General features: G+C 54.9%; 4 protein-coding genes across 4 annotated transcripts; 2 read left to right on the top strand and 2 right to left on the bottom strand.

Moving 5' to 3' along the window:
* The first annotated feature begins 4,584 nt into the window (after positions 1 to 4,584).
* PRPF6 (pre-mRNA processing factor 6) lies at positions 4,585 to 27,405 on the top strand. The gene is made up of 21 exons (XM_084296416.1): positions 4,585 to 4,731; positions 5,170 to 5,338; positions 6,090 to 6,208; positions 6,379 to 6,457; positions 7,028 to 7,204; positions 7,819 to 7,974; positions 8,672 to 8,766; positions 9,367 to 9,523; positions 9,742 to 9,904; positions 12,599 to 12,717; positions 13,315 to 13,533; positions 15,116 to 15,238; positions 15,773 to 15,894; positions 17,000 to 17,138; positions 18,172 to 18,291; positions 19,403 to 19,579; positions 20,407 to 20,540; positions 20,833 to 20,924; positions 22,971 to 23,085; positions 25,129 to 25,255; positions 26,033 to 27,405. Exons 1-21 carry the CDS (start codon positions 4,661 to 4,663, stop codon positions 26,183 to 26,185), a joined length of 2,826 nt encoding a protein of 941 aa, XP_084152542.1. The 5' UTR covers positions 4,585 to 4,660; the 3' UTR covers positions 26,186 to 27,405.
* A 634-nt stretch (positions 27,406 to 28,039) lies between these two features.
* On the top strand, positions 28,040 to 33,625 carry LOC311215294 (uncharacterized protein C20orf204; the record flags this gene model as incomplete). Its single annotated transcript, XM_084296390.1, has 7 exons — positions 28,040 to 28,094; positions 28,237 to 28,327; positions 30,986 to 31,076; positions 32,322 to 32,456; positions 32,547 to 32,609; positions 32,723 to 32,875; positions 33,494 to 33,625. 7 exons carry the CDS (start codon positions 28,040 to 28,042, stop codon positions 33,623 to 33,625), a joined length of 720 nt encoding a protein of 239 aa, XP_084152516.1.
* Positions 33,626 to 39,465: 5,840 nt separating this feature from the next.
* LOC311215293 (ammonium transporter Rh type A-like) lies at positions 39,466 to 40,833 on the bottom strand (the record flags this gene model as incomplete). Its single annotated transcript, XM_084296389.1, has 1 exon — positions 39,466 to 40,833. One exon carries the CDS (start codon positions 40,831 to 40,833, stop codon positions 39,466 to 39,468), a length of 1,368 nt encoding a protein of 455 aa, XP_084152515.1.
* A 19,135-nt stretch (positions 40,834 to 59,968) lies between these two features.
* Positions 59,969 to 63,720, bottom strand: SOX18 (SRY-box transcription factor 18). The gene is made up of 2 exons (XM_084296804.1): positions 63,039 to 63,720; positions 59,969 to 60,982 (listed from the first exon to the last, which is right to left on the bottom strand). Exons 1-2 carry the CDS (start codon positions 63,445 to 63,447, stop codon positions 60,132 to 60,134), a joined length of 1,260 nt encoding a protein of 419 aa, XP_084152930.1. The 5' UTR covers positions 63,448 to 63,720; the 3' UTR covers positions 59,969 to 60,131.
* Positions 63,721 to 65,243: the final 1,523 nt, after the last annotated feature.

Genomic DNA, 65,243 nt, shown 5'->3' with positions numbered 1-65,243 from the left:
GTATTTGTTTTGGCCCAAATTGTTTTGGCTGAGGACGTTCCTCCAGCTCCAGCTGGGCTCCACGAGGCGTCCGCAGGGGGAAAATGGGTGTTTGGGGCCGTTTGTGGGGCTGGTGCAGGGGGAGGTCACGGCTGTGGGGTGCACGGTGCTGGTGCAGCCAGGGCTGGGAACCTGGCTCTGGGCTTTGGGGTCCTTCATCTCCATCTTCAGCTTCATCTCCACCTTCACCTTTATCTCCAGCCTTGCCTTTGTCTTCCTCCTCACCTTCACCTTCCTCCCCACCTTCACCATCATCTCTGCAGGATCTCAGGTGGCTTCGGGACAGAGGCTGAAGGTCCCCCGCCACCTCCCCGCCACCTGGCTGCCCACATCCTCGGGGCCCCTCCGCAGTCGTGCGTGGGACTAACGACAACGCCAGGAGGTATTTACCTACTGGGAGCTGATTTCACTAAGTAGGACATCCTGTCTTCAGAGGATTTCACGGCACCGGGTGATAATCAAGTGAGAACCAGGCTCCAAAAGTGTTAATTCGGTAGCTGAGCAGGCAGGGATTAAAGCCAGCCCCCGGTCTAGTCTTTTTCTCTCACTTCCCCAGCTGAAATCCAAATAATCATCCCATTTTTGGGTGCGAAGTGGTGACACCTCCGCACGGCCGGCACCGCGCCAGCCCGGCGCAGAGGGCGGCGGGGTCACGGTGCCCAAATTTGCTTCGCTTTACCCGTGTCCCTTGGGGCTGGGACACCCCCAGGCTGGGACAGCGAGGTGGCAGAGGGTCCTGGGACGGGGACAGGAGGCTCCACGCTGTCCCCACACCAGGAGATGCCACAGGGAGCGAGCCCTGCGGGTGTTTTGTCCCCATGTCTGCGTTCTTGCCGCATGACGTGCTGCTTGAACGCACCCAGCGTGGGGACAAACCGGGTGCAGGGCAGCCCTGTGGCCCCGGCATCCCCCCCTTGTCCTCCCCTTGTCCCCGGAGAGGGGACAGAGGCGGCTTTGTGCGGGCACGGGGCTGTTGGCGACCCCTCTGCAGCGGCTTGGGGCCGTATCCTGCCCTGCGGGGAGGCTGGTGGAGCTGGCCCGGCCCCCAGCGGGATCTGCAGTAAATGAGCTTGGCCTCGCTCTCCCATTTAAGTGATTATTTTTCACTTTCAAGCCTTTGTGAGCGATTACCGCGCGTGTCTGCGCCTACGTGCGCTGCATCCCCTGCGGACGCCGGCTTTTATTACCGCGCCGTGCAGAAATTGAACTTGAAAAGCCCTGAACCGGGCTGGGACAACTCTGGGGCTGCTGGGGAGGGAATGACCCCGACGGTACTGGTGTCGTTCCCTTGGGGGGGGTATTGCCCACCCCAAAAACCTCAGTCTGGGGTGTGCAAATACCCATGAGGGTCTCCAAAGAGCAAGACCTGGCTGGTGAGGGTGCTGAGGGACAGATCCTGAACCCGCTGCCCTCCAGCACCACTGGAAAATCAAACCAGAGCTCCCAGTGCCTCCAGTTGGTGGCCGGGTGTGGGGCCAGAGGCTCAGGCTCCATCAGAGCCCGGCTGCTGGCTCCCAACTGCGCTCACCGGTCCGTAACGAGCAGCGGGTTACGCGCGCGGAGATGATTAAAAATCATTTAAGATTGATTTTACCAAACCTATAAAATTACTCTGAGTTTTCTCCTTGGCTGGAGCGCGGATGGGAGCGGGGCACCCTTGGGGGGAGCGGCTGCTTCTGTAGCTCTGTGTCGGTGTGGGGGGAAAAGAGAAAATTCAGAGCAGAAAATCAGCCCCAGGACGGGGTCACGCTGCACTGCCCATCACGTCAGCTGTGGTTTTGGGGTAATAACCCCCAAAAGTGGAATTCCTGAAGCTTCCAGAGCCCTGCTGGGATCTTTTTCCCTCCCTCCTGTTCCCCCACCAGGCACATTCCTGCTCTCCCCACCGCTCCCAGCTCAGCTCCTGGAGCTTTCAGGCCCCAGCTCCCTGCAGCCCCCATCTGAGGCCAGACGTGCTGGGACAGCGCTGTCTTTTATCAGCCCGGCCATAAAAAACCGCCGGAGCTGGTAGGAGCTGATGGGCTGGGGCCAAATCCTGCCCCAAAAGCAGGGAGATGGAAGGAAGGGGGCTGGCGGTGTTCCCACTTGGCAGGTGCTGGGTGAGGGCTGGGGGTGCTGTGCCCGGCCCCGCCACCCCAACCGCTTGGCAAAAGGGATTTTTAATTATTATTTTTTTATTTTTTTATTTTTTTTTTTGTCTCCAGCCAAACCCAAAAATAGACGGATGGGAAGCGGCTGGGGGCTGGGTTTGCCATTAGCATGCAAAATGGGGCCATTTGTCTTCCTGCAGCTGGTTCTGCTCCGGCGCGGGAGCTGCAGCAGTCGGGCTGGGTGCGGGGACGCGACGGCCCCAAAAAACCTCCCCGGCCCCTCTCAACCCCTCTCGCTGCCCCTTTTCCCTGTGGGACAGGGGGATGAGGTGTCCCCGAGCCCTTTGGGGTGGGCAGAGCGGGTTGCTGACCCCGCTGTGCATCGAATCCATCCCGTGGAGGGCAGGAAAAGCCGTGGGGTACCGAAAAAAGGGCAGAGGAGGTGGAAAAGGGAGGCCCCGGGGCCTTATTGAGGCTGGGGGATCCTCATTCCCCGTTCCCCGTTAATTGCCGCCTCGGTAATTGCCAGCTCATCCACGCTGCTTTAGAAGCAGCCAGGAGCACGCAGACATCCTCCTGCTGAGCCCCAGTGGGGATCAGAGCCGTGAAAAGGCCGAATCCTGCCCCAAAAATCCCCAGGACCACTGACACCAGCTCTCCCTGCCCCAAATTTGTTCCCTATCCAGGCCCCGGTGGTGCCTGGTCTCAGGCCCCGTTGGCTCCCAGCGCGGCCTACATGGCCTGCTGTGGTGGTGGCAGGGGCAGAGAGGAGGAATTGAGCCTGTAATTAATTAATTAGCAAAGATCCCAGCTCCTCGCTGCCTTTATGGGCCGTTGGACAGGCACGGTGCTGATGGTGGGGGTTTTGGGATCGGGGAGAAACAGAGAGGGTGTTCAGAAATAGGGGGGCGTTCAGAAATGTGGGGGAAATTAGGAAATTCGGGGGGAATTTGGAAACCTGGGGGAAATTTGGAAACCGGGGGGGTGTTAAGAAACTGGGGGGCATTGAGAAACCTGGGGGGAATTTGGAAATCTGGGGGGCATTCAGAAACTGGGGGACACTGAGGAACCTGGGGGGAATTTGGAAACCGGGGGGGGGGGACGACATTTGGAAACCAGGGGAGTGTTCAGAAACACGGAGGGCATTTGGAAACCTGGGGGGAACTCCTAAATTTGGGGGGAATTTGGAAACCCGGGGGGTTGCTGGTGCAGGGGGTGCTGGCTGTGAGCCTGGCACACTCCATGCACACCCCGCAGTGAGCATTTGGGGTGAGGGGGACACAACAGGGCCGTGACTCCTTGCACACGCACGGGGGGCAGAGCTGTGACGGTGCAGGGTGAATGTGTGGGACGGGCATGCTCTGTGCATTGGGGGGGGAGATGCACAAGTGTGTGCAGTGTGCATGCACGTGCAGGGGTGTGGGAGCACGTGGGTGAGTGTGCGTGCGTGTGCATGTGAGTGGGTGTGCACATGTGTGGTGTGTGTGTGCATGGAGATGTGTTAGCACATGCAGTGTGTGCGTTCAGACGTGTTAACACAGTGTGTGCATGCAGATGTGTTAACACGCACCGTGTGCACACAGACGTGCATTAACACGCGGTGTGTGTGCACGGAGATGTGCTAACACCTGCACTGTGTGCGTGCAGACGTGTGTTAACACGCAGTGTGTGTGCAAGCAGGAGCGTGTTAACACAGTGTGCATGCAGATGTATGTTAACACACAGTGTGTGTGCATGCAGGAGTGTGCTAACAGTGTGTGTATGCACATGTGCATCTGTGCAGTGTGTGTGCATGCACAAGTGTATTAACAGACACACTGTGCACACCAATGTGCATTTACACATGCAGTGTGCGTGCATGCAGGAGTGTGCTAACACAATGTGTGCATACATGTGTGCAGCCGTGCAGTGTGTGCACATACACAAGTGTGCTAACATGCACATTGTGCACATCGATGTGCATTTACACGTGCAGTGTGTGTGCGTGCAGGTGTGCAAACACACACCCTGCGTGCATGGCGATGTGCATTACCACGAGGTGCGCGTGCACGCCGCTGTGCATTTACACACGCAGCGTGTGCATGCAGGCGTGTAAACACACACACCGTGTGCATGCAAACGCGCATTTACACACGTGCAGCGTGCATGCAGGCGTGCAAACACCCCCCGTGTTGCACACCGACGTGCATTTCCACACGCAGTGCGTGCACACAGATGTGCAAACACCCCGTGTGCATGCAAATTTGCATTTACACACGCAGTGTGTGCACACAGGCGTGCAAACACCGCCCCCCCGTTGCACACCAACGTGCATTTACACACGCAGTGCGCGTGCAGGTGCCGCGCGCTGTGCGCATGCGCGCACCCCCCCCCCTTCTCCTCCCGCTCCCCCCTCCCCTCCCGGTCCCGCCGCCGCACCGGGAGGCCCCGCCCCTCCCGGAAGCGGAAGTGCCGCGCTGCCCGCCGGGTAACCACCCCGCTTCCGCCGCCGCCGCCGTTGTTGTTGTCGGTCTCTCCCCGCCGCGGCCGCGATGAACAAGAAGAAGAAGCCGTTCCTGGGCATGCCCGCGCCCCTCGGTTACGTACCGGGGCTGGGACGAGGGTGAGGCGCTGCACCGGGCCCTGCTCCCTCCTCCTCTCGGTACCGGGCCCGGTTCCCCTCACGGCCGGGCCTGCGCGGCCTCAGGGCCCGGTGAGGCCTGGGGCTGCCCCGGGGCACCGGGACCGGCTGCGGGAGGGGCTGGGACCCCCCGGTTACCCCCCCGGTTGCCCCGTCCTGCCCCGGTACCGTGCAGCCTCCGGGGCTCCCCTTTTGCCGAGCCCAGCTCGGTACCGGGTGGGGGTAGAGCCGGGAGCCCCACAAACCCCAAACCCTGCAGGGAACCCCCCCCGGGGGTGTGTGTGTGGGGAGCTGCCGGTGCCCTGCCCGCCCCGGGGGTCCCGGTGGCGGTGCCTGGGGTCGGTACCGGCCGTGGCGCGGTGCCCGTGCGGTGCTGGGGCTGCACCGTGCTCAGTCCCGGCCCCGTTTGTGTCACCGCAGGGCCACCGGTTTTACCACCCGCTCGGATATCGGCCCCGCTCGCGATGCCAACGACCCCGTGGATGACCGCCATGCGCCCCCCGGGAAGAGGACGGTCGGGGACCAGATGAAGAAGAACCAGACGGCCGACGACGACGATGAAGATTTGAACGACACCAATTACGACGAGGTGATGGGATGGTGATCGCCCTGGAGATGCTCTTCCCCAAATAGAAGAGCAGTCCCGTAGCTCCCCGTTCCCTGCTCATAAAACCCTTCATTAGTTGAGGTTTCAGGGCCAGGCTTTCCTCACAACGCTCCTTTTTATCTATTTTTTATTGAGACTGTTATACAGAACGGTATGGTGCTCACAGACCTTGTTCTGGCGTTGGTCCAGATGTCGAGGTTTAATTATCCACACAGAACACTGAGTGTCTTGGGAAGAAGCCCATAAATAAATTATTAGTGGAAGTACTCTGGGATATGTTTTTTTTAGTGTTCTTCTGCACAAATGAAATCAAAACTCCTGTGTTTTGATGTATATTTATCTTTACGTGGCCTTTGTAGTCTCTGGTGTTTAAATCCCACTTTGGTTAGTTAAATGTGGCGTTATTCCTTTTGTTTGCTTTCAGGAATTTAAACAAAAAGGCTGTTAATGGAGGAAAATGCCCATTCTGCACAGGGAACCTGTTTATTGCTTAATAGAAGCAATTTTGAAGCACTTTTTTCTTTTAAAATGCTTTGGGAAAATAAACAGTAGGGGTGGTAGAAGAAAGCTGTTTTTTTTAAGGGCTGTGCTAGATTAAGACTCGCCTGCTCTGGCCTCTTTGTTTCCCTGGATGGCAGTGGCAGTGCTAGGTGTGCAACAAGAGCTTGAAACTGACCGTTCTGCTTTTCTTTTCTCTTTTTTCTCCTTTTTATCTTTCCCTTCACGTTCTTAGTTCAACGGCTATGCTGGGAGCTTGTTCTCCAGCGGTCCCTACGAGAAGGACGACGAGGAAGCAGATGCTATTTATGCAGCTTTGGATAAAAGGATGGACGAACGGAGGAAGGAGAGGAGGTAGGGTTAATCCAGCGCTGCTGTGGGATGCTTCCTAATTCGTTTGTGTTTCAGAGTTTTCCTCTAGAAAAAGTATTTTGTGTGCTTTCTGATCAAACCCCATCTTCTGTAATACTTAAGGCCTTGTGTGGTGTTACTCTGAGCATAACCTCAGTGCTTCTTTCTCCAAGGGAACAACGGGAGAAAGAGGAAATCGAAAAATACCGTATGGAACGACCCAAAATTCAGCAGCAGTTCTCAGACTTGAAAGTAAGGACAAACTCACAAATGTGACTTTACCTCTGCTTTGGGGGAGATGGGTGTGCGATTGCATGTATTAGCTCAAAATCTGCGTGTTTTCACACAAATACTTTCTGTTGGGGAAAAAAAACGAGTATCAAGCTGGTAGCAGGTGTTGCAGAAGCTGTTGTAGGATTGAAATGCTCCCTAGTGTACTTCTCAGTCACAGTTGCACACTCAGATGGTAAAACTGGATCTGCTGACTAAATGTTCTGTTCAAACAAATAGCCAAAATGATGCATTTTATTCATGATTAGTAATAAAACAGTGCTGCAGTCACTGAGGTTAACCTGCATGTTTGTAGCTCTGGGTTTAAGAACAAAATTGGTTTGGAATCTCAGTCTGGACTAAAACCAAATTCTAATTAAATGCACCTAATTCTTTTCTTACATTGGATTAGGGGAAGAAAAAAATCTGATCTTTGACCTCTAAGTCTTTTTTTCTTGAAAGAATTCAAGATGAATTAAATCCTTTAAGGACTGTGAGTAGCTTAAAGGAGCAGATTTCTAAAATAAATAATGACAACTCATGTTTGAGTAGCGGAAGCTAGCGGAGGTCACAGAAGAAGAGTGGCTGAGCATTCCAGAAGTTGGCGATGCCAGGAACAAGCGTCAGAGGAACCCTCGTTATGAGAAGCTGACTCCTGTACCCGATAGCTTCTTCGCCAAACATTTACAGTCGGGGGAGAATCACACCACTGTTGACCCACGCCAGACGGTGAGTGTGGCCTGATGATCTGACCTGTTCTTTATTAAGCAGAGACAAAGGTTAATCAGTGCGTTCATTAGTGGGATTTAGAGGGAAAAGAAAAAAGATTCTTGACAAAAATCTTGCTGTAGTTTGCAAGTCTGTCAAAGGAATTGGGGATGTTAAATTCCTGTCCTTGCTGGAATCTTTCAGCGCATACCCATTGCCTGACAAAGCCTAAGGATGGACAGGGAAGTCTGTTTCTTGTGTTAAAAGTGGAAAAAAGTGTCTTTTGCTGTAGTGTTTTTGGATGTAGAATGGTGATAATGAGTTTTGGTGAACTTAACATCATTTTTTTCTGTTACACTAATGTCTTGCAAAAAGGGAACAGAAAACAAAGGTCGACTTCACCTAGGGGTTTGCTCAGCCCAGGAGCTTGAGTTAAAATTACTGAATTTTCAGTTGATAATAAGTCAAATACATTTTGCTTGTTGCTACTGTGGTAGTAACAGTTACAGAAGAAGCTGCCTGGCCCTGAATTGGCACCAAATGCCCATGCGACTGCTTTGTAGATATACAGCCTGAATTCTTTTAGAAACTTCAAGAGGTTTTTAGGAATATGTTCCTCTCACTCTTGTTTTTAGCAATTTGGTGGATTGAATACTCCCTATCCAGGGGGCTTGAATACTCCATACCCAGGAGGGATGACACCAGGCTTAATGACACCTGGGACAGGAGAATTGGACATGAGGAAGATCGGCCAAGCCAGAAACACCCTGATGGACATGAGGCTAAGCCAGGTAAGCATGTTGGAAGGTGAGATCTGTCATAAGTTTTCTTGGAATTGGTGGTGTGCTGCTATTTAAGACCTGTTTTTAGGGAAGTCTTTTGTTCTCTTGGGTGTTAGATAGAAGAAATAGCTTAGCTGCGACTAGAAATAATTTTTCACTCCTCCTTTCCCCATCTCATGCTCTCTACACTAACAATTTCCCAAGTAGTAACAGTTTGTCATTGGAAGTCTTGGTCGTGATGGGAAAATGAACTGCACTGGTACACCAGAGGTAGGCTTCAGACAGACCATGCTGATAGCTTTGTCAGGGAAGACATGTCTTTGGGATTTATTCAGGACAGAAAGCTGAAAAATACTGCTCTTGTGTAGTTGACTTCCATTCCTTTTCATTGATTTTCCCATCCAAATCTGTTTCAAACTGAAAAAGATGAGCTTCAGCTGCCCGGGCTGCAAGACCTTGTAGTGGCTGGCAGCCAAGCCGCTTGTTTTCTGGCTTTGCAGTGGTTCTAAGTTTTGAACTGCAAAGCCATGTGTTTTAGAAGTGGGGACAAAAGCTAATCAGGAAGAGAAGGGCTTGTCTTTTCCTTCTTCCTCGGTCTTGGTAACAGATAAATGTCTGAAGATTTTTTGTGTAGCAGCAGTGCCTTGTGCAGGCAGGTTTGGGGCTGGGAGCGGTCATTTCAGCAGTGCTGGCTTCACTTTCCCAGGTGTCAGACTCTGTGAGTGGCCAGACTGTAGTGGATCCCAAAGGATATCTGACAGACCTGAATTCCATGATTCCCACACACGGAGGAGATATCAAGTAAGTCTAAGGGTTGGCTGATTTAGCCTCTTAAGGGCTGTGATCGTGCATAAAAATGGAAATCTGCCTGAATGAGTGCCTTGCAGGTAATCTTTAGTTTGTAAAAGATGGTAGGTGAATTTAGGGGATGAATTCTTTTAATGTGAGGTCCAGTACATTCTCTCAGCTGATGTGTTTAGCATCTGACCTGGATGAATTAATTGTGGGGATTGTTTCTGTTCTATCCCTGGACTGTATCCAGAGTGATGGTAGTGTGCAGCTGCCTGCCAGCCAGGAAATTAGCACTACACAGGTACAATTAGGCTTGACTGGTCACCTCCAAAGCCATGTGTCATGAAGGATTGCCATGAGTCAAAACAGTATGAGCAAATCTTGGTCATAAGACCTGACCTAAATCAATGTGGTGAGTTATTAGCTTCCAATTGCAAGTGCCCAGCTGCAATTCCTTTAAAATAAAAATGTATATAAGTATATTTAAATACTAAGCCAATTTTTTACTGGCATCTGAGCGTGGCTGAGAAGAACTGATTGTGCGTACTGATTCAGGAGAATTGTTTGCTAGCATGCTGAAAACTTCTACCTGTCTTTTCCCTTCACTAGCGATATTAAAAAAGCTCGTTTGCTCCTGAAATCTGTACGAGAGACCAACCCTCATCACCCACCAGCTTGGATAGCGTCAGCCCGATTGGAGGAAGTCACTGGCAAACTGCAGGTGGCTCGGAATCTTATCATGAAAGGAACAGAGATGTGCCCCAAGGTCAGAATTGCTTCGCTTCCCTGCTGGCCCTTGCAGGACAGTAGGAAAAGGTGGTGGTGATGAGCAGCATCTGTCTGTCAAGCTAGTATCAGCTACAGCCTGATACTGCTTCTTTATCTGTAATATTAAAAACGCATTTAGCTAAAAGCTCTGGTTTTAGGTTCTCATACTACTTTTTTTGATGTAAAGGAAAGCTTTTTTTTTTTTTTTTCTGACAGAGTGAAGATGTTTGGTTAGAAGCTGCTCGGCTTCAGCCTGGGGATACAGCCAAGGCTGTCGTGGCCCAAGCTGTCCGCCACCTCCCGCAGTCCGTCCGGATCTATATAAGAGCAGCAGAGCTGGAGACAGATATCCGTGCAAAGAAACGTGTTCTTAGAAAAGGTGAAAGCTTCTGCAGCGCCAGGGAACAAAGCCTTAGAGTCCCTCTGCATTGTCTTGTAAATTGCTCGAGATATGTCCATAAGATTTTTTAAAAAATGCTTTTATTTTTTTCCTCCTTGGTGAAAACATGGTTGTTAATAATGTATGCCTTAGTGCTGGAACATGCTGCTGTTGAATCAGAGTGGTAGAGTGCTTCTAGTATTCGTAAAACAGCCCCCAGCAGAAAGCTGCTCCTGCTGAGCAATTGCAAAATGACATCTCACTGAAAACAATTCCATCTTGGTCAAGGTTAGAGAGGTAGATGGAAGCAATTCAAAAAAAACATGCTCTAAGGGGAAAAGGGTGCTTTAACAATCTTCTTGTGATATGTTTTAAAAAAGATGTCAGGCTTTATATATGAGTTTTGGCTTGTCTATAGCCTGTTAGGGACCACAGTGAGATTTGGTGGGGGAGCTTTAAAGGCCTTGGGGTTCTCATATCACTGAGCCTGGTGAGCCTTGGGATTTGCTTTAGTGTAGCAATTTCTGTGTTCTTGACAAACAGCTTTTCTCTGTGGTGCTTACCCAAAACCTTACATCTTCATTGTATTGAACTTGGAAGTTTCCCTTTTGTGGAATCGCCGTCTTTTCCCAAATCTTTCTCTTGTAACAGCAGTTTGTGCTGTCCTGGGCCTGGGTTTTCCTCGCAGGTTCACAGTATTAGTGAATTACTTTGATTGATGTGCCTGTCTCAGTAGGGATTAGATCCTTCCCAGGTATTCAACTGTATCAATTACATCTCACGACTTTAATCTAGACAGGGAAAAGGGTCTGGATTTAATATGTTTAATCTCTGTGATGCAGTCTACAGCATTAAATAACTTGGCTTCAAAGGGAGTAAATTGCTTCCTCCTTACTACTGCATGCAAATTGCATATTGGTGTGAAATGGTCTCTTACCGCGTGTGACAACGCGTGGATGAAAGGCACTTCAAGATTACTGGAGCTGAAGTTGTGGGACTTCAAATATTAATTATTTGGTAGCTTTATTTTTGTTGGCCAAGCAGCGCAGTGTTGTCTGGAGCATTGCTCCCGTAGTACTTTGTTCTTCTGCAAGAACAATAACAGGTGTTTAACAGGGAAAGCACTTTTACGTGAGCAGAGGTAGGTTTCTCAGTCCAGCTCAGGTAGGAAGGCATCATGTGTGAAAGCAATGACTTGTGCATCAAGTCCTGAGGCTGTTCGTTTGCTGTAAGCGTTGTATCTTACTCCGGTTTGTGGAACCACCTCCTTACTCTCTGATACAAAGCTGTAAGTGGAGTGGAATATGATTTACCGTGATGTTTCCACTCTCTGCATGTCAGCAGTCAGCTTCACAGGGCTCCTGTGCTACCCGGGGAACACCAGTAACAGTGCTTGGGTGTGTAGCCTTAACACAAGTGGCAGGTTAACCCAGTATTTGTCCAAAAATATAAAAGGCTGACTGCCAGGTAATGTCACTAAAATGTGAGCTTTCATAATGCATTTCTCTCTCCTGTCTGTTGGCTGTGTGCATTTCTGCCGTCTAGCACAACGTCTGGAGTTTTTTAAAGCTTCTCTCTAGCTACAGAGACAGCAAGCTGAGTGTTTAAAATACATCTTGAGGTGTAAAAATCGAACTCTCTATCTATGAAAACAGGCTCTGTCTTGCTGAGTGCTGCTTTCAGCTCTCCCACACTGATATTACTCACTTTAAGTGAATATGCTTCAGAAAAATCTCCTGCTGCTGTAGGCTCTAGGAGGAATGGTTAATGCCCAGACGCTCGGTGCACACTACTTGTAAATGCTCTGTGTGTTTCTGTAGAGCTTGGATGTGCTCTGAAGTTCATGCTCAGCAGTGTGCCTCAGCCTTTGCAGGAGTGCTTAAAGAAACAGCATTGCCTGGAAGCCTGGCAAGCTCCAAAGTACTTCTAGGTGCATCTTCTCCTGCTCGTGTGGTACTTTCATTATTGATAAAGGATGTGTTCAGTCCTCTCTTCCTACGTCACGTTCATGTATAATCACTAGGGAGGCAATGAAACCAATGCTGCACCGTGTATGGTTATCTAAGCTGTAGTGACAAAAGTATTTTTTTTTAAATCTTCTCACTAGTAGAAATAGAAAAAAATGGTTTCTCATTACTTTTGAAGGTACGCTTGTGGGTAAAAATTTCAGAGAAAATAAGGGCTTAATGGTTTTGTCAGATGAGCCCTGTTTGCAAGGCATTTGTCTTAATGCGATTTAATGAGGCATGGAAATCCTAAAGAGTGTGAAATTCTTTATTAAAGTAATGTAGCCTTAACCCTCGTATATTTGAGATTTTATACCAGCCTGGTATGTATTAAGGCAATATATTTGGAATGTCTATCAGAATCCAGAAACCCTTTGACCATGCTGAGAGTTGAGGCTTTGTTCAGCTAGGTGTTTTACTGAAGAGGAAGCAATTACAGCTTGTAATGAGAAAAGCCCTTGGCTTGCCAAAACCTGTTTCCAATTAAATTTAAGTTTTCTTTTAATTTATTTTCTGATTTTAGGTTCCTATCATTGAAGCAAGAGCTAGCATAAGGACAGTTCCATCCGTTCTTCCAGGAAATTTCAGCTGTAGTAAAACAAGGCCCTTAACGTATCATCTCTGAAAACAATATTTCCTTTGGGGAACTTCTTTATCGTGATTTACATAATTATTTTTGCCTCCCTAGCCCTTGAGCATGTTCCAAATTCAGTGCGTTTGTGGAAAGCAGCTGTGGAGTTAGAAGAACCTGAGGATGCCAGGATCATGCTGAGTCGAGCTGTGGAATGCTGCCCAACTAGCGTTGAAGTAAGTTTTTTTTTAAAAAAAGAGGAAAATAAAGCAACCTCCTACGTTCTGTTCTAGGTTAGCAGTAGAGGTTTGACAACAAAAGGCAGGTAAGTGCGCTAGTTTTCTACTAGGCATTTTATGAAGGATATGATGAGTAGAAAACTATTTTTCCCCCAGACTTAATTGTCTGGTAGTCATTATATGCCTCATTTTCCTGCGTAATTTTTATGTTAGTTATGCCAGTGTGCTGCTGTGCCTGCAGTGGCCAATTAGCCATGTTTACATTCATGTTTAGTGCCTTGACAATTGTGAAAACAAGCGTATGTGTAGCTTGGGGAATCTAAGACAGAGTTGCTTGCTTCTGAAATGTTGAACCAAAGGGCGTGTGCAGCAGCCTGGCAAATGGAGATGGTATCTTGAGATGATTAGGATTTAGCTCTAAGGACAGTTGTAGACTCTGGTTCTACTGTTTCTGCTTTGGTATTCTGCAGCCTGCTTATACTACGTGAGGACAATTGCCAACTAGTAGCAAACAGAATGAAGCTGCTTATCTCTTTGGGCTGCCACTGTCATCTCCTTGTTCTAATCTAAAATACATCTTCTGTTGCTCTGCAGTTGTGGCTGGCTCTGGCGAGACTGGAGACATATGAGAACGCTCGTAAAGTCCTCAACAAAGCCCGTGAGAATATTCCAACAGATCGTCACATCTGGATTACTGCTGCCAAGTTGGAAGAAGCCAATGGAAACACCCAGATGGTGGAGAAAATCATCGACAGAGCCATCACGTCCCTTAGGGCTAACGGGGTGGAAATCAACAGAGAGCAATGGATACAGGTATTGGTTTGGTCTTGGTTAGCGACCCAGGTGAACCCTTCAGGTTCTGTTTTGGAGGCTACTGATGCTAGGTACTGTGGGATCGAGCTATTCTGCACTAGGCTTACCAACGTTAGGGCCCTGTGGAAATACAATAGGTGAGACTAAAACACAGAGGAGGGACAAGGGCAGATTTAAGCAATACTCCAGGGTGTCGTTATGTGTGCTGAGCTGAGGAATATCTGGTTTACTTCTCTCTTGGAAAATAACCAGCTTCAAGTTGAAGCAGCTGCTGCCTCAGGTAGGTTGGAGGCCTTAAACCTCCGGGGAGTTAGTTATATGTATTTTTGCATATGTCGTTTTTGGCTTAAAAGGCACCTGTTTGCCAGTTCAGTCGGGTGTTGTTGTAAGAAGTGAATACAAACATCGTGTGTGCAGCAGATGGGAAATACTCTGCCCGTCCTTTATTGGCTCACACTGCCTCCTGAGGCTGTGCAAAGTACTCACAGCTGACATAGGGAACCCTGTTGCATGGTAATGTTTACGAAACATGACCTCTGCAGGTTCATTACGGTGACACATCATCCTATTTTTGACCTCCTGTACTAGAAAAGCAGCAAGAAGTTTTATGTATGGCTTTTCAGTGTTTTGGTTGCCTTTGAAAGCTGTGGTGCTTGAGCTTCCTGACTTAGTAAGACACTTCAAAGGCTGTTGCCATTTAAATCGCTTGATGTTCAGGTTAAAATAACTTTTTTCCTACTGAATGTGTCCTGTTGCTATATTTAAGCATAAGCCTTTTAAAACTATTTACTACTGAAATAATTCACAGGGGGTCAAGGCAGCAAAATGTTCTTGGCACAGTGCTTAAAAGAGTATCGGTAGCGAACAAAGTATTTAATACTAAACGGATATCCTCGTTAACATCTAAATGAATTATAACTTTCTTTTTACAATTAAAGGTTAATTTCAACTTCTGTTAAAAAAAAAACAAAAAACTCTGCATCTGTCTTCTCGAGTTCCTTTTTGGTACTAGAACTGTTCCATTTCTGTTACCTGATCAGGGAGCTTTTTAACAAGTTTAAGCAAGTCACGCGAAGCCTTCTGAAAGCTTTGTCAGACACTTTCCTATATGTACTCCAGTGACACAGCCTTTGCAGCTGTAACTTAACAGTGGTTGAGGGTATTTGCTTAAGACCAGTTCTTGCTAAGTTCTTTTTCAGACTTAAAAACCAACACTGAAAGCAGGTCAGTAGCTTTGATGCTACAATTTGTTCTTCTTGACTTCTTGCATTTTTTTTTTATTGGACAAATCTCTGCGTGGCCCAACCCAGGGGAAGTCAGTGCAGTGGTAAGACAAGACCTTACAGCCTGGAGAGGTCACGCGTTGTCACACTTTCTCTCCTTCTCTGACTCTGTGCGCAGCTATAGTGCATTCCTTGTGGGTGTAGTCTCACTGGTGTCAAGATCTGTTTGAGTAATAAGATACTCGTAATGCACAGTGACCCGCGGTGTCCCCGTGTTTGTGCCTGAGGAACTGCTGCTGCAAAATCTGACTTACTGTGCTGATTTCTCAAAATGAGCAGGCTGTTACTCTTGTCTCTAGGATGCTGAGGAATGTGATAAAGCCGGAAGCGTGGCCACGTGCCAGGCAATCATGCGAGCTGTGATTGGGATTGGGATCGAGGAAGAAGATCGGAAACATACCTGGATGGAAGATGCAGACAGTGTATGTCCAGCTGTGATTCTTTTTTTTTTTAAACTGGGGGAAATGGAACTGGAACCAGGGAAATTAGGTTGTTTTAATCAGTGAAAGCAGATGTGGTTCACATGTTATCTGCCTGCATTTGGCCATTAAACATGCACTACTAACTAAATTATATCTCAGCATGAGAAGTACCCATTTCAGTGGCCTTGAGCTGGGTTTATAGCAGTAGGTAGACATGCTAATGTGCTTATTTTTTCATGTAAAAAGCGAAGTGTGAATACGAAAGCCTTTACAAAGCCTTGCTAATTTTTCAGGCTGGCCTCTGAGCGTCAGTCCCTCAGGCCAGTGATGCTTGTGCACTGACAGAGGAACTCTTCAAAATTCCTCCCTGCTTCCCTTTTAAAAAGCTGATAACAACTGCTCTGTTATATGGAGTGACCTAATTCATACATTACTCACTGAGTTCTGTATTGAGTTATGAATTGTGTCATTCTTTCTTGCCCTTGATTTCAGCGCAACCCTAAGCTGACTTAATTCCGGTCTGTTTTCCCTTAGTGTGTTGCTCATAATGCTCTGGAGTGTGCCCGAGCAATTTATGCTTATGCCTTGCAAGTCTTCCCAAGCAAGAAGAGTGTGTGGCTGAGAGCAGCGTACTTTGAGAAGAACCATGGAACAAGGTACGTGGACCCCTCTTTGTGTGGCTCCTTAATGCAGCCTGCTAGACCAGGGAGGTAGAAAAGCTACGAGATCAGCAATAAAGTGCACTGTTCCACAAAAGGAGTGAGTTCAGCTGGTGAAAACTCAACGGCATTGTTTGCTGGTCTGACCTTCTTTGTTGAGGTTATGGTCAGAGAACCTTAATTTTTTTTGTAAGATCATAAAAAGTTCTTTGACAAAAGGAATTACTTATTCATAGCTATTTTTACTAGGTAAGGTAGGGATAATGATCTTTCAGAAGGCATTTCTAGAAGAAGTTGAGAATACAGAATGACAAGTCATCATGTGTTTCATTTAATTTTTGTAGGTAAATTGCTCAGACACAGTGCTAAAGTATCTCTGGCATTTTCTGATTATACTGTGAAAGTGTATCAGAATCTGAACTAAGATTGGCATTATACTATCACAGCCTGGGGCTCTTATTTTGATTATTCATAAAGTACTACACATGTGAACCTTTTTGCCCAAAGTTTATAATAAAACAGTCTATGTAATAGACCACGTACAGATGTGGAGTTAGTCCTATTAAGGCTTATTGTGTGGAAGTGACTGCAGATGCTGAGTTCTACATCATTCAACTTTTTTTTTGGATCAAGTATGTCTTTGCTTTTGATCTTGTTCTCCCATGTTTTCCCAGTGGTGGCTTGTTTTTTAAGCCCCTTATTCTACCTGAAGTCCATTTTCTAGAGGAGGAAAAAAAAGTATTCAATAAGATCAAGCCAGCTTCATGTAATAATTCTGAAAAACTTCCTGTCTTGGTTTCTGCTAAGGTTTGTTTAGAAAAGTGGCTCTTTCCAAGACAAATGAGCTGTTTATGCACAGAGTCTTTCCGCAAAAGCTATCAAACAAAGATGTCTGAACAATGAGCCGTTTGTGGAGTGCTGATTTCAGAACCCTTGTGAAAAAAGACCTCACCCTTTCCTTGTTAATGAAACAACTTATCAAGGTTTACAATGTTGGACTTTGCAACAATATTTATAGCATTGAGTGATAGTGGAAATGGTGTGTGAGAGCTCGCCTCTGGCAATATTTCCAGTGATTGTAACTTGCTCTTTCTTGTCTCAGGGAATCCTTGGAGGCTCTTTTGCAGAGAGCTGTGGCTCACTGTCCCAAAGCAGAAGTGCTCTGGCTCATGGGAGCCAAGTCGAAGTGGCTGGCAGGAGATGTGCCAGCAGCCAGGAGCATTCTGGCCCTGGCTTTCCAGGTGGGTATGTTACATGTGTGATGGTGTTCGGTGTGACTGCTAAAGAGAACAGAGTAGGCCTTTTCTGTCAACACTCACCTAACTTTTGCTGTCTTTCAATATGAGGGGTTTTGCAGTGTTCTTTGATACTTTTACGTGGCAAAAATGTCATCCTGTAAGATAGCAGCAAGCTGGAACCCAGACCATGTTACTGCTCTTTCAGTATTCCCCACCAAGCTGTGAGTTTGCAAGACATTAACGTTACTGTCACGGTTCCCACCCATCCCAGTCATGGATCAGAATCCTCCTGTGCTGGGTAGTGTCTTCCCATTAAAGAGGGTAGTGATCTGCTCTAATTAGTGAGCTTGCTCTATTAATTATGGCTTTGACCAAACCCACTAATCCACGGCAAAATGAAGGAAATCCATGGATGCTGGAAGATGGGCAGAGTGGTATGCTGGGAATGAGGCCCCAAAAGCTAAGTGACAGTTTAAAAAACAAACAAACAAACAAACAAACAAACAAAAAAAAACTAATAATAATTAAATTACAGCTTCTGAGCAGGGAGGTAGAAGTGAGTTACTTCCTAGACTTGTTCTTGGCATTTTGTGTTAATATCCTGAAGACTTCTTGACGTGGTTGTCACCGAGATGACTTGAATTGGAGAGCTTGTTCACAGATTTCAGCTGAGAAGCTGAGCTCCAGCTTCTTTGTTCACGGATAATAAAGTGAGGGTCTCACTGTGACAGACCCTGTGACTTCTTCCAGTATTTTAACTGGAAGTTCAGAAGATCAAGCATTAATGGTTTTCAACGACTGAGAAGTATCCAGCTTCTCAACTGGCATATATCTTTGTGTTGTGCATCTGTTTTGTAGAATTTCTGTAAACTTCAAAGGTCAAAGAAGACTGGGAGGAGCTTGAACTGAAAAAAAAAAATATATCCTAGTGTGGATTGGCAAAGCTCTGATTTCAATTTTAATCTGGATCAAATGAAGGATTAAATCTGCTGTTGATTCACTGTATGCATTTGTCTGTCATTTTATGTTCTTGCAGGCCAACCCCAACAGCGAGGAGATCTGGCTGGCTGCCGTGAAGCTCGAGTCAGAAAACAATGAATATGAAAGAGCAAGGAGGCTGCTGGCAAAAGCTCGCAGCAGTGCCCCCACGGCAAGGGTAAGGATGTGTGAAGGGTGGAGAGACTTAAACTTCTCGTGCCCATGGGGGAGTTGAGTCGGAAGGAGAAGTTCCTTTAGTTCTGTGGCCTGAGTGATTGACCAGATGGCTCCCTGCCATTGCCTTTTGCAGGCACTGTAGCGCTTCTCCAGTGAATTGCGACACAAAATCGGGGCATGATGGGAAAAAAGGCTAGGATCAAGGGAAGGGTTTTATTTTTTTTCTACACAAATGGCAAAAGTCAGGAAATTCCCAGTTTACAGCTGTTTGTATAATGTTCCTGTTGCATAAAAGCGTGTCTTGGAAAAGAGAGAGAAAATACTTTCACAGAAGACTCACTTACGCTTGCAGTGCTAAAGACAGCACCAGTCAAGTTTGTTTAAAGTTACACACTTGGGTTTATCTCTGCCCTTACTTCTGGTATGATAAACTTTGCCAATTTTTAGCTGCGTGTACAGAACAGTTTTAATTTTTCCAAGTACGAGAAAAGATGTGGTTTGTTATGTGGAAAATGAGATTCCCCTTGCCCCCGATTTGTACTTTATTCTTGATCTTTTAGACTGGCCTCTTCCTTCTTTATCAGTCAGGGAGCTTCTGTCCAGCTGGAGTTTGAAACTCTTGCTGCAGACTTGATGCCTCTCTTGCAAAGTCATGGGGGGGGAGTACGGGAATTGGGAGGACAGGGATTAAAGAGCAGCTAAATGGTTGTCAGTCTGTAATGTATTTCTAACAGCTGTAAGCAAAAAGGAAGGTGTTTGGAGGCAGAAAAGCAAATTTACCAGTGTGGAATTAGCAGGAAACTCTTGCAGCTTAAAGCCATAACTAGGAATAGGTGCTCTTGGTGGCTCTGTGTCAACTTTTTGTTAAATGTTGAGGAAGAGGTTGATCACTGTCCCAATTCCTTTAATACTTGTGTTTTACCTTTCTCATTGCTATCTGTTCCTGCAAGTTAACCCTGACTTTTTTTTTTTTTTACTCCAAACTGTAGCTAATGAATAACATGCTAATGAATGTATGAATGTGGGAACCCACTGCGTTGACAGAGTAATGTTGACAGAGTAATGTTTCTTCAATGGCTGCTAGTGATAAACGGCTACGCTTTTTTTCTCAGGTCTTCATGAAGTCTGTGAAGTTAGAATGGGTGCTTGGAAACATTGCTGCAGCCCAGGAGCTCTGTGAGGAGGCCCTGAAGCACTACGAGGACTTCCCCAAACTGTGGATGATGAAAGGACAAATTGAGGAACAAAAGGAGCTGGTAGAGAAAGCACGGGAGGCTTATAATCAAGGGGTAAGACGTGTGTTATGGCAAGTTTGCTTTGTGCTTCTGGCATGGACAGATACCTGTCCCTCCACTTTGATTTGAAAGGCTTCAACCCAGATTAAATGAGGAGGTGATTTCTGTTCTCTCCCTGTTATTGGTTAGAACAGTAACAGAAAAATACTAGGATCTTGAAAGAAGCAGCAAAAATACCAGTATCCATGTTCACTTTCTTGCTTGAGAGAGTTTGCTGTATGCTTGACTACTCACTAGTATGAAAAAGTCACTGCACAATAATCCTCTAAGACCTGTAAGGACTAACGGTAGAACTCCTAATAGAAAAGCTTGCTAATGAGCTTAGATACACGCTGTAAAAGGAGGTGGGCTGCAGAGCGCTTGTCTCTTTTAAATGGTAATTGGTGTGCTCGTGTATGAACGCTCCTGAAACTCATCAGCCATGAAAGTAATGTGGAAGCAAGTTAATGACTTCCCAGGCTTCAAAGGCAGTGTGTTTGCTGCATGTTCTGTGACTTGGTTATGGATTAGAGCCCTCCATCTCCAGACAGAGCACAAATTGTAGGTGTGCTGTTAAGGGAGGTGTATTCTTTCCTTTCTCTTGCTGCTGGAATAGCTCAGTGCTAGCTGGTGTGCTGTTATCTGGCTGTTCTGGACATAGGAGAAACTAATTTTCTGTACTGTTCAGTGCTGTAGGATTAGCTAGAAGTAATTTGAGTGATGTAGTCAGCTTTATTTCACTTCCGAAATCCCCAGGAGAATGTAAGGAAGGAAGTGGATTTGTATAGGGATTATAATATGTTTTCAAGTGTACATAATATGCTTTTTGTTATTTTAAACAGTTGAAAAAGTGTCCCCATTCCATACCCCTGTGGCTTTTGCTGTCCAGGCTGGAAGAGAAGGTGGGGCAGCTGACCAGAGCAAGAGCCATCTTGGAAAAGTCTCGCTTAAAGAATGCAAAGAATCCAGATCTCTGGTGAGTTGTAGCCCAAATTCCGTTCACATTCACTTCAGGATGGCTATTTTACATCTTAGCTGGGGGTCTTTTGCTTCTATTATAGTCACTTTTTTATATAACTTTTAATCTAGGCCATTATAAAATAAAGGTTACATTTCTTTATAAGTGGAGAGGAATGGGAAGATGTCAGCCACCTGTATGAATTCAGAATATGGGCAAATGTTTGTAATTTCTTGTAACTTCCACGTGATTTGGTGTTGGTTTCCACACAGAATGTTTTCATAAATATCCTGGCTTTCTTCCTTACCAGGTTGGAGTCTGTGCGACTGGAGTACAGAGCTGGGCTAAAGAATATTGCAAACACTCTGATGGCCAAGGCATTGCAAGAATGCCCCAATTCAGGTGAGAGGGATCTCATTTTTATCTTAAACACGGCTATATTTGCTTGGAAAAAGATAAGCCTTTATCAGCTAAGATGTCCTTTTTGGCCGTGTTTCAAAACACTGCGTTGCAGAGAGGTGTCAGTCATCCTCCTGCAAAGGAGATGTCGAGGGTTTTTGTGAATAATCCCAGTTATTTTCTGGGATTTTCACACCAGAGGGGCCATGGGTTGGTGTTTGTGTCTTGGGGTCTGTGGTCCACGGCTTGTTCCCAGCTTTCCTGGTAAAGCATCTTGGGTGGCTTTTCTCTGAACCTGATAAAAAATTGGCCAAGGTTTAAAGTTGAAGAAAGACTCAAGGGTTTGCAGTTAGGGAATTCAGTGGAAAAAGAATGGGTTTTTCCCTGTCTCGTTGGAGTATAGCTGGCCATAGGAGACTTCTGTTGGTGGCTTGCCCACGCTGGTTTCACTACTACTCAGGCCTGTGTGCTTAATAACGTGCCCTGACAGCAGCTTCAGTCAGTCATGATTAGGGGATCATGTACCATAAATGTTTAGTCCTGCTTTGTCATTATTTTAACATCTTTAAGGAAGGGCAGATAGGTCATATAACATAAGTCAGTTGGTTCTAAGTAGCAGTGGAAACATTTGCCTCTTGGGATGGGAGGCGGAAGTGCAGAATGCTTCCCTATTTTTTTGGCAGAATTAGGCAAAAAACTTAATCATCTAAACATGTTGACATCTTTGGAGAGAAGATGTCACAAGTACAAAAAGTAGTAGCCTGCCACAGGGCAAGCCTCTTCTGTTTGCCTTCAGGCTCGGTTTTGGAAGGTGTTTAATTGGTGGCTGCTGAAGTCCCAGTGAAATAGTGGGAATTAAGTGGCTTTTATGACGTGATAAACTCATTGCAAGCTGCTCGCTGTGCGAGTGGGTCAATAAAGCTACCACACAAGCCCCACTTTGTTTTGGGAATGACCTAATGCTTCGTGTGTGTGTGTGCCACCACAGGCTTTTTTACAGCATCTGCCTGTTGCTATGGCAATAGGCAGCAGGGTCTCAGATTTTGTTTAAATAAAATAGCTCCCAACCCTTATCTTAAAACTCTACAAACAAATAAATAGAAAGCCTGCAGGAATTAGCTCATCGGACACCTACAGTCATGGAAACCAGAGACTTGTGTCCATCAGTTGCTGAATTGGTCACCATTCCTTACGGTTGATGGCACAAAGAAGGAAACCGAAATACAGCGGTGTTTGTGTCCTCAGCTGGCCTGAAAATAAACCCATAAAATATGGTTTGACCCTGTATGTAAAGAGGAAACAGGCGAGAAGGGAAGAGTTCTGCTCCAGTCTGTCACTGCAGTCATCAAAGTTTGTATAAATTCCCGTGGTGCGGTTTCTGGGAAGTGAGAGCACTTTGATAGAGTCCTGGCAGACACCAGCTCTCAGGCTTTGCTTTGAAGTGATCAGCAGGTATGGCTGGCTGACGTGAGAAACTGGAGATGTCATGCTCCTCTGAGCGTGTTTCCTTTCTTGCTTTTGGCAATGAAAGGATCTAGGGATTAAACCCAGCTTTGCTGGGCCTGCTATGTCCTTCATCGCGTGCGCGGGGAGCCAGCAGCAATAAGGGTGCTCCTTGGCACCCTTGGAGCTGCTTCCAGGTGGTTTACTTCTGGGACTTCTGCTGAAGCTACCTGCTCAGATAAATGCAAGTCTTTCACTTGGTTCCTGCTGAGTTGCCCTCCTCTGTTCCACTGCTTCCAGTGCCTCCTTGGAAAGCCACGAGCTTTCTGTGCACGCCAGGTAGGGAGTGTGGAAGCTGCAGTTGGGTTATGGCACAGAGACGTTTAGAACTGAAGGTCCAGTGTGGAGCTACCTGTAACTCAATTTCAGAGTCCTGAAGGAAATACAGGTGCTGAAAGAGTGATTTGAGGTGGGGTGGAGGCATGGGGATAACTCCCAGGGTGGGGGCAGCAGTGCTGCTTGCTTTGAAGAGCGCTGGCCTGCTGGCAGGATGGGGAGTTGAGTCTGCAATACCACTGAACAATCTTCCTCCTTGACTTGATTAAGGAATCCTGTGGTCAGAGGCAATTTTCCTTGAAGCGCGACCGCAACGAAAGACCAAGAGTGTGGATGCTCTGAAGAAGTGTGAACACGACCCACATGTCCTGCTGGCTGTGGCCAAGTGAGTTCCTGTGCTTCGTGTAGTAAAAAAAAAAACACCAAAAAAACGCATTTTTGTGTGTGGCTGCATCCGTGATGAAACACTGCACTTGAGCGTGACCACATGATGCTGGCTGCAGCAGTTTTAATAAGCCTCAAAGCGGGTAACAGCTCTCGAGCTGTCTCCTAGTAACTGTGCAAATCTGCTGCTCTGCCTTGATTCAAAGCAGGGGATGTCAGCCTGCCCTCCAGCTGTTCTGGTGGGTCTGGGGCTGTGGCACGGAGAGTGATCCATTCACACTGAGTCCCTTTTCAATGCTGGCTTTTGGCAGCCTGAAAACTGCATCTTTGTTTCCCCTTAACTGCAGTTTTAGCCTGTTTTCAGATAAGCTAGGCTTCCTCTAGGTTTTATAGGGTGTGTTCTCCCTATTTTTGAAAATACGGACAATTTTTGCTGGTGGCTGTTCACTTATGTGGCTGACTTTCCGTGTTCTTCATATTTTCTCTCTATCCTAGATTGTGTTGGATTTTTTAATCTTGATCTTAGATTGTGCTGTTCCAGTCTTCTCCCTTCCTTGAATTTCTGCTCTGTCAGTTTTTCTTTCAGTTGTGGCCCTTCCTGGAATGCAGACTACAAGTCACCCTGTAGTTTGCTTCTCTGGAACAGGAAGATAATCCACTAGGAATTGTCTTCTTTTCTAAATCAAGTTGTGAGGCTTCCAGGGATGGAAAACTACTATTAGTTTTGACTCACCATATCCCTTCTGATCTGATGCGTAGATGGCTCTACAGCAGTAGCGATTGGAGCAAACTTTCTTCTCTTCCTTTGTGAAGACCAGAAGAGGTTAATGCAGGAAGCACGTTGCCCAGACAGTTGCCCAATTCTTTCACAACCCTTTTTTATAGGCCAAAGAAAACTGTAGGATACACTCCAGTGACTGCAACGCTGGCTTCTGCCAGATAACAGCTGCCTTGTTCTGCTTTAGCAGCAAGTGAGGAAAAAACGTTAACTTTTGCTTTATTGAAGCTGCTTCCAGGCCCCTTCTGGTACAACCTCAGGCAGTTTTCACAGCTAATCCCAACACAAACAGCTTCCACCTCCCATCACGGCTTGCATGGAGGTATGGTAATACCACGGCCTGTCACACGTTTGTGGAAAACTTTCAATCTTGCTGAAAAAGGCCACTACCTGCAGGTGTTTCGCCTCTGCCATCGTTGTTCGTGCTCTTTTAAATCGCAGTTTATTTAACACGGAACAATCAAGGGTATTATAGGGCTTAAAAACAATCACATAAGCTGTATAATTTTATGGCTGGCTAAGCTCTTTATGAGGGATGGCTGTTTGATTTGATAAGGACCTTACTAGCTCAAATGAACTCTTTAATGCAAAGGAATGAAACCAATAGACTATTGATTCAGCTGGTTAATTACCGGGGAGAAATTTAAGAATTCGCAAGCACCTTTTTTGAAATGGCAGCAGTCAGGCTGAGTGCCAGGGTGCGATTTGAGTGTGGGACGTTGCATGCTTGCCTTTCCTCGTAAAGTGGAGGTGGAAGGAGCAAGGTTAGTGTACCTGAGCCTGTGACCACATGTGGTAATGGCTCCAGTGCTTATAATTTGCAACTGCTTAGATGTTAATTGCTAGATGATAAAATGAACTTGAAACCTTAGAAAATTGAGGGAGGGGAAAATAGATGGAGGTAGGTGATCCTGTCCCTTTCTACGCTACGTCTGGAACAGCAAAATTAAGTAAATGAGTTAGCAAAGATAGACCTCAGGGTAATCCTTCCCCTCTCCGGGAGCCTGTCTCTTCCTTTAATTGGGACTGTCTTTACCTGTTACAGTGTGCGGGCAGTAAGGAGGAAGCAGTGGATGTTCTTTCCACTCCTCTCCTGTCTCTTCCACTCCCGGGGCAAGTGCAGTTTGCAGAATACTGCAAAATCTGGTGTTTTCTTCTTGGGAGAACAAAGAAATGAAATATCTGTAGTGCCTTGAAATTGGAGTGCCTGCAGACTGCTGTGTTCCTCTGAAGAGTTTCTCTCTTCCCTTCTGCTTTTCTCACCAGGTTATTCTGGAGCGAGCGTAAAATAACCAAGGCCCGAGAGTGGTTCCACCGAACAGTGAAGATTGATTCTGACCTGGGGGACGCCTGGGCTTTCTTTTACAAATTTGAGCTTCAGCATGGCACAGAGGTGAGCGTGCAGCTGGGCACGGGGAGCAGGGAAGGCAGCAGGAATCCCTTGCTGGTTACTCTGTCCGGGGAACTGCTGCAGCACCAGGACATGCACACTGCTGCTGCTCCCTGTCTGGCTCCCAGATGAGGAGGCTAAAGCTGTCACGCCTGGTCTTGAGCAAGCAAGAACAGGCATGTGTGGTGCTTTTTAAAAGACACTGTCATTAGCAGGGCTGTCTTTCAGGCTGCTTTGCCATCCACAGTTGTGCTGGTTCGTGCAAAAAAGCTCTGAAATCAATCTTGCTTCTGTAAAACACAAGAGGAGACTTTCTCAGAGGAGACTTTCCTGTAACTGCGGTGCTGGATGTGTGCAACTCGCCCCCACGTCTGCACAAGTGTCAAGTGCAGGTTGCACGTGGACACAGCTGTAGGAACAATCTGTTCTAATCTCTTACGGTGGTTTTTACTGCCTGATATTACTGAAGTGATGGGAGTGTTTATCTTCTGACTTCAGAGAGACCTTTCACTTGACATGTCTCGTGCAGGTGGCAACACAAAGGAAGTTTCTGCTGCAGTTTCTTTGGTGTTTCCAAAACTTGCTCGGCTGTTATTAGGCCACTTTGTTCAGTGAGGCAGGAGAATTTCAACCCAGGTTTCCAAACTGCCTTTAAGGGAGGTTGGGGGAAAGCTTTGGATGAGTGTTTGAATTAGGGAGGGGACTTTAAATTTTCATCTCTCTGCTGGAACAAAGCAGAGCATTAAGAGACCTGCAAACTGTTGTTTCTCTTCCTCACAGGAGCAACAAGAAGAGGTAAGGAAGCGCTGTGAGAACGCTGAACCCCGCCACGGAGAGCTCTGGTGTGATGTCTCCAAGGACATAGCAAACTGGCAGAAGAAAATCGGAGAGATTCTCGTGCTTGTGGCAGCCAAGCTTAAAAACACCTTCTAGAGTCCGCTGCCTTCAGCTGGATCAGCCATCTCTGTAGGACCTGCCTGCTTTCCTGCTTTCAGTTCATTTGCCTGCAGAGTGGCAGATTCCAGAGGACAGGAGATGGGTGGCAATGCGACAGATCTTCCTTCCAAAAAGCAAAGCTGGGTCCTCCTCCTTTTCCTGGTGATAGTGCTCTTGGCTCTCACAATGCAGTAATCAGCTTCTGCAGCACAAGTGCATCTAATTCCCCTCTGAATGTCGCTGCTGGTGTAATTGTAGGGGAGTTTTGTGAGGCTGTGTTGGCATTTTCATTTTGATGCCTGAATCCCCTCTGTAAATACAAGCCTCAATCAGCGCTTGTATGGTTTCTGATGTTAGCAGTTGCTCTGGATTCCTCTGCAGCATGAAGTGCCCGTCCTGTCCTTGTCCTCCTTTGTGCAGTTTCTTTAGTGTTTGGCCCACCTGATGCGATTTCTTTGCCAGCACCTGTTTTCTTGCTGTTTTTGAATATCCTCAGAGGAGATGGGGTAGGACTCTGCTGGGGGGAGGAGCTGGACAGCTGAGAAGAATGGCTGGGGTGAGCCTTTTTTAAAAAATGTTCCTTTTTTTTTTTTTTTTGGCCAAAGGTCTGGTCTAACTTCATCTCCTCTGCAGGCAAGCTGCAACACAACTCGAGTACTCCTCAAACCTGAGCAGATGGAGCATTTTGTGAAATCCCAGAGCATATTTTTAGAGACTTCCTTAATTTTTTTAAATGTACATAGTGTCACCTTATTCTTCTAGGTGCCCAATTGCGTTAAGCATGGTGGTATTTTAAAGTAATAAGGGAGAAGGCAGCAATCCCTGAAGGCCCTTTTAAAGGAATCACCTTTTGTTAGAGCCATCGAGAGACTGTGCACTCAGTGGCGACTGCTTTTTCAGTGTGGGTGTTTGGGATGGCCGTCTTCAAGTGCAGATGGCAAAGAGCAGATTAATTAGAGCGAGATCTTCGTGTCTGGGACCCTTTCAAAGTTGTCTTCAATTTTCTATACTCGCCACCTGTATTATTTTGACCTAACGACCCTTACTGACTCGTGATCATTCACTGAACTAAAAGGTGTAATACCTTACGTGTTAGGATTTAGAAGTATCCAGGTCTGTGTATGTGCATTATGTAATGTATTTAGCTAGAGGAAAAAAAAAACCTTTATTTGTCTGGAAAATATGTATAAAACATGGCTTGTGTTTTGTTTCCTTAAGTCCTCTTTGAGTGTGGTCTCGCCTTTGTACTCTGACTGGGAAGAGTGGCTGTGATAGCAGAAACCTTTGAACTTGCCAGGCTCTCACCACTCTGGGAACATTTCTGCCAGGGGTGGTTGCACCAAGCCGTGCCTCATCCTTCTGCCAAAAGCAACAGTGCACATGAAAAGTGTTTTAACACTGAACCAGGCTTTTCCTCCAAGGCCAAACGTTTCTATCTTTTGGATTTATAAGAGAAAACTTGTGAACTCTTGTCCTTTCCCTTGAGCAGCTGATGGACATGTGTGAAGCTGCACTTTCAATAAGAAGGGTGTAAATCGTGGATGTCCTGTGGGCTTGTAGTTTCCCAAAGGTGAGCGAGATTTGCTCAGGGATCTGTGCCATCGTTGGCATCTGCCCTGAAGGGGTTTCTGATGCGAAGGTGAAATGGGACAAGATTGGAGTCAATCTGTTGTGAAAAAGAGAGGGTGGGCGTGTGGGAAGGGGACGTGGCTGGGCCAGGGTTTCAAGACTGAGCCAAAAGCTGCAGGAGAAAGAAATCAACAGTTCTCAGCGTGGTCAAGTCCTTGTGCCTCTCCCGTGGCTTCTCCCTTTCTTCCATAACGTCACCTCTGGAAGTGCTGGGAGGTGAAAATGGAGCTGCAGTCCTCCTCAGCCCTGCGGTGCCCTCCTCTTGGTGCTCGTGGAGGTGAGGTGGGGAGGACGGCTGGAACCACGGTGGCACGGCTCCTGCTGGAGAAACTCCTGAGCTGTGAGGTGTTTGGGGCATCTCCCTGGAGATAAATGCTGTGTGCTGGTCGGGGTCAGTGCACTTTCCCTGCCCCTTTCAGGTGGCAGCATCGTATCTAAAGATTTTTGGGGCAATGCCCAAGAACTGAGAAAAGGCAAGGGAGGGACTTGCAGGGGAGATTCCTGTGGCAGGTGAGAGGAGAGCTGATTTTCCTGGGATGGGCTGAGAGCCCTGGGCCAGGGGACCTGCACCCAACTCCTTTTACCACCTGCTCCTTGCATCTTCAGCCTTCCCTGTCCCGGGGTTTTCAGATTGTTTTCCTTTTCAGAAAAAAAAGCATCATCCATCTCGGAGCCTTTTAGTGCTGGGAGCCGGCTTTGTGTTTCCAAACGGCCGATGGCACCTACCCCATTTAACGAGATATAGAGCTCCGTAAAGAAGTTATATGGGCCCTGTCCTCAGCGGTATGCTCTTGTGTACGCTGAGGTTCCCACTCGCCTGCTCGGACGCCTCCTGCTCACACTTGCCAAGCTGCGAGGGGTCGGCTCCTCGGATCCTTCAGCTTTATTTCACCTCACGCCAGCGGAGCCTCGCGTGTGAGGCTGGCTCTGAACGCATCCTGCGTGAAAGCGGCTGCCCCGGCGAGTCAGGGCTTTGCTTTCCCTGCCTGGGCTTGCGAGCTAAAGGGCGATGTGCCCCTAAAACTCAGAGTGGGGGAGCAGGAGGATTTATTTTGGCTGCGTGTGGGTGTTTGAGCGGCGTCCCCTTGCCTTCTCCAGGTGCAGCCACGATGCGACCCAGGGGCAGCAGCAGCCTGTGGATTTAGAATGATGATTAAGGGCATGCTAATAATGAATTAAAGGACTGCTAATAATGAATTAAGGGACTGCTAATCGTGCTCACGGTGCCCTGGGGGTGCATTTTGGTGTATTCCTACAGCACGGCCCTGTGCAGGAGCAGGGCAGCGCCTCCCTCCCGACCTCCGTGGGGCTGAGCCCACGCAGCGCTTTCTCTGCGAGCCCTATTAGGGCCCTTCAAGGAAGAAGGGAGCCTCCTGTACCCTGACCCTCCAGGCACGGCTCCTCGGCACGAGCAGGACGCTGGGTTTGCCTCCTCCACCTCCTCCCCGAGCCCTCAGCTCCTCGCTCCTTTTCCTTTCCCCGGCTTCTCCGCTCGCCCAACGCCTCCTGCTCGTCCCTGGGCTGCCCGGGGGGCTCCATCCTGCGGGGCTGGGGGGCTTCATCCTACGGGAAAACAGCCGGGGCTGGGCCCAGAGGTGCCCCCCCCTCGCTGTATGGGGCCGGGCCCGTCCCCTCCCACCGCGGCCCCGCGCGTGGAGCCAAGTTCAAACCGCGAGCCCCAGCGCGGCGGCGGCGGAGCGGGACGCGGCGGGGGGCCAGGCTGTGGGGGCCCCCCCGGTGCCTGCGGGGCTCCATGGTGAGTGGGCTGGGGCTGGGGGGAGATGGTCCTGAGCCCCCTTGAAGGATTGGGATTGGGGTTGTGGGGGGAGCTGTGGGGATTGGGGTAGGTTTGGGTCTTGGGTTGGGATGGGGTTTGGGAACTGTCGGGACGCGGTTGGTGTTGGTCTGCCCAGAACGGGGCTCGGAGCAGTGGGGTTAGGGATTAGGATGGGGCTGGTCCGGCCCTAAAGGGGCTCAGAGCGGGTCAGGATGGGAGTAGGGTCAGGATGGGAGCTGGAGCTGGTGGGGATGGAGGTCAGGGCTGGTGGGGAAGGGGCTGGTCTGGCCGGGAGGGCGTGGAAGCGCTCGGGAGGGCTGGGCCGGGGCTTGGACGTGGGGACGGCCGCGTGGCTGGTCCCAAAAGTGTCACTGGTCCCGAGGTGCAGGGTGGCTGCTCTGCAGGCAGGGGGTCGTGGCAGGATCCCTTTGGAGAGGAAGGTTTTAGGGGACAGGGATGGGGACAGCCTGGCCGAGAGGACCTGGGGACCTCAGCACCTTGGAACTGGGGTGGCCGAGCCTCGCGCGGTGCCACCGGGAGCTGCTCTATCTCTGGAGGTGATTTCCCTTATCTGCCGGTGTTTGCAGGAGGATTAGAGCCGGGGAAGGGATTAGCTTTCCTTGCCAGGTGGCTGCAGCCCCGTGGCCGTGCTCCCCAGCTCCTTTTTCCCTGCCAGCCCCAGGGGACGAACCCGACCCCGACCCCAGAGCAGCCAGCGCCGTGCCCAACCCGGCCCTCCTGCTGCGGGCACGGGGGTGAGGGGAGCTGGGCTGACCCCAAATCAGCCGCACACCTCATTTTCCCCCATCCTGGGACCTTCCCCCATCCTGCAGGAGGGGAGCAGAGCACGGATTTGGGTTCCTGGGCTTTATCTCCCCTTTATCTCCAGCCCCCCTGCTCTTTATGGGGGCGGTGGAAGCGCCCACGGCACCCTCCTGCCTCCTGCCCCGGTGCCTCTCTGAGCTTTTCAGCTGCTTGCTGAGCTTCCTCCCGTGCTGGGGGCTGAGATCCCGGTGCCATCAGCTGCCTGGAAATGCTGCCGAGGGTGTGCTTGCTCCTGGAATTCGGTCCCAGTTGTTCAACAAAGCGCTGCGGGGAACTCGGCTTCCCTGGCTCGGTGCTCTGAGCAAAGCTGCGTGGCCACGGGCTTCCCGAGAGCAACCCTTAGACTTTGGACGGGGTGTCCCCTTCTCCTTCGTGTCCCCGAGGAGTTCTGTGCTGAATCACCCCTCGGCCAGCTTTGCTTTTGCTCTTCCCCAGCCCTGGGGATGGAGCCCAGCGCCAGAATCCTGCGAGGTGGGCACGGGTTGGGAGTGCTGGAGGACTCCCAGTGGGATTTGCACCACTTCCATGGGGATTTGCTTGTTTTCTTGTGCCTGTGCCTGCTCCAGGGTGATGCCCCCGGGTTCACAGCCTGGCATGGTGCTGGGTTTGCTGCAGGGTGTTGATATTCCCGTCCTGCTGAGCCTCAGGAGCAGGAGGGTGGGGAGAGGTTTCCTCGCCCTTTGGAGCCAGGGACAGCCTTTAATTGAGCAGGGAGCAGACGCAGGCTTTGCAAACAAACCCCCAGGCTCCCACCACGGGGCAGGACGGGTGGCATCTGTCTGGGCTTGGGCTTCAGCGAGGGGAATATCTGGTGCTCCTGAGCCAAAAGCCAAGCCCAAGAGCCAGATATTTGGGATGGCAACAAACCCACCCAGGTGTGAGCTGCGCCTTGGGGCGGAGAGCTCAGAGATCCAGAAAGGAGAGGGGGGAGCAAAGCCCTAACCCAGAGATGAAATCCCTCCCGTGGCTGGAAGCTGTGAAACCAGCAGCCACCAGCCCTTGCCACCAGCTTTTTCCTTCCCGTGCGCACTCCGGCTGCGCACAGCAGCTGCTTTTGGAGGGTGCTGAGCTGCTTGCTGCCTGCCCAGACCTGATGCTTGGAGTTGCAGGGGGAAAAGGTGGAGGGAGTTGGACTTCCACAGCCAACAGGAGCTGATAGAAACGCCCGGTGCCAGCCTGGAGCCCAGCACCGTGCCATCTCGCAGCGGTGTGCCGGGGAGGAGAGCTGCTGGGCTTCTTTCCCGGCAGCTGCAGCGTGCGTGGGGCTTCCCATCCTCTTCCCCTCCTCACCCCGCTGCCGGGTGCTCAAATATCCCCGCTCCCGGTCACCTGAGGCTGCTCTGGCTCCTCTCCAAAGCGCCTGAACTCAGCCCTCGGAGAGGGTCCGGGCACCCCCGCCCAGCGCTGCCAAGCTCGGATGTCAGCTTTGGGGTTTTCCCTGCTCCGCCGGGGCTGCCGGGAAGCTTTGGGGTTGGGAGGCTGTGGGGCCGTGTGGGGGCTTGGAGAAATGCTGAGCGGCTGTCCCGGGGCCGCGTCCTTGCCTTGGGGTTTGTGGAATTGCAGGGGAAACCTTCCCAAAGGGGGCCTGAAGCTTGGAGCTGCGTTGGGGAAGCGGGTGGCTGCGCGCCCCCTGCCCCTCTCCAAAGGGCAGAGCGGGTCTCGGGCAGCTCCTTTTGATCTTTGGTGCTCGACAGCCAGGATTTGGGGAGCTGGGGAGAGCCCCCGAGGTCCCCACTGAGGGGGTGCCCACCCCCAGGACCCAGCTGCTCCCCCTCCTGCTGCATCCCCAGGGGCAGCTCCGCCTGATGCCCGTGGCGAGGAGCTGAAAGCAGATCCCCGACCCTCCCTGCATCCCCTTTTGTGTCCCATCCCCGGCTGACGCTGAGCCCTTTCCCTGCACAGATTCTCCCCAGGGCCCTTTCCTGCGCTGTGCTGCTGCTCCTGCTCCTCGCCGTGCTGGGCCGGGGCAAGAGGTGCAGCATCGCCAGGATCCTGCGGCAGTACCGCGCCGTCATCTTCCACGAGATCCAGAACCTGGTGAGCAAGAAGGGTGCTGGCGGGCTGCTTTAGGCTGCCCGACGGCTCTCCTTGCTTTCTTTCCCTCGTTATTTTATTTTATTTCTGCAGAAAAACCTGAGTGGCTCGGCGGAGAGGAGCAGCCGGGCAGGGCTGGCTTGCCGCTCGGACAAGGTGAGCACCCGGGGCTGGGGATTTGTGCCACCTGAGCCCCCCCAAGGAGCTGTCGAGCCCTCTCCCTGCTCGGGGCTGCTCTCCCTTTTCTCTCTTTTCCCCCACCCCCAAAGGACCAGAAGATCCTGCTGGCCATCTACAACATCAGCATGTCCCTGCGGGACGTGGCGGGCGGCACCCTGCGTGGCCCCGAGGAGGTGGCGGTGTGGAAGGTGGCCAGGAACACCGAGTTCGTGCTGAGGGAGAACTGCAGGAGAATCGGCAAGGTGGGAGCCCTGCCCCTGCCCAGTCTCCCCAGTAGCTCCCAGTTTCCTGGCCGTGCGCTGGGAGCCGTGGCGAGAGTCGTTCTGCTCCCCTTGCCCAGTTGCTCCTGGGCCAGAACTGGGATTTATCCCCAGGGCGCCAGTCTGGGTGTCCCCAGGGCTCCGCTGGGGAATTGCTGGGGAAACCCCAGCCTGGAGGCTCTCCTGCCCAGACAACTCATTAACCGGGCAACTCATTAACCAATTAAGCAGCAGGGAAACCCCCGGGGTGGCACTGGTGAGACTGGGGGCATCTCCCTGCCACGGTGGGGAAACCACCTGGGGTTAACCCTTCCTGGCTGCGGGCTGGGGGGGGGGCTGGAAAACCACTTCTGCCCCACACGTGGACGTACCATAGGGTGTCTGGGGTGGGTGCTGCAGGCTGGGGGGGGGGTCCCCAAATCTCCTGCAGCCCCAGGGACCCCACCTGTCCACGGGGCACCTCCTTGCTGTGGGTGGTTTGGGCAGCCTGCAGCTCCAACCCCGATGCGCACGGGGTCTGCGCCCTCCCCTGGGGCTCAGCATTTTGGGGTTGACTCCCTGCTGGGGATATTTCTCACCCCTTTGGCACCCCGACAGCAGAGCCCACCCCGTGCCCCGGCGCAGCCCCGCGGGAGGAGGAAGCAGCTGAAGGAGATCTCCAGGAGGGCGCAGAGGCTGGCGACGTGCTGGGAGAAGCTCTACGCCCTGCACGGCCCCCGCCGGGGCTCCTAGGGGTCCCCTCACCTCCTCCCCGCTCCGCTTTCGTGGCTGACGCCGCCTGGTTTTTGGGACCTGGGGGAAATTCAACCCCGAAGTCAGCCAAAGAGGTGCCAGGGGGTGCCCGGATTTAATTCATGTTCTTGTTTCGAGTGGTACCCCCGGGGCTGGCCCCGGTGCACGGGGTGGGGGCTGGAGGGAGGCTGCAGCCACCAGCTGGACAGCCCCGAGCTGGGGGAAGAAGAAGGGGAAGCCCAGAAAAAAAAAGAGAAGAGAGAGACCCTGATTTCTGTGATGCTCCTGCCCCTGCATCACCTGCTGCTTTTTTTTTGGGGGGGGGACAATGGCTGTTGTTTTTTTTTTGTTTGTTTTTTGTTTTTTTTTGGACCGAAAAAGGACAAACTGGGCCATGGGGCTGAGGTTTCTGCTGGCACCGGACTTCTACGCACCCATGGGTGCCCGTGGGGTGCCTGCAGGGTGCCAGGGTGAGCTGCTGCCCTGAAAACACTGAGACACCCCCCCAGGACTGCTCTGGCTGCTTGGAGCAGCGGGGCTGGGGTGGGGGGGAGCCAAAAATAAATCCCCTCCTTCCCTCGCAGCCTCCTTGGCTGCTTTCTCTGCTGCCTTGCCTTGTTTTTGGGGGTCTCACAGTGCTCCTGGGGACCCTTTGGGGTCCCATCCTGCCCCCCCTTTTCTCGGTGGGGGTGCTCGGTGCTGTGCGCCCTGCCTCAGTTTCCCCATCCCCGCTCCCGGCTGCGGCGCGGACACGAGGTGGCAGCAGCGGGCTAAAAAAAAACATTCCCCGGCCCCAAAACGCTTTGGGTTCCCCCCCTCTTTGTGTCCCTTTCCCTCTGTGTCCCCCCCAATCCCCGGGGCTGCGGGTGGCCCGGCCGGGGGGGTCCCCTCCGTGCGCACGGCAGGGGCTGGGGGCGCTTTGCTGGGGGCTTCGCGGGGGCTGAAGGCGGTTCTGTGCCACGGGGGGAGGGAAAATTGGGGAGAGAAAAGGGGATTTGGGGGCTGTGCCCCCCTCCCTGCCTCTGGGGTTGGAGCGGAGCCGGGGGGCTGCGTGGCTGGGGGGTGGGAGAGGGGTCCCTGGGCACGCTGCTGGCCCCGGTTTAATGGGAAGGGAGCAGGGTTTTTGCTTCGGGGGCACAAATCGGGCCTTGCTTTTTGGGGGTGGCGCTGGGTGGTGAGCAGGATCCGGCCCTGGGAGATGCTGTCCCAGCCTGGCAGGAGACAGGGTGACGCCAAGCCCTGCTTGTCCCCCGGTGCCACGCTCCTCCCCGGCCCGGTGCTGGCCTGGGCCCCTTCCTCCCAGCCCCATCCTCCTCCTCCTCGGGTGGTCCCCGGGGGGCTCGGGGAAGGGACTCCCGCAGAGCCCCCCAGCTCGCTGCGCCCAGGCCCTGCCTTGTTTTGCTCGTGCCCTTTTTGCTGCCTCCCTGGGCGGCTTTGCGCTGGGATTTTTTTTCTTTTTTTTCTTTTTTTCCCCTCTTATTCCCCCCCCCCCCCCTTTGCTTGTTTTCCTAAACAAAAGATCAAATGCGGACAGTGGTTTTAATCAGGTTGAAGAGAGGAAAGAGGATAAATAACGATAATAATTAAAAAAAAAAACCAAAAACCAACACAACCCAACCGCCCCCACGCGTAACGACACCCCGCCAACCCTCCCAAAATAACCCTGCGCCCCCTGCTCCGCGCGGGTGCCCACCAGCGTGACACAGACCCCCCGAATGAGCAATTTTCCTGTTTTTTCTTTCTTTTTTTTTTTTGGATGATGGGTTGCAGCCGGGGCTAGGACCACTTTTTTTTTCTCCCCAAGGATGGGGTTGGGGGTCCCGCTGGGGGCGTTGCTGCCGCCCTGGCCGTGCTGTGCAAACGGGACCGTGTCTCGGGTGATTCACTGCCATTTCTGCGTCAAGGCTGGAGCAAAGGGACCCCCCCCCGATCTCTCAGCACATTCCCAGATAAAACAGAGCCGTAACCAGCCCCTTTCCTAGCAGCGAGGAGCTGGAAATCACCCCCGGGGGTACCCGGCCCCTGCTGCAGGGGATGGGTGCAGCTGCTCCGACTGCTTGTGCAGGCTGGGAAAAGGGATTTGTGCCCGGTGCTGGTGGTTTTGCAGCATTTTCCTGGTTTGGGGTGGTGGCAGGAGGTGAGCTGTGGTGCCTGTGGCCGTGGCAGCACACGCAGGGGGTGTTTTGTTGGGGTGTTTGTGAGCTTGCCGCGCTCTCCGGTGGCTGGGGGGGGGGGGGAGAGGGAGCCCGGTGCGGCGGCAGGAATGAGTGCATGGAAAGGAAGGAAAGAGTGAAGGAAGAGGCTAAAGGGAGGGAGGGGAAAAGCGAGGTCGAAGCTTCGGTGGAATCACAGCAAAACAGCCGGAAAAAGGAAACGGGCCTGAAAAGTCAAATAAAAATAGCAGCGAGGCAAACCCAAGTGTGCAGCACATGGGAGTGAGCGCATTTCCTTCGAGGGCAGCGCCACACGCTCCCGGCTGCTCCGGGGGGGCTGCTCTGATGTGGCTCCAGCAGCCGCCACCGAGCTGCCTCCCTCCTTTCCTCCTTCCCTCCCTCCTTCCCTCTTTCCCTCCGGCCTCCGCGGCCGCCCCGCGCGGTGCCAGGCGCTGGGCATCCCGTGGGCACCTCGCCAGCTCCCACCTCGCTCCGGGCAGGCGGGCGCACGGCGAGGAGCCCGGAGCACATCCCCACATCCCCACATCCCCCCCCCCAGATTTGGGATGCAAGAAAAGGGTGCTGCACCCCACTTTTGGGGGGCTGCGCCTCGTGCCGTGCGCGTTTTGCTGCGTCCTCGCGCGCGCGCGTGCCGCGCTCCCGCCCGCCGTGCCGCAGGTGTGTGCGTGCCCGGGGCTGCCGGCTCTGATCGCCTTGCCAGATGCGTCCGACAGCCCCACAAACAGCGCGGCCACGGCTTCCTCCCCTCGCCTCTTGTTTTGCAATCAGCGCCCGGGGGATCGGGGTCAGGGCCGCGGGGACGGGGTGCTCCTCGAGCCCGGAGCGCAGCGCGCTGCAGCACGGACCTGGCCGCGGGCTGAGCTGGGAGAGGGGACAAAAAAACAAGAACACACAGAAAAAAACACAAAAAACAGCATCACCCAGGACAAGGGGGAAAAAACAAACCAGCGTCACCCAGGACGGTGGCTGTTGTGCTCCTGTGGAGCCGATGAGGGGAGCGCTTTTCGCCCCTGCCCCTTCGCAGTGCCACGTCCCACCGAAACGCGGCTGTCCCTGGGATGGAGCAGAGCTCTCCTCGTCCTAGCGCCAGCAGCCACCTCGCTGGCGATCGGGAAACCCGCGCCCTGCTTCGGTCCTCGTCTGCGTTATGACCCAATCTGGGGCTTGGGGGGGGGGTCGAGGCTGGGGGTGCCGGCCCCTCGCAGCCCCCGAGCGCGGGCACAGAGCGAGCGCTGGGGGCACTGGCACACGCAGGCTGTGTCTGAGTGAGAAGAAGAGCGTTTTGTTCTCTCCCATCTCCCTGCAGCATCGTAAAGCTGTTGAAAGCCCAGATTTACGGTGTGATAAACGCTAGGGGCTCTGGTTAATATTTTACTGCTCCATCCTTTGGAGAGCGGCTGTTTTGGAGGAGCAGGGAGAGCTGGGCTCGGGGCGGCACACCCAGCGGCATCTCTGCCCGGCTCCAGCTGGAGGACAGCCGGTCCCGGGGGACGGGGACAGTTGGGAATGGGGCCGCACGGAGCCGTGCCACGGCCCAGGTGGGTCCTGGCTCCCCCGGCCGTGAGATGCCAGGATCCTGAGCCCAGGTCCTGCACGGAGGCTGCGGGCTGGAGGTGCGGGCCGTGCGGTGCTGTGACAAGCAGAGCCCCGGCGAGCCCTCGAGGGAGCAGCGTGCTGGAAACACTGACAAATATCACCGGGGTCCCGCAGCGGGGAAGGGCAGCTCCCCCCCCTTCCAAGCCCCAGCTTCCCAGCCTCTTGCTGGTTTCGGAGGCATCTGCCGACCAGATTGTGCCACTGCGTGCCCGTGCGAGGACGTGCCACCAAGCAGCGGGGTGTGCCCGGGCCCAGCTCCGGATGCTCCCCTCCTTGTGCCCCCCAGCCCGTGGCCCCACTGCCAGCTCCCCGGCACGCTGCTACAGCCCCATGGGTGCCGGGGCCGTGCTGCTGGAGCAGCGCCCGCGGTGCTGGGTGGCTCAGCAGGAGGCTGAATCCTCGCAGGGAAGGGTTGGGTGACGCTGGGAAGCAGCTCAGGGCTGGGGGCGTCCCGGGGGGAGCCGTGGCGAGGGGGCTGGGTGGCCCAAAGCACGCGAAACCCTGAGTATGGAGAGGAGAAGGGGGGCTCTGCACCACCGTGCACGCATGGGAGAGGGGTCTGCAGCCTCGGGGCCGGGTGTGCGTGCGCACAGCTCCGTGTGCCGGCACGATTCCTCCCCGCGGCAGCTCCCCGAGGGTGCCTGCACCCTCCTCGATGCCCTGATGGAGCCGGAGCCACACGGTGCAGCCAGCAGGCCCCAGAACATTAGGAAGAGAGCAGCACCAGCATGCCGGGCTCAGCAGGAGCCCTGTCTCACCCCAAAACAAGCAGCAGCCCACCCGGGCCCCCGTGGCACCGCGGCTCTGCGGGACGGCGCTGGCTCCGGCGGCTCTCGACGCCCAGCGGGAGCCAGATGGGGGGCGAGGGGCCCGGCTGCCCCCTTCTCCCCTCCGTGCCCTCACCACGGGCACCTCCACGGGGCCGGCGATGCCGGTGGGATGCCGGTGGGATGCCGTGGCTGGGCTCGGGGCCTCGCTGCCTCCCGCCGCCCCCCGGCCCCGCTGCTCGGCCCGCGGCACCCTCCGCCGGGGCCCATTGTTCTGCCGCGCCGGGCTGCGGGGCAGGATTCCTTTGTCAGAGCTGAACAATATTTTATTCTAACAATTAACCAAACACGCCCGGGCTCCCGAGCCTGTTTGTGATTATTGGAGGACGAATTCCCCAGCCTCGCTCTTGGTGTCGGCTCCGCCTGGGGCCGCGCCAGGCAGAGGGGATCCAGCCCCGCCGAGCCCGGCTCCATGCGCGAGGGCCACCGTGCCCACAGCCCCCGTCCCTGCAGCGGGTGGCGGGGGGCTTTTGGGCCCCCTCGGCCCTCTCAGGAGCCCCTGAGCATCTCCAGCGTTGTCTGTGTGGCAGCGGAGCAGGGGCGCGGTGACTCATGGAGCCGGGGGGCTCTGAATCATGGCGCTCTCCGGGCAGGATGTGGCCCCGCGCTCGCGGCTTGGTGCCTGTGAGCCTCTGGTTTTGTCCTCAGTGGGGTGGCAGCAGCTCGTTCCCTGCCACGTGGGACAGGGCTGCTGCTTTTCCTCGGGGTCCCCAAACTCCTCTGGCCCCCTCGCTGCCTTCCTGCTCTCCCAGTCCTGGTTTTGGGGCAGGGAAAGGTGCTGTGGGGTGCGGGTGCTCCGTGCATCCTGACTCTCTGAGCCCCTCTCCATGCTCAGGCCTCATTGTGGTGAAAAAGGGAGGTTTCTGCAGCAATTTGCCACGTAGTCCTGGCAGAGGTTAGATTGTCCAGTGCAGCACAGGTGATAAAATCTCTTAAAAAGTCCCTTGCTTGTGGTCATTTCCTCTCCACCCCGTTGCTGTTCCCAGCCAGGAGCGACGCGGCGGAGGAGCCCGAGGCAGCAGGGGGATGTTTGCCATCCCAGGCCAGCACCCAGGGGCGAGCCATCCGGGGAGATAAACCCTGAGAATGTTTTTTCCATGGCTGTGGAGACGGACGGTCAGCTCCTGGGGTTTCCAGGCGCAGAGGAAGGGATCTGCAGCCTCGGGGTGGGAGGATGTTGAAGGGGCGCACGCTGCAGCACTGCCTTGGCGCTGAGTGTTTGGCACGAGAGGGCACCGGGTGCCTAAACCTGCTCCTTCAGGGCCACCTCCTCAGCTGTGTCCCCCAGCCCTGGGCTCTCAGCCTGCTCCTGGATCCTGAAATTCAGCGAGTCCTCGAAGCACAGCGGCTCGGGCGGCGGGGCCAGGCAGGGCAGGCGCAGCACGGCACCGGTGAGCATCCCGCTGAGCAGCGAGCCTCCAAGGGCCACAGCCAGCCCTGCCACTTGCCACAGCGCCTGCCTGCCACCACCGCAGCCCCACGGATCCCCCGCCACCCCGCTGCCATCGACGTGGGACAGCTGGCACCTCTTGGTGTCCTCGGAGGCCACCAGGACGGCCACGGCGCTCGCCACCGCGCCGAGGATGCCCGGCAAGCCGTGGAGGTTGTGGATGCCGCACTGGTCGTGCAGCGCCAGCCTCCTCGCCAGGAACGGGGTGAGGAATCGGAAACCGAGCAGGCAGACGAGCGAGGAGAGGCTGCCCAGGGCCAGGGAGGCCGCCGGTGTGATGGGCACGTCGGCCAGAGCACCGATGGCCACCCCTCCGGCCAGGCTGCCGTTCTGCAGGTGGCCCGGGCTGAGCTTGCCGCCGCTCTCCAGCAGGCTGGAGGCCACCACGGTGGTGACAGCGCCGGCGCTGAGGGCTAGGAAAGTGTTCAGGATGGCTCGGTGCTGGGCATCGCCCGGTTGGCACGGGGCGGCCACGAAGCTGGGCCAGAAAACCCAGAGGATGAGCGTCCCAACCAAGGCCAGGAGGTCGGATCGGGGCGTCGGGGTCTCCTTGGGATGCGCCGGCCGCCTCTCCGTCCCGAACAGAGCCTTGGACACGCCGAGGCCGAAATAGCAGGCGAAGACGTGGATGGTGATGGTGCCCCCCACGTCGCGGACGCCCAGCTGGGTGACGACGAGCCACTCGCTTGCGAGGTAGACGGGGACCTCGCAGAAAGCCACGGCGAGGAGCTGGCAGGGGCTCGTCCTGCCCAGGACGGCCCCGACCGAGATGAGGACGGTGACGGCGGCGAACTCGGCGGCAAGGACGTCGTGGAGGCCCAGGCGGAGCCGGCCGTGGCGCACGCCCTGCAGCAGCAGCGCCCACTGCGTGGAGACGTTGAGCAGGAGGAAATTGTGGGCGAGGGCGCTGAGCCCGTAGCGGGGCAGGAAGGCCAGCAGGAGCCCCAGCCCCACCGCCAGCATCACCTGGATGTCCTGGAAGAGGGGGAAGAGGCTGGGGAGGTGCTCAGCAGCCCGGGTGCCATCCTCTGACTGCGTGGCCGCAGCCGAGGGCTCGTCGTAGGTGGCGAAGAGGGCGAAGAAAAGCAGCAGGGCGCCCTGGAAGAGCCCCAGGGAGAGGGGCAGGAGGCGGCGGGCGCTGGCGGGGGGCGGCGTGGCCATCCTCGGATGTGGCAAGAGGGGACGGTGACTGCGGTGCCGCGGTGCAGGGGGTGGCACAGGAGGGGATGGTGACCACGGGGCAGGGGACGGCAGCCCGGCCGTGCCGGGAGAGCTCACGGGGTGAGCCGTGCTCTGCTGCTATCTCAGGGGTTTTATGGCCAGGGTTAATTTTTAACCGAGGATGAGGGCTGATGTGCCACAAGGAGAGACTTTTATCCCCCCCCTTCTCTCCTCCTTCAAAGCAATGCTCAGACGTCGCCCGTGCGCTCTTGCTTGGCCACCATAAAAAGCGGGCACGAGGCTTTTAGGAGTTTGAAAAGAGAGAGGAAAAGAGGAAAAGCCTGCTGGGGGGCGGCGGAGGAACCCGTGGGGCCGACAGCAGTGCTGGAAATGAGGGGGGCACCGCGGCGTGCGCCCACTTCCCCCCCTCTCCAGCCCCTGCGCCCACAACGGGACCTCTCCAAACCCCACAGCCACGGCTCGGAGCTGTGCAGAGCCCCCAGAGCCGGGGCTGGGGAGGGTCCCACGGGTGCTCGGTGCCACAGCAGGGGTGGGGGCCCACTTGGGCACGCTGCAGGAGGCGGGTGAGCTCTGCCAAGGCTCCCGCGCTGCCTCCGGCCGGCCGGGGACGGCTCCCGGCCCATCGCAACCCAAGGCAGCGCCATGCGTGGCTTGGGGATGATGTGCGCTCTGCTCGGCAACTGCCCGGCCTCCGCAAAGCCCCATAAAGCTCCGAAATCAGGCCGAAAAGATCATTTTCTCACAGGTTTGTGTTGGCTTGAATGGCTGGAAATTCATTAACAATTAGCGCGCGAGAAAAACAAAGCCCAGAGCAGCCAAGCAGCTACCCCGAAGTTTCTGGGTTGCTGTTTAATGTGACATTTTGCCAGTGAATGTCTGGAAAAAAAATATGAGAACCACAAGAACAAAAGGCAGAAGGGTTGGTAAATATTTGTTCCAGAGAGAAGATATTTTTGTGCTGTCCCTGATCTCAACACCCCTGCCGCGGGCGCTGGCTCCACGCCGCTCTTCGTCATTGTTACTGGAGGATGAGGCAGGCGAGGGCGCAAAATGGGAAACAATTGTTGAATAATCTGCGCGAGGCTCCTTTGCCAAACCCTCCCCTGCCATTTTTCAACAGCAAGATGCTGGAAATCAGGGCAACGTATAGGAGGAGGAGGTGCTTTGAAGGAAGCGCCGCCGGGCCTTGCGTTGGGGTTGCATCGTGCCGAGCCGCCTCTCTCCATAAAGAGGGGCAAAGAAAAACCCCAAAAGGTTTTTTTTTGGGGTGGGACCTGGGGATGCTTCATCAAGCAGAGGCCTCCGTGCTTGTCCCTGCCATGTGGGCAGAGCAGGAGAATGCCACCACGGGGACCCCAGGGACACACGGGGCTGGGGTCCCCGTTGGGCTCGCTCTGGTGTCCCCAAATGCCGGTGGGGGACGCGGTGGGGCCGGGGAGCACAGCGGGATGCTCTCGCCCACCTCCCCCCCAGCAAACACGGGCTGAGCTCCCACCCCACAGCCCCATCCTGCTCTGGTGGGCCACAGGGGATGCCTCATCCTCCCCCACCCCCTGCTGATGCAAAAAGGGGAAAGAAAGGCAATTTCAGCACTGCTGACCCCATTGCATTACATCCCGGGTGTGTGCCGTACCCATCGCATGCCACATCAGCCCTCCAGCGGGATTTTTCAATGGGATGGCTCGACACAGAGAAAAGCTCGACCCAGAGAAAAGCTTGTTAGCTCCTCGTGTTTAAGATAAATCCTGGTCCCTGGCTGGAGCTGCTGGCCGTGGTGGCGCGGTGGCCTCGGCTCGCTGCTGCCCGCTGCCCCTAGCCAGGAACCGTGGGGTTTGGTGTGGGGTTTCCAGTGGAAGCACCTTGGTTCAGGTCTTTTTTTGGGGGGCAGGGCTGAATAAAACGCTGATAGGAAAAGCTGCACAGAAGGAAAGCAGGGTTTGAACGGGTATTTTAAAAGGGGAGAGTTGTAAAGGTTTGGGAATCGCAGCAAAGAGCCTTCTGGGAGGGGTGTGCTGCAGGAAGAAAACATCTCCAGAGCATCTTTGTGCTGCCGAAGCACCACGGTGTGGGGAGATTTGAGAGGAAAAGCCCTTCTGGATCCAGCCGGTGCCCGTGGCAAGGTTTGGAGATGCGGGGTTGGCACGGGCGGCTGTGCCAGGTCCATAAACACCGTGTGGGTGCACCCGGGGAACACGGCACGGGGTCAGGCTGCCGGGCTGCGTGCCCGGAGCTGGTTGGGGAGGTGACAGCTCCTTATCTCCATCTGCGGCTGATAGGGAACTGCAGGCTCAGCGGGGTGGAGCTGGCAGGCGCTGGAGCCGGTGCCCGCCCTGGGGCCGGTTGGTCAGGGTGCTGCGCCCTTGGGTGCGTGCCCTTTTCCTCCTGGAAACCTTACCCCGGCGGCGTCTGGGGATTTGGGATGTGCACGTGGGTTCCCAGAGGGGCAAAAACCAAGGGCAGCCACCAACAAGCTCCTTTGCCGAGCCGTTTGGTACCCCAGCACCTCTGTTGGCAGGCGGGATGTCCTTTTTAGCCTTCCAAAAGCAGACGAGGGCAAAGAGCAGCGCTGCCCGGCTGCCCCCCCCCGGGCCAAGGACCCCAGCGCAGAGAGCGAGGGACCCCGGCGGGGTGCAGGTTAAAGAGTAACCTTTATGGCCCCCATAAAGGGAGGTCGAAGTTCCAGGAGGTCAGCGGGGAAGGCGAAAGTCCCCCTGCCCCACGGCACCCCCGGCCCCGCGGAGCAAAGGGGGGGGGAAATGATTAACTTGGGGGAACTGGGTGCGCCCGCGGGATGGGGTGGGGAAAGTTTGGTCCCTCCAGGAACCCTCCGCGGGCACCGGGGAGTTTTTTTTTTCTTCGGCACCAAAGGAGCAGGGCCTGGGGACGGAGGAAGCATCTGGAGAGGGCCGGGGCGGCGGGGAGGGGACCATTGAATTCCACCCCCCACGTCCCCCTTTCACTGTGTGGGCAGTTGTTTTATGGCAGGAGGGCTGGGGAACCATTTTAGCATGATCCACGCTGAGACTGCTCGAGGAGTTCCCTGCTGAGGGCTGGATACAAAGAAAAGCTGAATTAACTGCGGGTCATATAAGGCAACAGGATCTGACAGATCCGAGCCAATATATGCTGGCAACAGCCAGTCCATGGCACTGTGAGAAAACACTCCTGCAAATTTAACAAATCCCTATGGTCTAGAAAGTCATGTACAAGAAATTACTAATGAAGGGATCTAGTCATATCTGGATTTCCAGACGTTGGTCATACTCCCACCGCATTTTGCAGGCCATATAAGTACATGGATCTGAATCCAGGGCGCTGGAGACCAGGAGAGGATTGTTCCGACCGTCTTGCCTGACCCTCCTGCGTCACACCGCGTCCTGCGCCCGAGCCCAGCGCTGCCGGCGAGGCTCAGCCGGGAGGGGATGCTCAGCCCAGCCGTGCCGTGCTGTGCCGGGCGGTGGCGGCCGGATCCTGCAGCTGCCTGGAGGAACCCCAAGGGGTTGGGAACCTTGATGGTAGCGGGGAGGTTGGGATCGGGTCCCCTCCTGCCCCGTGGTGATGCTCCGGTGCCCGGGGATGGGTGCTGGGGACCCCTCTGCGCGGGCAGGAGGGAGAGGGGGCTCCGGCTTCATCTCCACGGGGCTGCCAGAGGATTCCCAGCCGAGGCACAGCACGGAGGGGAAGAGCTGCTGGTCCCCCCTTAATTCCCAAATTGTTGTCAGCCCTCTCCCCACGGGCACCCCGAAAGCCCCGTTCCCTAAAAACCTTCGCCACCCAGCTCCCCGCTCCCTCCCCATCCATCCCCGAGCCCCCGTAGCTCCTCCACAAGCACACAAACACACGCCTGTTCTCTAACCCGTCCCTTTTATTATATTTCCCCCCCCCTCTTCTCAATTCCATCCCGGCGATGCCGCCGGCGGCCGCGAGCCGTTAAAAAGCCCCCGGATGGTTCTGACCCACGGAGCCCCGGCGCTCGCGGGGCGGCTGCCGGAGCCGGGCAGGTGGCCAGTTCCCCCCCCAAAAAAACAAAAAAACCTCCCCCTTCCTTGAACCCCTGGCGAGCGGGGGCTCTGCCCGGGGACAAAAAGGCACAGACGTCACACCCGCATCACGCGGCCCGAGTGGCCTTCTCCATCTTGTTAGCACATTGTGTAACACAACATGTGGAGGCGCTGGGACCGCACACACATGCGCTCCCCAACAGCCCAACGAGGGGGGAAAAAATACAAAAAAAAAAAAAAAAAAAGAGAGAGAGAGAGAGAGAAAGAAGAGAAAAAAAAAAAAAAAAAAAAAAAAAAGGAAGCAATTTAAGCTTTGAATCTTTCTCTTTAAAATGTTCTCATGGCTTCATTAGAATTTGCAGCCACAGAGGCTTTGAAGACCCTGGTATAAGGAGTGAAACATCTGGAAAAATTAGGATTAATGAAAACATAATTCCCAAGACTAAAGGAAAGATTAATCCTGCGTTACCACTTGTGTGTTCCACAGCTTTTCCCCAGCTCGTAACGCTGAACTTATTAAATCGCCTTGAGCTGAGTTTTCCTTTTTCTCTCTCCCTCCCCTATTGAGCCGAATGGAAGCGACTGATGCCAAATGTAACGATAACCAACTGTGCCGAGCAGTGCGTGTGCGAGCGCGCCGCCCGCCCCGCTCCACTCCGCTCCCAGGTGGGCGCCCGTGGCCGGCAACCGGGGGTCCCGGGGGGGGGGTCCGAGCCGAGGGGCCGAGGGGCTCGGAGAGGGGCGATGGGCGCTGCGCCCGGCTGGGCTGCACCTGCTCCGCTCCCCGCAGGATCGGGGCCGGCGTGCCGGCGAGACGAGGGGGGATGTTGGCGAGTTAAGGGCCGAATTTGGGGGTGAAAGACCCCGTTTCAAAAGGCTGGGCTCTCCCCCGAGGTGCTGGTGCTGGGGGGGGGGCGTTTTTGCCAGGCTGGCTGCGGGAGGGCAGCGCCGTGCCGTGTAGCCCTGCGCCGTGCCGTGCCCGCGTTGGCACCGCCGCTCTCTGCTGCGGCACTGGCCGCGTTTTGTCGCCGCTGGGGCGAGGCTTTGAGCTTGGCGTTGAGCAATGCGAGCCCCGTGCCAGCTCGCTCCGTGGGCGCTGCTTCTCCGCGCGGGGCTCCTGCAAGCGCGGCCACCCCGCGGGGAGGCCCGGCCGCAGCAGGGCTGGGGCACGCTGCAGGGCTCAGCCCCCACCACGTCGAACCCTGCTCGAGCCCCTGCAAAGCCCTCAGAAGGGTTGGCCAGGAGGATTTGGGGCTGCTCCGGAGCTCGGCTCAGTCGTGTTGGGGCTTTGCACGTGGAGGGACCGGCTGGGGAAGCTGCCCTTGAGTGGAAAACCCTTTGGCTCTGTAGGATGCTGCAGCAAATTCCTATTTATTCAGGGTCCTAGTGTGATCTGCAGGCAGCAGGGAAGTGGTGGTGTTTCTGGGGGTCATGTTAAGGGTTCATCCCTCTTTGTGGGCCTTGGCACGGCACAGGAGCTCCTTGGCATCAGCCTCCTGCTGCTCCAGGTCCCTTCTTCGTTGCCGCAAAGCCCAGCGAAGCAGACGCTAACTCACCGAAAAAAAAAAAAAAGCCTGCGAGCAGGGTCAGTGCAGTTCTCTCCCCAAATTAAACACCAGTACATATGTCTATATAGTGGTGTTTATTTAGAATAATAAAAGGAGGCAGATTTCACTTCATTACGCCTTAATCCGTCCCACGTTTGGCGCGGGGGAAGGCCGGGCAGCGCGAGCCCCGCGCCGAGGCCAGCTGCTCCGCAGAGCCGCTCTGGCGAGCAGCTTGTGCAGCCTGTGAGGTAGCAGGAGCCGGCTACCAGCTGCTCTGCCTGGCTGCTGATAGCCCCCCGGGTGGCTCCACGGGGACAGGGATGCTCCGAGGACTCAGCTGGCCCCGAGGGCTGGAGGAGCAGCGGGTGCTGGGAACGGTGTGCGGGGCGCAGCGCGTCCTCTTTGGATGTCCCCGCTGGGGTTTGGGTGGCACCTCGCCCTCTGGGTGCCCCCCAGGACCTCTGTTTGCCATCAGCTCGTGGAGAAGCAAGATGTGGTGGTCTTTGGGGGAGCCTGGCGGGGATGTGCGTGCAGGGCTGCAGCCTCCACGGGCCATAGTTGCATTTGTGCCATGCGCGAGGGAAAAGGGCACGTCCACCCCACGCATGGGGCGCAGGAGGGGGCAGCGCACTCTGACCCTATCCTACGGGGTCCTGGTGTAGGGAAAGGCTCCCAAGAGAGACAGAACGGACAGGACAGGACAGGATGGAGAGGATGGAGAGGACAGCCTGCGAGATGCACGACAGATCCGTGCCCACACAGCATCCTCCCTGCAGCACCACGAGGGTGACAACCGGGGCTGCTTCGGGGCTCTGCTCCCTCCTTCCCACGCCGCCGCCTCGCTCGGCGCTCCCGGTTGTTTTGCAGAGAGGAAATCTGCAACCTTGCTCTTTTTTTTTTATTTTTTTTTTTTTTCTGTTTTTCAGTGCATGTGTGCGATGGCGGGGCCCAGCTGGGGGTGGCGGCGGTGCCGGCGGGCGCCAGGTGCCGGCGGCGCGGGGCGGGAGGTGCCCGGCGCTGCGGGGACAATGCCGGCGGCGGCCCGCGGCGCTCGAGTCCGCATTGTGTGAGCGAGGAGGAGATGGATGAAGGTCACATCCTGCCCCCTCTTCCCATGCCCGGCACCAGGAAAAAGCTGCGCTTTGTAAATACGAAAATAAACAACAAACTCTTCCCCCCATTTACCACCTTTCCCCCCAACCCCTCCCCCAAAAAAACACCACAACAACAGCCCCGGCGGTATCGGAGCCACCTGCTCGGGGAAGTGATTTTTCATATAGGCAGGAAGCGGGGGTCTAATTAAATCTCGGGTCAAGAGCATAAAGGGAGAAAGAAGTTTATTTACAAGCCCTCGAGCGCAGCCGGAGGGGCGGGAGGGGGCTGCAGGGGTGCACACACCTCTGGCTGCGCGTCGGATTTTCTGCGTGCCCGGGAGGGAGCGGCGGTGTTTTGGCACCGCATGGGGGTGACAGGGAGAGCTGGGCACCGAGGGTGGGCTGGGGGCAGAGAGGAGGAGGAGGAGGAGGGATGAAGGCAGAGGTGGGGACCCTCTGCCTGCTCCTCGTGCCGCGGTGGCAGAGGGCAGCTCTCTCGGAGCGGGAGGGCGCAGAGTCCCCACTGCCCCCTTCCCCTGCGTGTGGAAAACCATCCCGGCCAGACCTACAAGAGCGTCTCCAGCCCTCAGCGAGATCATATGAGGTTTCTGTTTCACAAGAAGGAGGATGGCATTTCCATTGTGCTCGCTGGGGATGTGTTGCAATGTGCAGCCGCTTCCATTCTTTGTCTTCCTCCACGCAGAGGAGGAGTCTCAGCCTCTTCCAGAGTGACCCATCACACCCTTCCCCCCCACAGCCGCGAAATTCGGCTCCGCTGCCCTCGGCAGCCCTCGGCGCGGGGCGAGCAGCCCTGGTGTCCCCGTGTCCTCGTGGGGTGGCACCTCCACCCGTGCTTGGGCATCTCCTGTGCCACCGACGCTCTTGGTCTCCAAAAATGCCCCCACCAATGCCCCCCAGTGGGTTTGGGGACACGCGGTGATAGCGGTGCCACGTCATGTGCCACTCACACTCTCCAGGGTGCCCCAGCTGCAGAGCCACTGCTTAATTTTCACAATAAATTAATGAACCGGGGCCTGACTCCACCAAAGACCCAGCACTGAGCTGGGGATGGCTGCAGCTCCCCCAGCTCCCCCAGCACCTTGCTGCCCCGCGGCCAACTTTTGGGAACCGCTGCGGGAACATCGTCTTTGGGCAGCCCGGACCCATTTCTATTCTCTAGCCAGGCTTTGTGTGCTGAGAGCGAGTCATTAATGGGGCATTATGATGAAAAATAATTCAGAAACAGGCAAGCACCAGCTGGAGGGGCTAGAAAGGAGCAAACGGGTTGGGGGTGCTGGTGCATCGCCATTGGGTCCCTTCTGCAACCACCATGGGGACACAGGAGCCTCACCAAGGGCACCCAAAACCTGCTCCAAGGGCACCCATTGCAGAGCCAGGAGCAGGGCTCCCACTGTCCCCATCCCTCCCCATGCCGGGGACGTCCCCTCCTTGCCACCAGCACCCCGCCACCGCTCGCGGTGCCACGGGACGAGGACGCAGCCCCGGCCCCGGTGCCGGCCGCGGGCCTCGCTCCAGCTGGGCGCTGTTTTGTAAGGACTCCTGGGCCTCTGCGGCGCAGAGATAAGCCCAAGAATTCGCCGGCCGTTCCAAATATCCTGTCCGCTTCCGCCCGCCGTCCTCGCGGCCGCTCCAGCCCGTTTGTCTCATTTCCGCAGCCGCACGCTGGGGAGAGCTTCCTGTTTTCCCCCGGCCCCGGGGCGGGCGGGAGGAAGGGCAGGACAATGGGCGCAGGCTGAGATGGGGACGGGGACACGGGGGACACAGGGGGACACGGGGGACGCAGGGACCAAGCCCTGGGTGCCTGGCAGGGGGCCGCCTTGGGGTTTTCCTTGGTGGCCCCGGGTGGGCGCAGGAGGGGGGTGGGTGCGCCGCTGCGCCCTGCAAGGGAAGAGGTTGGGCTCTGTGGGGTGAGCTGAGATTGCAGATGGGTTTCCTTGCCTTTTTTTTTTTTTATTGTTGTAAATCAAGCCAGAGTCAACTCTCCAGAGCTCCCCCTTTGCACCCCAGTGGGTAACAGCACTGCTGGGGGGTGAGGACAGACGTCACCCCCGGTGCGGGCACGCACAGCGTGGGACCGGGGCTGGGAGCAGCACCCCGGGATGTGGGGGGCAGGGGGGGGGGGACCCTGCCCTCCACGTGGGGACAAAGCCACCGCCAGGCACTTCTCGGGGTCCCTCCAGGAAAACCACACGTCCCACCACAACACCCAGGGCTGCATTCCCCAAAACCACAGCGCTGAAGGGCTGCAGCCCTCCGGGGGCTGCGACGTGAGGGGGGGTGAGGTGCTGGCACCCAGCGTGGAGGGTCCCTGCTCCCAAACCTCACCCGTGGGAAAACGGGGAGGTGCTGGTGGGCTCTGCTCCCTGCCAGCACCATCCGGGGAGGGGGGCAGCTCCTGGGCAGCCCCATCCCCGCGGGCACCTCGGGTTTGGGGCCGGGGGCTGCGGTGGGGTGGGGAGAAGGGTTTTCCTCCGGTGCGTCCGCCCGGCTCGCGGGCCGAGTGTGAGTGTTTACCCGCAGCCTTTCTCATCGCTTGCAGCATGGCAGGAGTTATTCAAAGGCGGGCGGAAGCGAGCGCAGCAACTGAAACAACAATGAAAAGGAAACGGAGCTCGAAAAATTCTCCGTTCATAAATCAGCTGAACTGCAGGTGATCCCTGGGCAGGGGCGAGCCAAGGAAAAGAGGCGGCTGGAAGCGGCCGGGCAGAACGTCCCCGCCAGCAGGGATGGGGAATTTGGGATGGGGGGCGACAGGCAGGGTGCCCCCGGGTGGCTTTGGGTGGCGGGGATTGTCGTGCCTGCGTCCCTGGGGCTGTCAGCCTCGGGTGCAGGGCCAGGAGAGGTGCAGGAACCGGGGGAGGTTTTGTGGTGCGTGAGCGAAGCCGGGTGCGAGAGGCGAAACCATCCCCGGGTGGGGCCGCTTTCCGCAGTGGGGCTGGCATCACACGCACACGAGCCACCAGGCCCGGGGAAATGCAAAGAGCTGCAGCCAGCAGAGACCAGCTCGGGGCAGAGAATCCGTGTGCAGCTGTGCCACGGCCCGTGGAGGCTGGGAGATGAGGTTATTGGGGTGCTCGAGGGGTGCACAGCCAGGGGACCCCACAGCCTCACCGGGGTGAGCCCCGACCACAGCTGGGATTGCCCTGGGAGCAGCCCTGTGTTACCCTCACCTCCTCTGCGCCCCTGCTGCCTTTTGGGGACCAGCACGTCTCTTCTGAAGCAAAAACCCAGCAGGATCCAGGCGAGCGTGGCACCGAGCCGGGAGATGCCAGGGTTAACAGGAGGCGATTGCGGGCTCTCAGCGGCCCCGGCTCCTTGCTGGGATCTCATAAAGGCCTTTTCCTCCTTAGGAATTGGAGCTGCTGGCTTGGGATGGGCTCTGCTGCGCGCTGGCAGCATCCCACGGAGCTGGCATGGCGAGGAAACAGCTCTGCCTGAGCCGGGTCCCGCGTCTCCAAAACCTGGGTGTCCCTCTCCATGTCCCCCCGGGGTCGCAGCGGGTTTTGTCACTGTTTTGCCAGCCCGGGGTCCCCACCTCATCCATCACCCTCACGTTGCTTCTCCAGGCTTTTTAGCCCCGTGGATTGAGCGAGGATATTGCAGCCGCTCCCCAAACACCGCTGAGAGCCAAGACCCAACCTCAGGGATGCCAAAAAGGGGCTGGCGCCTCCGGACCCGCACCCATGGGGCACCCGAGGGTGGGCAGATGGCCCCAGGACCAGCCCGGTGGCAGCAGGCTGAGTCCTACATCGGTGCTAATGGGATTTTTCCTGTGCTGGAGGAAAGGACTTGATCATGTTCCCTGCACTGGGAAAGGCAGACGGGATCGCTTCTCCGTGTCTACCGCTATCGTCTCCCCCTTCCTTGATTTCCCTGTCATCTTGTCTTTCAGCAGAGCTAGAAAACCAGGAGACCACCATAAATAAATCCTGTGTCTTTAAGCAGTTTTGTACAGTACAAGAAAACGCACTCGTTGAATTACAGCTTTTTAATCAAATACATGTAACCATGTCACTTAAAGTGCTCGCGAAAAGCAAAAAAAAAAAAAAAAAAAAAAAAAAAAGAGAAGCAAAAAAAAAAAAAAAAAGAGAGAAACACAATTGGAAGAGCACGATATTAAAACCAGCTGCTTTTTTACCCCCACCACAGTTAATAGTTTTTGAATGTTCTGAATGAGAGAGAAAACAGAGCCAAGCTCCACTTTCATGTCCATCTTTCTGATCAAACCCCATCACCGGGGGGAGCCGGGCAGCCCTGGCACAGCGGCCGGGCGGTGCGGGGGACGCGCTGCGTGCAGCCCTGCGCTCCCCGCTCTTCTGCAGCTCCTCTCCGGCTCCTCGCAGCCATCTCGACGTGGGAGCCCGTGCTCCTGCTGCAGCCCGAGAGATGCAGCGGTGCGGAGAGGCTGGGGCTGAGCCGGCGGAGACACAAGCCAGGTCCCCAAAAAGCCGAGCAGCACGTGGGGCAGGGCCGGAGCGTGCCCCGCTGTGCCGTGCATGCTGCTCGGCCCGGATACATCACCGAGCAGCAACCCCGTCCATCAATTTTAACCCTGATCCACCTCCCGATGCTGCTTTTTTTGCAAATTGGCATCGCTAGGATGGAGCTCATCCCCCGTGGGTACCAAGGTGTGTCAGTTCCTACAGCATCACCTCCCCCAGTTCTGCCGGTGCAGTCCCCGTGCCCCATCCCCGTGCCTCGTCCCCGTGCCCTGTTCCCAATCCCCATCCCCGTGCCCTGTCCCCGTGCCCCATCCCCTCAGGGCACACACTCCGGGACCACCTCGACGTCCACCTCCGGCCTCGCTGGCCGCCGGCCCTTCCTCACGTCCTGCCAACCACCCCGAGCTGCGCGGCTCCCCTGTAGCATGGACCAACGCTCATTAAGCGCGAGGCAGAGACCACCAAATATGTCAAAACACACTTAAAATTTATTGTTTCATACCATACGTTTGAGTCTCTTGAACGCCGGCCAGTGTTTCTCCCTCTCTGCGATGGGGCCTATCTGCTGTCACTGATGCTTCGCATATATGTATAGCCCCTTTTCTTTCTGCCTCCCCCCCCCCCTCCCCTTCTTTCTTTAAATGAAAAATACAAACAATTGATGGAAAATGTACATTCGTTCCATATGGGACGGTCGGAGTGTGGAGAGGAGCCAGGAGAGTCATTTTTAGGCAGACTCCTCTCTCCAGCGGATGGCTGGATGGCTTCCCAGAGCGGCCCCGCGCGGCCTGGCCTGACTCTCCTGACGAGCCTCAGACAGTCTGTGACGCTCCCGCTCCGGCGGGGGGGACGTGATTCAGCTCCCCACCAACCTCAACCCCCTGGGGTCGGTGAGCACGAGGAGGGAGAGGTGTCCACTGAGACCCTCGCCGGGTCCCACGAGGGCTGCGCGGAAGGAGATGGGTGGACGTGGTCTGTGTGGGAGATGGGGTTGGGTTGGGTTGGGTTGGGTAGGCTAGGTTGAGTTGATTGGGTTGAGGTAGGTTGGTTGGGTTGGTTAGGCTGGGTTAAATTGGTTAGGTTAGGCTAGGTTAGGTTAGGTTAGGTTAGGTTAGGTTAGGTTAGGTTAGTTAGGTTAGATTAGGTCAGGTTAGATTGGATTCAGTAGGCTAGGTTGAGTTGATTGGGTTGGGTTGGGTTGGGTTGGGTTGAGTTAGGTCGGTTGGGTTGGTTAGGCTGGGTTAAGTTAATTAGGTTAGGTTAGGTTAGGTTAGGTTAGGTTAGGTTAGGTTCAGTAGGCTAGGTTGAGTTGGTTGGGTTGGGTCGAGTTAGGTTGGTTAGGCTGGGTTAAATTGGTTAGGTTAGGTTAGGTTTGGTTAGGTTAGGTTAGGTTAGTTAGGTTAGATTAGGTTAGGTTGGGCTCAGTAGGCTAGGTTGAGTTGGTTGGGTTGGGTCGAGTTAGGTTGGTTGGGTTGGTTAGCACGGGTTAAGCAGGTTAGGTTAGGTTGGATTAGGTTAGGTTGGGTTGGGTTGGGTTGAGTTAGGTTGGTTGGGTTGGTTAGGCTGGGTTTTGTAGGTTATTTTAGGTCAGGTTAGTTTGGGTTGGGTTAGGCGGATTGATTTGGTTGGGGTAAGTTAGTTGTGTTGTGTTGGTTGTGTTGGGTTGGTTAGGGCTGGTTAAGCTTGGGTTAGGAGGTGTTGGCCTGGTTGCATTGCATTAGGTTAGACAGTTGGTTGCAATAGTTGTGTTGAGTTGGGTTGTGTTAGGACACCTCCAGAGAACACTCCCAACCTTCCCCATGACCCTACAGCCTCCGGATGCATTGCAGCATCACCGGCTCAGCCCCAAAAAGGAGCACAAGGTGGCTCTGGCTGGGTGTCTGTGGGGCTGAGCCCAGCCAAGAGCTTCTGGGTGGAACAAGCCCCCAGAGTGCCCCATGAGGCACGCAACGAGGACCAAACCTGGCTCCTTTTTGGCCCAGAGCGTTGGGTTCCCACTGCTGGGTGAGTGGTGGGACCTGGGGGCTGAGGGGCCAGGGGCTGGTGGTGGGACCTGGTGCAGGGTGTGGGCAATGCCAGGAGTGAGGAGATGCTGAGGAAAAATCAGTTCCAGGCTGCAAAGCCTTTCAAGGACGGGCTTAAGGACTCCTTGCTGACTTCTTTTCTTTTTCTTTTGCAAAGGCTGAAGGTTTTTTGACGCCTTGGACCTGTTTTTCTGCTGGCAGCTGCCCCCATCTGCCCACCACAGCCAGCAGAGCAATGGGGAGAAAAAAAACACCCTCGCTCTAGCTGTTTTTCAGGAAGAAGGCTCAGAAATCCACGAGCAAACCTCAGCCTCTGCTGAGCCTTCCTCTCCCTGCTGAGCTCAGCCCCAGGAGCTGAGCCCACACCCACCGAAGCGGGCAGAATTTAGGGAATATTGCCTGGGAGAGCTCCTGGGGGGGTTTGGGTGGGCTGGGGATGGGCAGGAGCTGCAGCTCAGCACCGCTCATCAGGGCCACGGAGGAAGCCGTGGCTTTCCTGTCCTGCAAGAAGTGTTGAGATTTTAAAACATTTCCTTTCCCAAACTGGGCTGCAAAGCAGAAAGTTTGGGAAAGTTTGGGAGCTGAGAAACGGAGACAACCTTTTCTTCGGCTCAGTCGGGAAAGGCTGTGCTGGGAACATTTTAAACCTTTCTTCACGCTTCAACCTTTTCCCTTTGGTTAACCTTTACGGCGCGTACCGCAGTTACAGTTCCGAGTAACTTGCTTCCAATCTAAAAAAAATGGAAACTTTTTTTTTTTTTTTTTTTTTTTTCCAGCGCTCGTTTTCTCGAGCAGTCAGGAAATGTTTTGGAGCCATTTCCCACAAACAGGTTTGGTTTTGATAAATCTTCATTTCATTATTATTATTATTTTTTTTTATTTTTTTTTTTTCGGTGGACCTTTTTCTGCGTCAAAACCTCCGGAGCAGCCGCCTTGTGCCACGGGGTGGGACAGGGACCCACGGCACCGCGCCGGCAGCATCCTCCCCTTCCCTCCGACGCAGCGACGGGAGGCTCCGAGCACCCAAAATAAGGGTGCCCCTGCCTGCTGCAGGGGTTTGGGGCCCTGATGCGGGACTCGGCATGGACTGAGAGGCTCAAACTCCCCCTCCGAGTCCCAGCAGGGATGACTTCATCCAGGCTGCGCGTCCCCGGGCGCGTGCCACCGTTCCCTCCCCTGCTGCTCTCCACCGAGGACGGCTCCGGCCGCCCGCGGGTGCCCCGGGGCCGCTGCTGGCTTCAGCCTGGGGAGCGCCGAGCCCGGAGCTGCGCGTTGCCGGGACGGTCCGGCTGGCACATGCTGTTTTAATATTTGGGTGATGTCATCGAGCACTCTATAATGCCATAAAAAAAACCAGAAGGGCTATAAACCTGACCAGCGAGCCTCCAGCAGAACACACACACACACACACACACACACGGGTGTGCACATGGCTACAGATGCGTGCACACGCGGGTGCCGGGAGACACGGATGCGCATCCACGTGCTCACACGGGTGTGCGCACACACACAGAGGCACACGCATGGATGCACGTGCAGGTTCACACATGTGCAGATAGAAAAAAAACAGATTAAAAAAAAAAGACAGAATAAAATGGACACGTGCTTTGCACACACACGCGCTCAGCTGCATGCACACCAAAACACGGGGATGTGCACACATTTGTGCACGCGTGGGCGCACGCAGCAATGCGTCTACGCTCAGATGCACACGTGTTGGTGCACACACACACACGTGCTTGCACACACGTGTTTTTGGATGCACACACACTCATGATCACACCGCAGCACCGTGGCAGGTGGCACGGGGAGGGCAGGGCGGGTGTGCGTGGTGCGCACAAGTGCACCCAGGTGCATGGGAGCAGCGAGTCCAGGGGGAGCCACAGCCCCAGAGCCCCAGGGGACATGGAGCAGCCACCACCAGCCCACAGCCACGCAGGTCCTGGGGCTGCCTCCCCTCCCCGACCCCGCAGCCGTCCCCAGGCAAGGCGGCAGGATGCGCCTGTCAGTTTTTAGATATACCTGTCAAATTCTTCCCCCACATTTCTGCGGTAACGACCTGCTAAGAGCCCCTCGCTCCTCCTCCCCAGTCCGAAGCCATCAGGCACGGAGCTTTGGAGAGATTAAGTCATAAAAATCAGAAAGGGGCTGCGTGGTAACAGCCCCAGCCTGAGCCATAACAGCAGTGAAATCATCCCCAAACTATTCCAGCAAAGTCCATTTCCATTTCCATGCAACACCTGACCACCCCTCGGCCGGCTCTCAGCGAAATAAAACGCCCGCCTGTTGTTTCCTGGCCTCGGCTGGGCCAGAAGGGGCTGGGGGCAGGGAAGGAGAGGATGTTAAAAATAAAAGCACTCGACCCACGTGCGCCGCCGGCCCCAGCGAGCGGCGCAGGATGCGCCCACAGGACAGAGGGAGGTGATGGGGGCGACCAGGCTGAGCCCCCCGGGTGCTGCGGGACACAGATTGCCTCCCTCCTGAGCTGCCTGCATCGTGGCTTCATTATCTGGCCCCAAAACTGAGCAAACCCACACAAATCCAAAGGGCTGATGCCAGGGGAACGCAGGAGGTGGTTTTGCCATCGGTCCTAACGCAACGAGTGGCTGGAGAGAGCGCCTGTGCTAATGGGGCTGGAGCAGCCTGGGTGCCATGCAGCCCTCCTGCCTCATGCCAGAAATGGGGCCGGGGGGGCTGAAACCTCCCCCCTGCTGCCAAAAACGCCGGTGGTTTGGGATCAAGCTGCCCACAGAGGCACCAGGCTGGAGGGCAGGTCCCGGTCCAGCCACTGAGGATGCTTCTTGATGTGTTTGACACCCAAAAGGCAGGGTTAGGTGAAAAAAGCTGCACAAAGCAGTGAGCAGCATCACCGCAGGGTTTGGCCAGAAACCATCGTCTGGCACCAGCCCTTCTGCCTCCTGTTATCTGACCCAAACCTGGGCTCCTGTTTTCTTCCTCGCTCGTTTTCCTTCTTTCTCATTTCCCCGCTGGCCGCGACCTGGCGTAGGGCTGGCCAGCGGGACAGGGGGGAGTCGAGCATTGTTCACGGGCTCGCTTGCAATTAGGCTTTATTATTAATAAAAACACACAGCTCGGGGCGGCGGGGGGTTGTGCAGGAGGAGGCGAAGGTTTTGCTGGGAGCTGTGGAGCGGTGTGGGAGCATGGCACAGGGAGCTTGGCTGAATGCAGAGCCAGAGCCACCAGCGAGGTATCCTGAGCTGGTTGTCTGTCTGTCCAGGGACAGCTCTGGCTGCTGCAAATCACCCCAGCACCACCACGAATTGCCCTGGCACCACTGTGTGCGTTCAGAGCGCCGCAGCAGCGATGGCACCACGTTGTGTCTCTGGGGCAGGGTGCTGTGCTCGCTGCTGTCCGTGGGCATTCAGCAAGGAGGGAACCCCGGGTGCCACCTGGGGGTGTGCAGGGCAGGGATTTTGGTGCTGGGGACCCGTGTTTGTACCTGAGTGATGTATTTGTGGGGTGATGCTGAGGAGGGATAACGGGATAACCAGCCCTCACTGCGGGTTCCTGCCTGCTGGTACCTGCCCTGACTTTGTGGAGCATCCTAGGGCACAAAGTGAGGACACCCCACTCCATCCAGCTCACGACAGGGCCACATTTTCAACAATTTTACAGCACAGGTGCTTTGGGAAACCAGCGCACGCCCAGCCCTGGGCACCCCTAAAACGAGGGCACGTCGGATCCCAGCGTCTCCAGAGCAAAGAGCAGCAGCTGAAAACCACCCTGGGGCTCCCAGCCCTGCGAGCTGGGACCCTGGCACGGCCCGAGGAGCCAGCGGCGGGGAAGGCAGGGGATTTCTGCTGCAGAAAAATCACCCGAGGCTTCCTCTGAGCTCTGCCACACCGCCGCCTTCCCCCGGGCGCTGCGGGCAGAGGGGCGCGGGGCGGCTGGAGCGATGCTCCTTAATCGCAGGAAATGATCGCATGCTCGCGGGGAAGGTACCTGGAAAAGAAGTCAGGGCTTTTCTTTTTTATCCCTCGTCTCCTTCCTCTCGGGCTGCTGCTGGGACCGGCGTGGGACGGAGCCTATAGAAGGCTGCTTCCTTTCATAGTCATCGGCGGCGGCACAGGATGCTTCTCATTTCGTGTTTTGTTTGTTTGTTTCAGCTCCGATTCTGGCACACGTCGGACACACCACTCGCGGCCGGCCGCCAGCCCTCCCGTGTAGGTAATGATGTCATTTTTCCATGTATTCCCCCTTTTTACATACTGTATATGGCAACACAATGAGGTTCGTTTCTGCCGTTTAATGGGAACGCATCGCCAGCCCCCAAACGGGTTCATTTTATTAGCACTTCACATAAAAAAAAGTGAGTCAGGATTTAGTCCTGTTAACACTAATGTGAATTTAATTTAGGAGAAGCTCGAAAATTAATGTCATTTGTTAAATATCCATTTCCCCTAAAAGGCAATTCTTTGCCAACAACAACAACAAAAAACTCTTCTTCTATTCATTTTTTTTTTTTCTTTTTTTTTAATAGCCTTTTTTGGCTATATCAGCCTGGTTTAAATCACTCATCGTTCAAGGAACGGATGCCACCAGCGTTTTATGCAACAGATTGTCAGCTCTGCTTCTCCGACCTGGGGGTCGCAAGCGCTGCCTTTAGCACCAAGAGCCGTGCGCAACGGGGCGTGCAGGGCCGGGACGGGGGGTGCTTGGTGGGGACAGGAGAAGGGAGGACCCTCTGTTACCTGGGCAGGAAGGCAGCTGGGAGGGTTTGGGAGCTCCAATGAGGATGCTGTGAGTGAATGCGTTGAGAGTTTGGAGAGAACGGACTCGATTTTGGGGCAGTTTCGCAGGAAAACGGGGCGAGCGCGCGGCGACGCCTTCCCCCTCCCCACCTCCCCGCCGGCTCGGGGTAATAACCACACGAAGGCATGGCTCGAGAGGAGGATATGGCAGGTTTTATTAGATGCCGTGTATCTGAGAACAGCTGCTTTCTCCCGCAGGGCGCATCGGTGGGCACGGGGGTCGGCCTCGAGCACCCCCCCGGCCCCGTAGGGCGCTGCCGGAGCCGCGGCCCCGCGCCCAGCCCGAGGCGGCTGGCGGCAGCCCCCGAATCCGCGCAGCCTGCCAGGTTGTCAGAACATTCATCAACGGATACAGCAATCTGGAAATGGTTGGGACAACATGGATTTGCGGAAAATATGTGTTCACACAACAAGCGCACAAGATGGGAGCAATTAGCTGAAGATGTTTTAATAATTAACCAGTATCAAACAGTTTGCTCTCCTTACAGTTCTAGACAATAAAAGTGTTTGCAGTCGTATTTTTCTTTTGTACAAAATTCCAGTCGATTGTTCCACAATATTTACATTGTCATTCCCTTTTCACAAAATATCTCCTTTCCCCCCCCCTTTTTTTTTTCTTCATTTTTTTTTTCTTTTTTTTTTCTTTTTTTTTTCTTTTTTTTTTTAAATCCAGCTTTGCTACATAAATGCTTTAGATCTCATGGATATCCCTTGATTTATTTTTTTAAAAGTCTAATAATAAAAAAAAAAAAAAAAAAAAAAACCAAAAACAACGACAAAGACATTAAATATCATTTTATATATAAAAAAAAATGCTTAGTAAAAATATAGTTTTGTTGCCCAATTAAAATATATTGCTGAGAATACAGTAAAAACTGTCCTAAAGACCACCACTACTGGGCACCGAGTCTTCCACGGCCCCTGCAAAGGCTTCCTAAATCTCCCCCCCTGCGTGAGTTCGCCTGCCCTGGGGTTAGATAGTGGGGCAGGCGGCTCTGGTCGTCCTGTTAGTAGTTGTTTCAGGCAGGATTCACTGTAGTTCGCCTAAAAACGCCCCCGAACTGGTCGGGAGCTGCAGCTGAGCCCCGCCGAGAGGGCAGGGAGAGCAGCGGGCAGGCTAGTGCGTGCGTTAACCTTGCTTTGGAAAGGCGTCTATGTGTTATATAGGCATACGGTATATCAGTGAGTTCAGCATGATTGATTGTTTTTCTTTAAAAAAAAAAAAAAAAGAGAGAAAAAAAGAAAGCGATGCATTTAATGAGATACTCTAAATATCATGGAGCTCGTGGTTAAAGGAGGATGGCTTCTCGGTTCGGATGGAGAGCGGGCGCTGCCGGGGCTCTCGCACGGTGAGCACGTGGCACGGTGGGGCCAACCTAACCGGTGATGCAGGGGCTGTAGTAAACGGCGCTGCTGGCGTCGGACAGGGCGGATATCAAGCTGCTCTCCTCGCAGGAGATGCTTCTAGGAGTCACTTTGGAGAGGGAGACGTGGTAAGGGAGTCCCGAGGCGTCGGGACGAGTCCTGCTCATGTTCAAATACTGATCGAACTCGTTGCGGTCAACGTCCGTCCACAGCTCGCTTTGGTTCAAGTGATCCACGCTCTCCATGTGGTGGGCTTCGGGCGGGGGCGAGAGCTGGCCCAGGTGGGCGGAAAGCCCGTTCTGAGTCCCCGAGCACATCTGGTTGTAGTATATGCTGGAGGGATGGGGAGTCCTCATGGCGTCGGCCAAGTGCGACGGGGTCTGCGCATAGGGCACGGCCACGTCCCGCCCGATGCACTTCTCCTGGGGAAACTCCATCTGGTGATGGTGGTGGTAGCCGCGAAAGGGCATCATGTTGCAGTCATCCTGCATGTGCGGAGGGAAAAACGCCGGCTCGGTCTGTTCCAAGACATCCAAGGGAGACATCTCAGGAGTTGGCAAGCCATAGTTTTCAATATCCGACCCCATGGAGTGGAGTTCTCTGAAGTGGTTAAGTGGGGGAGGCTGGGGGTGGCCCGGCTGGCTGCCGCCGTGGTGACTCATGCTGAAGTTGTCACTGCAAGGCTGGGAAAGGTTATGGAGGAGGATATTGGGTTCCATCCTCTTGATTTTCTTGGCTTGCTTCTTTCTCCTCGGGCGGTACTTGTAGTTGGGGTGATCCTGGAGGTGCTGGATTCGCAGCCGCTCGGCCTCTTCCACGAAGGGACGCTTGTCGCTGGCGCTCAGCGCCTTCCACGACTGGCCTGGAAAGGGGGAAACGAAGCTCTGTGAGAGGGGCCGGAGGGGGCACACGGGGAAGGGGCACCCACAGGGTGTTGGGGGTCCCTTGACCAGCTCTGTGCCTGAGCTGGGTCCCGGTGCTGGCACAAATTGGGGACGGGGAGCGGGACCCCGAGCGGGGTTGTCCCCGCGTGCCCAGTGCTTTGGTGCAGAGGGGAACAGGGGTGCAAAATCCCGGGGAAGTGGGGGACCAGATTCCCCCTACAACCCTGGGGTGTCCAATTCCCTGCATCCCACCCCACAGCCCTGCACCTCTGCAGCCCAAATTCCTGTCCCCAAATCCGTGCCCTGCAGCCCCGTATCCTGAACCCCCCGTCCCTGCGCCCCGCAGCCCCGTGTCCCTGCATCCTGCTGCCCCAGCTGGCCATATCCTGCTTCCCGTAGCCCCGCATCCTGCGGCTCCGTCTACCCATATCCTGCTTCCCGTGTTCCCACATCCCGCATCCTTTGCTCGTGTACCCCGCATCCTGCAGCCCCGTATTCCCGCATCCTGCATCTCCCCAGCTGCGTGTTCCCACATCCCACAGCCTTCCCTGCATCCCCGCATCCCACAGCCTCGGTGTCCCACATCCTACAACACCAAATCCCATGGACTGTTAGCGCTGCGCCCCGCAGCCCTTGGTCCCACAGCCCGACATCCCTGCATCCTTTGGTCCCATATCCTCAGGGGCTGCCTGCCACAACCCTCTAACCTCACAGCCCACGTCCCGCAGCTCCCCGTCCCTGCAGCCCTATATCCTCAGTCGCCATCCCGCAGTCCTGTCCCCTTCCAGCCTCTCCCCTGTCCTTCCCCTAATCCCACTGCCTCGTCTCCTCGCAGCCTGCACTCCACAGCCCCGTACTCTCACAGCCTACATCCCGACACCCCGTACCCTACAGCCTGCGTCCCCAGCCCCGTATTCCTGCATCCCGCTGCCCCATACCCCTGCCATCCACAGGCAGCTCCGTGTCCCTGTATCCTGCAGCCCCGCACTCTTGCAGCTCACGTCCCCAGCCCCATAGCTGTGTACCCCACGTCCCCAGCCCCATATCCCTGCATCCTGCAGCCCTATATATTTGCAGCCCACATTCTTAGCCCTTTACCCCAGCAAACTACATCCCCAGCCCCATATCTTTGCATCCCACTGCCCCATACCCCTGTATCTGTGCATCCCAGCCCCATACCTTGTAATGCACATTCCCAGCCCCGTATCCCTGCATCCTGCAGCCCTAAACCTTTGCAGCCCACATCCTCAGCCCCATACCCCAGCAACCTACATCCCCAGCCCTGTATCTGTGCATCCCACTGCCCCACACCCCTGGAGCCCGTGTCCCCAGCCCTGCACTGCTTCATCCCCAGCCCCATACCCATGTAGTCCACATGCCCAGCCCCGTGTCTGTGCATCCCACAGCCCCACATCCTACATCCCCATACCCCATACCTCTGCAGCCCACATTCTCAGCCCCGTACCCTGGCATCCTACAACCCCAGACCTGTATCTGTGCGTCCCACAGCCTCAAATCCTACATTCTGATACCCCGTACCCCCACAGCCCACATCCTCAGCCCTGTACCCTGGCATCCCATACCCCCAGCCCTTTATCTGTGAGTCCTGCAGCCCCACATCCTACATCCCCATTCCCCAATACCTTTGCAGCCCACATCCCCAGCCTCATACCTTGGCATCCCACACCCCCAGCCCCGTATCTGTGACTCCCACAGCCTCAAATCCTACATCCCCATACCCTGTACCTTGCCAGCTCACATCCCCAGCCCCATTCCCTGGCACCCCACACCCCCAGCCCTGTATCTATGAGTCCCACAGCCTCAAATCCTACATCCCCATACCCCGTACCTCTCCAACCCACATCCCCAGCCCCGTTCCCTGGCACCCCACACCCCCATCCCTACATCACAGCCATCCCGCCACCCCAAACCGGCAACCCACACCCCCAACCCCGCACCCCACCAACCCCAACCCCGCGATCCCGCATCCCCCATCCCCGTCTCCCCCTCTCCGTGCCGCCCCAGCCCGCTCACCCAGCATCTTGCTGAGCACGGCGTTGTGCAGGTCGGGGTTCTGCTGCGCCAGCCGCTTGCGCTCATCCTTCGCCCAGACCATGAAGGCGTTCATGGGCCGGCGGATACGGGAATCCTCGCCGGCCTTGCCTTCGGTGCGACCCGCCGGGGGGCTGTATCCATAGCCCGGTTCGGGACTGGGCGTACGGCTGGGGGCCGCGCCGGGGGCCGCACCGGGAGCCGTAGCACCGGGGCCAAAGGCGAAGTTTGGCTCGGGGCTGGGCGTGCGGCTGGAGGGTGATGCAGCTCCCGGGGGGCGCGCGAAGGCGAGCCCGGGCTCAGCGGCCGGCACGGCGGCGGTGACCCATGAACAGTCGCCCCGGGGTTGCGATATCTCCTCTCGGCAGTAGTTTGACTCAGATATATTCATTCCAGCTGGACAGCACTTTGTGTCCGACCCGAGCGGGTGCCGGAGAGAGAATCGAGTCCCCGCTGCGTCCCACCGGCTCCAGCAGCCGCCGAGCAAGGAGCGCCGCCGCTCGCTTCCCTCGCCTTCAGGGGGGGATCTGGGGGTCGGCTTGTTTTGTTTTGGTTTCTTTTCTTTTGCCCTTTTTTTGTTTTGTTTCTTGTTCTTTTTTTTTTTTTTTTTTTTTTTTCCCCCTTTCCCCCCAAAAAAAAACTTTTGGGATGATGCTGGGCTGGAAGGGGCAAAATATAGCCGGGCTGGACCAATCAGCGGGGCGAAGGGGAGGAGGAGGAGGAGGAGGAGGAGGAGGAGAGGGAGAGGGAGAAGAGGAGGAGGAGGAGGAGGCGATGAGGGGGAGGAGGAGGAGGAGGAGGAAGAGGAAGGGGGGCGTCCCCAGGCACAGGCAGGAAGAAGCCGCCTGGGGAGGGCTGGGTTGGGACCGGTGTGGACGCCGCTACCCGGTTCCCTTCCTCCCAAGGAGGAGGGCTATTCATTTTTTTTGTCTCCCTCCTTTTCCTTCTTTTTCTTTCTTTATTTTTTTTTCCTTCTTTTTTTTTTTTTAATTTTTTTTCCTTCTTTTTTTATTTTTTTCTTTCAAGCCCCTTTTTTGGCTACTTGAAGTCTGCCAGAGCCTCCCGCAGCCCCGGGGAAGTGTTTAGATTTGCTGCGTGTTTGCAGGGGGACCGGGATGCCTGGGGCTTGGCGTTTATTTTTCTTACGACTCCTTTCGTGTGTGTGTTTTGGCCAGCCTTCGCCGCTCGGGGTCAGGAGCAGCCTTGGGCTGGAGGCAGGGGCGAGCCCTCTTCCCCCGGCAATACCCCGGTGGGGCTCTCGGGGATGGCTGGAGAAATTTCCCCTTGATTTTCAGATCCCTTCACATGCAAAGAAACGCAGCCCTGGTGGCTTAGGCACTTTTGAGGAACGGTGGCATCACCGGCAGGACGACAGCAGCCAAAAACTGCCCTGAGCTGCTCTGCTTGGGGCTGGCACGGCCACGCTGCGGCCGCACGCGCCGTGCCCGTGGCACGCTGCCTCCCGGCTGCTTGTCCCCCCCCTTCCAGCCCACGGATATTTTTCAGAGATGTGCCAAGAGCCAGGCTAGGTGGTCTGAAGTTTCTTCCTGCCCTTGGCACAGAGCTGTGAGCTCTGCGGGAGCAGTTTGCGAGCACGGGGACCTCTCCGTGCTCCCCGGCACCCCCAGGCTGGGTGCGAAAGGTGCCCACGGCCACGGGTACCCGGCTCCGAGCCCCTCTCTGAGGGGATGTGGCCGAGCCCCCAACCCGAAATGTGCGACGTGGGGTGAGGGAGATGTGGGGCACCGGCTTGCGCAAGAGCCCAGCTGCCAGGCTGCCGGCAGCGGGGTGTTGCATGCCACGGTTTCAGCGCGTCTGGAAGTGATTTGGAAAAGCCAATCTGCCGTTTAACCCTAAACAAAACAAAGGCCTTAAAAAAAAAAAAATAAAAAAAAAATAATAAAAAAAATCTCGTCTCGCTTATTCTTCAGTCGCTAGCCAGGAGTGAACAGAGGTTTCAGGCTAGATTTCCTTTCACATTCCTGGAGGCTCTTCTTCGTGTTTTGCAAGAGCGGATCAGCACCAGTGCGCAGGAGAGCCGGGCGGCCGCACGGAGCCTCCTCTCTGCTCTGCCCCGTCCTGCTCCAGCAGCACAGCCAGCAGGCTCCCGGAGCAGCACCGTGCTGGAGCAGCAGCCAGGTACTGCCAAACTCCCGAAAAAAAGGGTTTTTGCCCTTTTGTTTCTGC

This window comes from Netta rufina, assembly GCF_964035555.1.
Source record: "Netta rufina genome assembly, chromosome: 16".
NCBI classification, from domain to species: Eukaryota; Metazoa; Chordata; class Aves; order Anseriformes; family Anatidae; genus Netta; species Netta rufina.
Note: the sequence above shows the minus strand (reverse complement) of the source record. Positions and strands in the feature narration are given on the sequence as shown.

Bases quoted from the DNA above. Each gene is read 5' to 3' on its own strand.
- PRPF6 (XM_084296416.1), top strand. From the start codon at position 4,661: ATGAACAAGAAGAAGAAGCCGTTCCTGGGCATGCCCGCGCCCCTCGGT. The intron at 7,205-7,818 runs GTGAGTGTGGCC...TCTTGTTTTTAG, and splicing joins CTGTTGACCCACGCCAGACG to CAATTTGGTGGATTGAATAC. The intron at 23,086-25,128 runs GTGAGTTCCTGT...TTTTCTCACCAG, and splicing joins GTCCTGCTGGCTGTGGCCAA to GTTATTCTGGAGCGAGCGTA.
- SOX18 (XM_084296804.1), bottom strand. From the start codon at position 63,447: ATGAATATATCTGAGTCAAACTACTGCCGAGAGGAGATATCGCAACCC. The intron at 60,983-63,038 runs GTGAGCGGGCTG...CCCCCTTTCCAG, and splicing joins CGTGCTCAGCAAGATGCTGG to GCCAGTCGTGGAAGGCGCTG.